The sequence below is a fragment of the Triticum urartu genome, chromosome 5A (genome assembly GCF_056163025.1).
Source record: "Triticum urartu cultivar PI428250 chromosome 5A, HENAU_Tu73, whole genome shotgun sequence".
Lineage (NCBI taxonomy): Eukaryota > Viridiplantae > Streptophyta > Magnoliopsida > Poales > Poaceae > Triticum > Triticum urartu.
Genome location: NC_141877.1, coordinates 218,196,762 through 218,268,850, shown reverse-complemented (window position 1 = coordinate 218,268,850; position 72,089 = coordinate 218,196,762).

The following is a 72,089-nucleotide window of genomic DNA, read 5'->3' as shown; positions in this document are numbered from 1 at the left end:
GTCGTCGACTGGTGTTTTACCATGGTGAAAACCAAAAGATTCCCCGCTCCCTCTGCCTTCCCGTAGATTGCATTGCCTTTCAGCCGTTTCGCCCCCTTTGCTTCCTCTCCCCATTGCTTCTACCTGGTGGCATGGCGGCGCAGCAGATCACGGAGTCTGAGGTGAGGCGCCTGACACTGGCTCCCGTCGACCGGGAGTGGGCGGTTGCAGCCTGCATCACCAACGTCGTGCGCCTCAAGAAGCAGAGGGACTTCAGTGGTGTTTAGGCGCCCTCTTAATGGGTATGTCCATGTCTTGGTGCAACATGACCGTTGGATCAAACTCAGACGGTGCAGATCAGTCACTGTAGCGCAAAGAGTGTGGGTGTGTTTGGTTGCATTCTCATCTCAATATAGTTGTTTCCTCTTCATGTATTTTTGTCAACCTACTAGTGTGGACTCATGCACCCTTCATGCACTCTGCCAAACAACCAAAAGTGGGTCGAGAAGGGAACTTTTGCTCCCATCCCGTGCACCCTTCATACACCCTTCCTAACACTATTCGTGCTTCATATGGTTCATGTTTCATGGAGTACTGTAGCACCGTACTCTCCGTGCGATGTGGACCTAGTTCTGTTAACATTGATCTCACCGTTCATTCTCGGCCGGACAGTCGAAAAAGTGGTACTATGTTACATATAGGAGTAGTTGACATGCGCACAACATCATTTGTTATCGGCATATCTTACTACACTAGCAACAAGATTGTGTAGTACTGGCGTATGAACCACTACACATGCCTAGTAGTAGGAGCACTTAGTATGTTCAAGTGGCTACCGTGTTTTGCATTCCTCCGTCGTAAGAGCGAAAACGCTTGCTGTAATCATTTTTTTCTTCAGAAAAACAGTGGACACGCTCTACCGTGCGGATCCTCCTCCAGCCATGCACTAACTTACTCACTTTCGCCGACGTGTGGGACAGCCAGTACCTGGGTCCACCAGCCATGCACTAAATTACTCCGTAGTAGAGTGACGGTAGACTACCCCGATCGAACCACCGCAGTAATGCCCAATGAGCCGTCAAATCACAAAGCCCCCTCCTTTCCAGCAGTAAGTTGGACGGACGAAGCAACCATCATTTCACTCTTCTCTCTTAGCTTCCTCTCTTGAAGAAAACCCCCACTCGCTTCACTTCTCCCCCATCTCGTTCCTCCTTTCACTCTTCTCTCTCAACTTCCTCTCTTAGATGGACGCCGGAGCACCGGCCGACGTGATGTCTATGGCTCTGGCCAAAACCATCGATGCTCATGGTACGAAGAAGCGCAAGCACCCCGCCGAGACTACCGCAGACAAGCTCAAAGCCATCGCCCTGTCCAAGCCCCCCTCTCCGGGATCCCTCATTAAGCAAGTCCAGGTATTGTCTCTTGTTGACGATCTTTTTCTCGATATTGATCGTGTTTTTCATCTAACACACAGTACTAGTACTGGTAGTACAACTTTCTGGGTGATCTTGCATGTGATTTTAGTGTGCCAAATGACGGTTCTAAATTCCTCTTTTGACCAAAACATGCGAGAGGTTGACACTGATTTCTTATAGACTTCTTTCAACTACTCCCTCTGCCCCAAATTTCTTGTCTTAGATTTGTATAGATATGGATGTATCTAATACTAAAATGTGACTTGATACATCCGTATCTAGACAAATCTAAGACAAGATTTTTGGGACGGAGGGAGTACTTTATGCACATCAATGCTACATTTTAAGAGGGTATATTTGCCTGAGTAACTTGTGTTATGGATATTGCATGTAATCCCTCTGCTCTCATGCCTTTGAAGACATGTTCTAGTGCCTTTGTTCACTCATTTCTGTGCGTATATGTAGTCATATATGGAGTATAATATCGAAAATCATCTTATATTTCTGAACGGAGGTAGTAATAAAATATGGTTTCTGTTTGAATTAGAACCAGGTCCGCGGTGGAGATGAAGTTCTCAAAGTCATGCCATGTGAACTGGAAGACCTGAAGATGAGTTCTACTGCTAAACTATCGAGCTGCTGTGTCCTTGTCGCCACGTGTCCTGAACTAGTGTTTTCCTGTAGCATTGTTGTCAGGCGTGTTCTCGAGGCTGTACTTGACCACAACAATTTCCTGGATGTGACTTTGATTACGAATGGTGTGGTTCTTGTAAAGCTTCCCAACAAATCTGATGCGGCCTGGCTTCATCATCATGTTTATGAGTGGAAAGACCACTCTGTTAGGTTCTCCAAGGTTGACAAGATGGTGATGGTGCATGTAGACATCTCACACGAAGTCCATGGCCTAGTCAGTTATGCGGGGTTCATCCCGTAGGTCGGTGGCAAGAAATAGTCTGCAGAGTTTAGTTAGTGCAACTTTGCTTGTCTGTAGTAAGTACTATTGTTCAGTACTTGATTTGTGTTTGTGAACCCTGTATTGTTTATTAGTACTACCGCTTTTGGTGTCTGGTTAGTCCTGAGAACGATCTATGTTAATGTCTGTCCACTTAATTCAGTCTGTATATTTTGAAGTATCCAGATCATATTTTTTGTGAGGACGGTTTATCAATTATGGTTACACTCCAATATTTGTATGCATTGCAGGGTTTATCGCACCCACCAGGATTTCCAGTCCCATGGATGTTCGGTCCATACGATTTGTCACGACCTTTAGACTGTCCTGCTTGTGGGAGTAGGCGGGGCCCCTGCATGCCACACGTAGTTGGACGATCAATCTTCTATTCAATACTTCAACATAGTGATTTCCTGGTAAGGATTCACTCGTGTCACATCAAGTAAATCTTATTGATTTACTGTCTAAATCTTATTGATTTAATGTCATGTTTTCTTTCTTTTCCTGCAATTTTACGATGTAGGTTTTTCCATGTGATATTCATCACAGAATAAACCATTTGGTTTGCTCTATGATTGCTATTTTTGCAGGTTTCACTTCTTATGTCGTGTCAGTAATGAAGGCATTGTCCATCACTTATATTACTGGAAAAAATTGTATCAGTCTGTTGTCTGAGTACAAGCTGAATCCCTATGATGAACTGCAGTTTGGTTTAACAAAAACGGCACAATTAGTCCTTCTCCCGTTTAAAAGAAATGATGAAAAAACTGGATCACTGTCATGGATCCTAGTCAAGTTAGAAAGCTAATCATAGCAGACCAGACACGATCGCCGCTGTCTCGCATAGATCGAGCACCGGCAGTTGCTCTAGCACTGATAGCGGCAGCAGCTCAGTCTGATCCAGCTTAGGATTGGGCACGGACCGCATCAGCGAATCCGTCTGATCTACCGGAGGATCGGGCATTAACACCGGCACCTGCTCCGACACCGGCACCAGCTCTACAAGGAGCACCATCTCCGGCAGCAGCGGCTTCGACACCTGCACCAACACTTGCACTTGCATCTGCTCCGGCCCGTGCAGTTGCACCGGCAACAGACTGGGCTGCAGTTCGCACTTCATATACCAAAGTCCTTACAAAAACCAACATGTCCACCTTCTTGGTAAGCATTGGCCGCCCAAGTGCTTCGGTCTTTTTCTTTCCATGTTGTTTCACATGATTCACTGTGTTGATCTAACTTTTTGGGTATGTCTTCTTGTTTGCAAACAGAGAATTCCTAGAGCAACGAGGGAGTCATTCAACAATCCGGGCGACCGCGGCCAAGTTTCTCTTACCATGCGTAGCCTTGGTGTGAATGAACCTGCTCAATATACCGTAAGTACAAAGGATGGTCGCATGATGATTGATGCTAAAGGATGGTCAAGGTTCAAATCTAAATCATATCTTGCGGTAGGGGATGATGTCAAAATCGAACTTTCTCGGCAAGGAGAGCTGGTCCAAATCAACTTTGAAATTCTTCAGTAGCAGCACGCAACTGCCGAACTGATCTATCCTCCGAGAGATTTCGATGTAATAATCTGGCATGGTGAAACAAGTGTCATGTGTGTATAAGTAGTACGACAGTATTATTTATCACAGGTATATCGTTGATAGAATTCCAACTCTGATTGCTGTTTAGGAACTGTCGTTCGATTTCATTCCAACAACTGTCGTGCTTTATTCAATTTTGTGTATTCTCCTTGCGACGACATCTAAAACCAGCGATGTACCGATCACTTGCAATATGAAAAGCGCTGAGGTAGAACACATGGGCCCCCAAACATGCAGGGTCAGCCTGCGGCCCAAAGTCTAGAGCCGTGAGCCTATCTGAGTATTATATTCTTAGCTGAACCCCATAAAAAAGCTGAACCCCCATAATGCTCGTGCGTTGCAGAGGGAGTATATTTCTCGGCAAGGTGAGCCTGTGATATAAAAGATTTGTATATTTCTTTACAGAGGGAGTATCTCTCTGTCAAAATATATATTTATGTGTAACTAGTTACTCCTGTCTTTCTACTTCCTTTCACTGATATGTGGGGCAACCGACAATGGGGTCCACGTGCCATATGCACAAATTAGAGTGCACAACTTCATGGTAGACACACCCCGGTCGTAGCGCTGCAGTAATGCCTAATGAGCCATCAAATCACACCCCCCTTTCCAGCTTTAGCAGTAAGCTGGATGGACAAAGCGACAATATTTCACTGGGCCTGAATCCCCTTCTCCCTCGTCTTCTTGTTCAGAGAAAACCCCCTCTCAGTGATTGCATAGGGTTTTCTCATGGAGAAACAGGTACGAATTCTTCATCCATCCCCGATAAATCCAAGTCCCTTGGTCACAGGTAATCCTAGGATGGCAGCTGCCGCCGTTGATGCATTCTTCTTCCTACTGAATCTAGTGTGTTTCATTTGCAGTGCCCAAAGTGTGAGTACCCTACAGGTTTCTGCGCCCTCGGCGAGATGCCACACTTGTTCCTTCTCATCCTAACACAGCATTTTGAAACGTGCATAGTATGTTCCTAGAATCCTCTTCTCTATCCAGGAGGGTGGGTTTTTTTTAACATGTTGTGTTCTCATATTATTTTTCCTGCAGTGTATTATTTGCTCTGCTAGAACACATGTACTCAAGATGCTCGGCCTTGCCATAACTGAATACACTAGTTTAATGGTCACAGTGAAGACAAGCCATGGATATAAGTTCCGAGTTGGGTTCATGAACCAAGAAGATCGCTGCTTTTTTTATGGCCGAACTTGGATAAACTTTCTCAAGTGTTACGGACTGAAAGTTGGCGCACGAATATTGATGGAAATAGCAGAACCTGGTCTCATCTTCACTGCGATCTTCCACCCCGACGTTGTTCCAATTGTTCATCCATGTTAGTTTTGTATCTGGTTCTTTCTTGTTGCCTCGATTACTTCTTAATCCACCTATTCTGTCTAACTAATCACAATTTACCTTTAGAAGTAGCAACGAATCTCTCACGAAGATGCTACTTCTAACTAATATTTTCTTATAATTGGTGGCACGTGTAGGTTTTTTCAGAGTTAAGCAGTCTGCTCGTTTGTTACTCTGTAATAACTCGGCTGTTACTAATGGCACTGAAGTTGACTGGATCGACATCCACAAGTTCCTACACTTTATTGATCATCTTGAGGTCCTTGTGGGGCGTTTCAATGGTGGAAGGCCATGTGGGATATCTGTGCCACTGCTGCACTCGTTGAACAGGTCCAACTGTGTCGATAAACTTATGGTACGAGGTGTTTTCTGTTATATATGTTGTTAATAAACTATTGCTTATACACAGTTTTACAGCTGTGATCTTCTTGAAACAGGAACTGCCGAGTTCTGTTGTTCCTATATAGAGGCCTAACCATGGTCGGGTCAGACTTGCGCTTGGTCACAACATGATGTTTATGTCGACCTACTCAATTCCCCTTGCAGGTGAAAAGATACTTATTCATGGGTGGTCTCAAATAATGAAGGCCCGCCCATCTTGGAGAATAGGACAGAAGATTATGTTCATGCTTTTCCACGGCTCTAAAGCGAATATCCTGTTTATTGACCATGTTGCGAGATGAAGCCGCTTTCAGAAGGTTGTGGATGCACGGGGTGGCACCTGGGCCTTGTCCTGGGGCTTGGCGGCCTCACCCTTGGTTAAGTGTAGGCAAAGTAGCACTATTTGAGGCGTGCTTTGTACGGTTGAACCTGTATAAGCACTCATACTGCTTTCAGCTTTGGTTGTTAAGTGGCCCTGCTGGTTTCAGTTAAGTACTCCTGCTGCTTTTACAGTCTGTCGTGTTTCTTCAGTCCTGTCTTCCTCAAGCCGCCAAAACCAAACCAGCGCCAGCGGGGCCGCCTGCTTCCGCCTCCCACGGCTAGGTGCGCCTCAGCGCATGCATCGCCGCCCCACCATCTCCAAAATCATTAACGCCTACATCCTCCGCGTGCTTTGGTGCGCTCGCCACGACGCCGCCCTCTCACGTTGTCAACATGGTCAAAAAACAACAGGAATCGGCAGAAGTACATGGAGAGGATGACAGTAGGGGCCCACCACGTCAGCGTATGGAAAAATAAAATGCTTCCTCCTAGTGTTTTCCTGACATCTGGGACCCACGACATTGTGAGCGTATATAGTCAATAGACAAGAGAACAACACAAGATCGGCTGACACCTGGGACGTAGCTACTCGAGCAGTATTTTTTTTGTTCGGTATTGTTGAGACGGAGTAGGGTTTGAACTGGGCTGTGGCCCATCTAGCCCATGCTTATATTTTATGTTCACCATGTGACCAGCCCAGCTATTTTTCTTTGTGAAAATGAGACCAGTTTATTTTTCTGAAGAATACCCAATCCAGGCCTACTTATTTTTCTACGCCCTGATGGGCTGCAACTCTTTCAAGACGCCTACAAATCTTGAAAGTAATATGAAATGGGTTGTAAATATAAAAATAGATGACAAATTGACAATTACTTTATAATTTCTGAATTTTTTCACATTTTCATATTCCTATTTCACTAGGCATTAACCTAATTTAAATATATCTTCAAAGTACTTTAAATCTGGCTCGACATTTCGGTATTAAAAATAGTTTGGAACCCACAGAAATATGTGAAATTGGCCCTGGCCAACCAAAAAAAACGACTGCAATAAATTGCATAAGAAGTTGCCATGAGCTATATATAAATTATTAAAAAAAAGAGGGAGTGATCTGACTTGTGGGCCTGTTTAGTTGACGCGTATGCAAGATTTTTTTAGTTATTATATACATCAACAAACGATTATAGCAGACGTAACCGTTGGATTTCAATCTAACGGCCGTCGTGTTTCTTCAATCTCTGATCTTCTTGCTCCAGCCGCCAAAGCAGCGCCGGCAGGACCGCCTAATCCCGCCTCCCGTGACCGGTTGTGCTGCCGCGGAGGCCTCAGCGCCCCCCTACTACTCCCATCGCTGGCCAGGGCATCCCTGTACTCACCCACACCCCCTGTTATTCTGCGGCGACGGCAGCCTCACAACGCAGTCGAACCGTTGAACCCTCGTACTCCTCTCTGCGCGGGCTTCCACTGCCGCGTCTTCCCCGGCTCCGCGTCGTCCCCTTCCTAGGCCTCGCCGTCGTCCACCGCCGTGGTGCTCTCGGCACGGAGTGGTCAATGTGGTCAATGACCGACTTCCATCGGAGAGGCTGACAGCTGGGTCCACGACAGCCGCATGGAAGTGCCTCCTTATTACACGGAAAATAATTATTCCTCCACCTGACAGCAGGGACCCACCGGATGGGCCACCAGTATTTCGTGAAAAAAACGTTTCCCCTGACTATTGGGACCCACAGGACGGGCCACCGTATTTCGTGAAAAAATGTTCCCCCCGCTGTTAGCTTGGACCCACCGGAAGTGTCTCCTTATTACGCACAAAAAAATGAATACCCCCTGCTACCTGGGACCCACCTTGGCGGGAGGCTGACTTGTGGGCCTACTAAGTTGACTGGGACGGAGGCCTTTGTCAACTTTAGTCAATATATGAACGATTCTAGCTCTAGTGACCGTACGATGTCCATCCAACGGCCGTAGTGCTTCTTCAACCTCTGGTCTTCTTGCTCCAGCCGCCCAAAGCAGCGCCGGTCGTGCTGCCTGCTCCTGCCACCGAGGCCTCACCGCCCCCTACTACTCCCACCGCTTGCCAGGCCATCCCTCTATGCACCCACACCCCCTGTTATTCTGCGGCGACGACAGCCTGACACTGAAGCCGAACGAGTGAACCCTCATACTCCTCTACGCGTGGGCATCCACTGCTGCGTCTTCCCCGGCTCCGCGTCGTCCCCTTCCTAGGCCTCGCCGTTGTCCACCGCCCTGGTGCTCTCGGCACGGTGTGGTCAACGTGGTCAAGGAATGGGTTCCATCAGACATGGACTGTACGTGGAGAGGCTGACAGCTGGGTCCACGGCCGCAGCAAGGAAGTGCCTCCTTATTACACGCAAAATAATTATTCCTCCACCTGATAGCGGGGACCCACCGGACGGGCCACCGTATTTCGCGAAAAAAACATTTCCCCCTGACTGCAGGGACCCACCAGCTACATCTTCGCACGCAAGGAAGTGCGTCCGAAAAAACAGTTCGCCCCCTGACTGCTGGGACCCACCAGCTACATCTTCGCACGCAAGGAAGTGCGTCCGAAAAAAAATATTCGCCCCCTAACTGCTGGGACCCACCAGCTACATCTTCGCACGCAAGGAAGTGTGCCCGAGCAAAAAAAAAGCAAAATGATTCCCCCTGACTGCTGGGACCCATCAGCTACATCTTCGCACGCAAGGAAGTGCGTCCGGGCAAAAACAAAAATAAAATGATTCGCCCCCTGACTGCTGGGACCCACTAGCTACATCTTCGCAGGCAAGGAAGTGCCTGACAGTGGGGACCCACCTGGTCGAAGCATACGTAGCGTTGTCATTCTGGTCGCGAACGTGTACGTACATATATACTCGTCGATGTAGAGGCGCGCACGTGTCGTAGTAGAGGCGCGTACGTGTCGTAGTAGAGGCGCGCACGTAGCATGTACATGTATGTACAAAGGCCAGGGTGCAAGAAAGAAAATACGGCCACGTACGTACATATGGGCAGGGTCTCGAACGCCTACTCGTGCATACGTACGGCCAGGGCTCATGTACCTGGCTGGGTCGGAATAGAGAAACAGCGTCGTCGTCGTGTTCATGGGGAGGCAACGGAATGCATCGTGTTCATGGGGAGGCAACGGAATGCGTCATGTTCATCGGGGGGCAACGGAACGCGTGGGAGCCAACCGACTGGGTCGGAACGGAATGCATGGTCGTGTTCATCGGGAGGGCTTGGACGGAACATGCGATGGAAACGAGGCCTGGCGTACCGCAAAACGGAGGAAACGGCCTTGTGTTCCACCGGCCATGTTTGAAACGGGATCCTGTTCATCGGGAGGGGTCTGGCGTACCGCAAAACGAAGGAAACGGACCTCCTACGGTCGAAACGGGGGTCCTGTTGCTCGGGAGGTGTGTGGAGTACCGCAAAACGGAGGAAACGGACCTCCTATGGTCGAAACGGGGGTCCTGTTGATCGGGAGTGGTGTGGCGTACCGCAAAACGGACGAAACAAACTTGTGTTGGAGCACTACGGTCGAAATGGGGGTCCTGTTCATCGGGAGGGGTGTGGCGTACCACAAAACGGGACTCCACAGGATACTGTTCATCTGCACCGTCGACCTCCTCCAGCCTCCACGGGCTACCGTCGACCTCCTCCAGCCTCCACGGGCTCCTGTTCATCCAACCTCCACCGCGCGCAACTCCACTGGCTACTATTCAACCACCCCTCCACGGGCGCCCCTCCATCGTCTATTGTTCATCCGGCCCTCCACACCACGGGGTCCTGTTCAACCACCCCTCCACGGGCACCCCTCCACCGTCTACTATTCATCCAGCCCTCCACCACACCACGGGGTCCTGTTCATCCAAAGGCAACGCCACCGCTCACTGTTCATCCAAACCCCCCCGCAACGCTCACTGTTCGTCCCAGAGGCAGCATCGATCGGCTTCAGTTAGCAGCAGTAGCGAAGGAATCTCTCAATCGGGTTCAGTTAACATCCATTGATCGATCGCTCGGGTTCAGTAATGCATAGCCTACAGTGCAATCGCTCGGGTTCAGTTAGAGCCCAACGCCTCGCTCGGGTTTAGTTAGAGCCAACGCCTCGCACACACGCGTGTACGTGTACGAGAGAAACACGCATCGCTCAGCCCCCGACCTCCCACCGTAACTGGGAACTCCCCGAAATTTTCCTCCCCCTCGCTTCTACCACGGTTTTTTCCGTCATGGACGGCCCAAAGAATGGCATGCAGCTGCGTCTCTGGCCCGCCCAGGACGAAAAGCCCATTTTCTATCATGATTTTTTGTCATAGAAGTAGGAGCCCACCACATCTATGATGATACCGGGTTTTGTCATCATCATAGAAGTGTCATATGTATGACAAAAAAAATTTTGTTCGGCCCAAAATGTCACGGATGTGTCTTTTTTGTAGTGATCGTCACCGTCTTGACACCTTGATCTCCATCTTAGCATCGTTGTCGTCTCGCCAACTATTGCTTCTACGACTATCGCTACCGCTTAGTGATAAAATAAAGCAATTACATGGCGATTGCATTTCCTACAATAAAGCGACAACCATAAGGCTCCTGCCAGTTGCTGATAACTTTTACAAAACATGATCATATCATACAACAATTTATATCTCATCACGTCTTGACCATATCACATCACAACATGCCCTACAAAAACAAGTTAGACATCCTCTACTTTGTTGTTGCAAGTTTTACGTGGCTGCTACCAGCTTCTAGCAAGAACCGTTCTTACCTACGCATCAAAACCTCAACGATTTTTCGTCAGGTGTGTTGTTTTAACCTTCAACAAGGACTAGCCGTAGTGAAACTCGATTCAACTAAAGTTGGAGAAACAAACACCCGCCAGCCACCTGTGTGGGAAGCATGTTGGTAGAAACAGTCTCATGAACCCGGTCATGTAATGTCGATTCAGACCGCTTCATCCAACAATATCGCCAAATCAAAGTAAGATGTTGGTGGTAAGCGGTATGACTATTATCGCCCACGACTCTTTGTGTTCTACTCATGCATATCATCTACACATAGACCTGGCTTTGATACCACTATTGGGGAACGTAGCATGCAATTTCGAAAACAATTCCTATGATCACGCAAGAAATATCTAGGAGATGCATAGCAACGAGACAGGGAGAGCATGTCCATGTACCCTCATAGACCAAAAGCAGAAGCGTTAGGTTAACACGGTTGATGTAGTCGAACGTCTTCATGATCCAACCGATCCATGTACCGAACGTACGACACCTCCGTGTTCAGCACATGTTCAGCTCGATGACTTCCCTCGAGCTCTTGATCCAGTTGAGGGTCGAGGGAGAGTTCCGACAGCACGACGGCGTGGTGACGGTGATGGTGATGTGATCCGCGCAGGGCTTCGCCTAAGCACTACGACAATATGACCGGAGGAGTAAACTATGGAGGGGGCACCGCACACGGCTAAGAGAAATCTTGGTGTGCCTTTGGGGTGCCCCCGCCCCCGAATATAAAGGGGGGAGGAGGAGGAAAGAGGGGGGCCGCGCCCCCTCCCCTTGTCCAATTCGGATTGGGTAAGGGGGGGGCACCACCTCCTGTGGCATTCCTCCTCTCCTCCACTATGTCCCATTAGGCCCATTAACTTTCCCGGGGGTTCCGGTAACCTCCCGGTACTCCGAAAAATCTTCGACCTTCTTCGGAACCATTCCGGTGTCCGTATATAACCTTCCAATATGACAATCTTTACCTCTCGACCATTTTGAGACTCCTCGTCATGTCCATGATCTCATCCGGGACTCTGAACAAACTTCGGTCACCAAAACACATAACTCATAATACAAATCGTCATCGAACGTTAAGCGTGCGGAACCTACGGGTTCAAGAACTATGTAGACATGACCAAGACACATCTCCAGTCAATAACCAATGGCGGAACCTGGATGCTCATATTGGCTCCTACATATTCTACGAATATCTATGTCGGTCAAACCACATAACAACATACGTCATTCCCTTTGTCATCGGCATGTAATGACCCACAAGTGTAGGGGATCTATCATAGCCTTTTCAATAAGTAAGAGTGTCGAACCCAACAAGGAGCAGAAGGAAATGTTAAGCAATTTTCAGTAAGGTATTCTCTGCAAGCATTGAAATTATCGGTAACAGATAGTCTTGTGATAAGGTAATTTGTAACGGGTAACCAGTAATAAAAGTAAATAAGGTGCAGAAATATGGCCCAATCCTTTTTGTAGCAAAGGACAAGCCTGGACAAACTCTTATATAAAGGAAAGTGCTCCCGAGGACACATGGGAATTATCATCAAGCTAGTTTTCATCACGTTCATATGATTCGCGTTCGGTACTTTGATAATTTGATATGTGGGTGGACCGGTGCTAGGGTACTGCCCTTACTTGGCAAAGCATCCCATTTATGATTAACCCCTATTGCAAGCATCCGCAACTACAACATAAGTATTAAGGTAAACCTGACCATAGCATGAAACATATGGATCCAAATCAGCCCCTTACGAAGCAACACATAAACTAGGGTTTAAGCTTCTGTCACTCTAGCAACCCATCATCTACTTATTACTTCCCAATGCCTTCCTCTAGGCCCAAATAATGGTGAAGTGTCATGTAGTCGACGTTCACATGACACCACTAATGGGATGACAACATACATCTCATCAAAATATCGAACGAATACCAAATTCACATGACTACTTATAGCAAGACTTCTCCCATGTCCTCAGGAACAAACGTAACTACTCACAAAGCATATTCATATTCATAATCAGAGGGGTATTAATATGCATAATGGATCTGATCTTCCACCAAGTAAACCAACTAGCATCAACTACAAGGAGTAATCAACACTACTAGCAACCCATAGGTAACAATCTGAGGTTTGGATACAAAGATTAGATACAAGAGATGAACTAGGGTTTGAGAGGAGATGGTGCTTGTGAAGATGTTGATGGAGATTGACCCCTCCCGATGAGAGGATCGTTGGTGGTGACGATGGTGATGATTCCCCCCTCCCGGAGGGAAGTTTCCCCGGTAGAACAGCTCCACCGGAGCCCTAGATTGGTTCTGCCAAGGTTCCGCCTCGTGGCGGTGGAGTTTCGTCCCGTGAGCTTGCTTATGATTTTTTCCTCGACGAAAGACTCCATATAGCCAAAGATGGGCATTGGAGGGCCACCAGGGGCCCCACGAGGCAGGGGACGCCCAGGGGGTTAGGGCGCGCCCCCACCCTCGTGGACGGTGGGTGGCCCCCTCTGGTACTTCTTTCGCTCAATATTTTTTATATATTCTGAAACGTGCCCCCGTGAAGTTTCAGGACTTTTGGAGATGTGCAGAATAGGTCTCTAATATTTGCTCCTTTTCCAGCCTAGAATTCCAGTTACCGGCATTCCCCCTCTTCATGTAGACCTTGTAAAATAAGAGAGAATATGCATAAGTATTGTGACATAATGTGTAATAACAACCCATAATGCAATGAATATCGATATAAAAGCATGATGCAAAATGGACATATCAGTATGTTACTTGCCTGAGATTCGATCATCGGTATCATCATACCTAGTGCACTCTCATTACCGGCAAGTCTCTTTACTCATTCTGCAATGCATTATCCCGCAACTAACTCATTAGTCACATTGCTTGCAAGGCTTATAGTGATGTGCATTACCGAGCGGGCCTAGAGATACCTCTCCGATACACGGAGTGACAAATCCTAATCTCAATTTATGCCAACTCAACAAACACCATCGGAGACACGTGTAGAGCATCTTTATAATCATCCAGTTACATTGTGACATTTGATAGCACACAAAGTGTTCCTCCTGTATCCGGGAGTTGCATAATCTCATAGTCAGAGGAATATGTGTAAGTCATGAAGAACGTAATAGCAATAAAACTAAGCGATCATAATGCTAAGCTAACGGATGGGTCTTGTCCATCACATCATTCTCTAATGATGTGATCCCATTCATCAAATGACAACACATGTCTATGCTCAGGAAACTTAACCATCTTTGATTAACGAGCTAGTCAAGTAGAGGCATACTAGGGACACTAAGTTTTTTCTATGTATTCAAACATGTACTAAGTTTCCGGTTAATACAATTCTAGCATGAATAATAAACAACTTTATTATTGCCTCTAGGGCATATTTCCTTCAGTGTCCTCCAGATGTCGCGGCGATTTTCTTGTTTTTACCAGGGGAACTGATGTTTTGGAGGTGGGTGGAGCCTTTGACGAACCCATGGCCAAATTGTTGACTGTGTTGCGGTGGCCGTTTGTCAGTGGAGGGGAAGTAGATCCGAGGCGGCGATGGACGACGTAGCAGGAACAACTCTAGTGCGATGGATAGTGGCGAAGTTGGAGCAGCAACGGTGAGGCGCAGGACGACGTGGTTGAAATGGCTCGGGTACGGCGCACGTCTGCGTCCTGGAGGCAGCTCGACCTCGACTTCAACTACTAGCCATGGAGGGCGTTGCGGTGGACGACGATGTCGGGGTATCTGCTGCGGTGCGGCGGAGGAGGGCGGCGGTTGATGGGTGGGATGGGGTGGCAGACGGAGGACGCGGGGGTTTCGCGGCTGGTGGAGAGGTAGTGTAACGCCTCGGATACAACTTTCCATATTTGTAACTCCGGCTCTTGCCTTTTCCGGAGATGCGACATGAGATTCCCTTCGTGGTTGGGTTTTGTCTTCGTTTTGCATTTTGTTCATGTCATGCATTTCATATCATGTCATCATGTGCATCGCATTTGCATACGTGTTCGTCTCATCCATCCGAGCATTTTCCCCGTTGTCTGTTTTGCAATCTGACACTCCTACGTCCTTCGGCGTACCCCTTTTGTCTCTTTTCGTGTGCGGGTGTTAAACGTTCTCGGAATGAACCGAGATTTTGCAAGTGGCCTTGGTACACTACCAGAAGACCGCCTGTCAAATTTCATGCCATTTGGAGTCCGTTTGATACTCCAACAGTTAACCGGGGAACCGCAAAGGCCGCGTGTGTGTTGCAGTCGAACACCTCTCCAAAACGGCCCAATAACCCTTCCAAACCACTCCCATGTCCTCCGCCGTCGGATCACGATCTCGTGGGCGAAAGCTACACCCCTTTTGGACACTCCTACCTCCTCCTAGCTATAAATACGTGCACCCCTCCTCCAAATCCAGGTCCAAAACCCTACTCTAGCCTCCCCCGCCGCCACCAGACGCGTCTGCGACGGCCGGACACGTCCTCCGTCGCCGCCCGCCGAATCACGCGCCGCCACCTCAGCCTCCGCCGCCCGCGCGCCGCTCCTCCTCCCCAGCGCCGGCCACCGCGCGTCGCTGCCGCCTCGTAAAGCCCGACGCCGCCGGGCCAGTGCCGCGCCCCTCGTCGCTGGTCGGCCACCGGACGACATCGCCGCCGCTTCGCCTCATCACCGCCGTCGCCTCCGGTCGCTTCCCCAGCGAGATCCGGTTGCTGGGACCAGATCTACCAGCCACGGCAACCAAACACACGCGTCCCGCATCTCGGATCCCTCCGTCCCGCTCGAGCTCATCCCGTTTTTCCCGAGGGTAAGTTTCTGCTAAGTCCCTGATTTTCCTACATTCTGGTGCCCTGTTCAACTTGCCATAACTTCTTGTGTGATGCTCCGTTTTGTGCGCATGATATATCAAAATGTTTAGAATGATGTGCTCTTCATTTTGTTCCATTGTGACATGCTTGTTTGAGTCCATCTTGATGGCCAAATCGTCGATGCAAAAGTGCTATAAATTGTTAGGTGATGATTCTTACCAGAGTATGAGGATTTGTCATTTTTGCTACATTTGTTGTGTGCTGCATATGGGCATGAGCTCTACATGTGTTTTGGTCTATGCCATGCCATATTTGCAGAGGTGCTTTCCATGTATTTTTGTGATCTTTTTGGTGACTAGCAGAAGCATGCAAAGTAGCCTTCGTGATATTGCTGATTTCAGGGACTTCAGATTCTACTAAGTCATTTTCCTGCTGTTATTTTTATGCCATGTAACCATGATGATACAGTGAGATCCATGCTTGTTTTGAGTTTCTTCAGTAAGGATGATTTGAACATATGGTTGTGATCTATCCATCCATGCCCATTTTGGGAATTATGGAGTACCCTAGCATGCCTTAATCTTGCTCTACTTTTGCTATAAAATGTTCCTGGCAGATTGTTTACATGTTAATCAATTTTGCCACGGTTGTTGTAGTTGAACCATGCATGCTATGAACTTGATCTTGCCTTGTTTATCTTCATGAACATGTCTTCTTTCTATTTCTATGCTTATTGTGTCATGGAAGGCTTTGTGATGAGTGAATCAAGCTCGCAAAGATGCCTTCATAACTCTGTTTTTGCCATGCTCAGTTTTCTGCTAAGTCTGAATCTGTTAACGAAACTTGCTATGTTTACATGGGTGCCATAATATCTTCTGTGACTTTTTGATCTTGATCAGTAAGGGACTTTTGATCTATGCATTTAGTTGATTCATGCCATGCCTTTGTTTGCTATGATATGTTCCTGTAGCATGTTTGTTTGCTTGCTCTAAGTATGTGAAGCTGATATCTTTTGCACTTTTGCCATGCTTGTTTGAACCCGTTCTAGTGTGATTTAGCCATAGCTCAGTGTTCATGTTTTGTCAAGCATATGGAGTAGATCACTGCCATATGCTTTGTTGATATGTTGGAGTGTAGTAGCTTAGTTTCTTGTTGCATTCTAGATGGCGTCGTGTTGTTAATCGCAGAATTGTGCCATTCTTGTTTTGCTTGACTTTTGCAAACCGTGCATCCGATTCCGGTGATTTTTATATCGATTTCGACCGAAATCATCTCATCTTTCCAGAGGCACACTTGGTTTGCCAATTTGATGCCTAGTTCACTCTTTTCCTTCCGAAACACGCATATGCATTGCATATCACATCTCGCATATCATGCCATGTTTTGCATCATGTTGCTTGCGCATTGCACCGTGATTGATTGTTGGTACTTTTATTCTGTTCTTGCTTTGGGTAGAGTCGGGAGACGAGTACGTGATCGAGGAACCTGTTGAGTACGCTTACGAGGCTCAAGCTTTCGTCAACTCTGAGAACATTGCAGGCAAGATGACCATACCCTCGAAATCACTTCTATCTTTGCTTGCTAGTTGTTCGCTCTATTGCTATGCCGCGATACCTACCACTTGCTATATCATGCCTCCCATATTTCCATGTCAAGCCTCTAACCCACCTTTCCTAGCAAACTGTTGTTTGTCTAAGTTACCGCTTTGCTCAGCCCCTCTTATAGCGTTGCTAGTTGCAGGTGAAGCTGAAGTTTGTTCCTTGTTGGAACATGGATTTTGTTGGGATATCATTATTATATCCTGATTACTTTAATGCACCTATATATTTGGTAAAGGGTGGAAGGCTCGGCCTTATGCCTGGTGTTTTGTTCCACTCTTGCCGCCCTAGTTTCCGCCATACCGGTGTTATGTTCCTTGATTTTGTGTTCCTTACGCGGTTGGGTGTTATGAGAACCCCTTGACAGTTCGCTTTGAATAAAACTCCTCCAGCAAGGCCCAACCTTGGTTTTACCATTTTCCACCTAAGGCTTTTTCCCTTGGGTTCCGTGGACTCAAGGGTCATCTTTATTTTAAGCCCCCGGGCCAGTGCTCCTCTGAGTGTTGAACCAAACTAGAGCATCGTGCGGGACCGTCCCTTGGCAACTTGGGTTATGTTGGTTCCTGTACGCTTAGCTTATCCGGTGTGCCCTGAGAATGAGATATGTGCAGCTCCTATCGGGATTTGTTGGCACAACGGGTGGTTTTGCTGGTCTTGTTTTACCATTGTCGAAATGTCTTGTAACCGGGATTCCGAGTCTGATCGGGTCTTCCTGGGAGAAGGAATATCCTTCATTGACCGTGAGAGCTTGTGATGGGCTAAGTTGGGACACCCCTATAGGGTTTGAAATTTCAAAAGCCGTGCCGCGGTTATGGGCAGATGGGAATTTGTTAATATCTGATTGTAGAGAACTTGACACTTAACTTAATTAAAATGAATCAACCGCGTGTGTAGCCGTGATGGTCTCTTTTCGGCGGAGTCCGGGAAGAGAACACGGTCTTGTGTTATGCTTGAATGTAAGTAGCTACAGGATCACTTCTTGATCACTTTTAGCTTCTCGACCGTGCTTTGCTTCTCTTCTCGCTCTATTTTGCGTAAGTTAGCCACCATATATGCTAGTGCTTGCTGCAGCTCCACCTCACTAGCCTTTCCTACCTTTAAGCTTAAATAGTTTTGATCGCGAGGGTGTGAGATTGCTGAGTCCCCGTGACTCACAGATACTTCCAATCTGATCCAGGTGCCGATGATGCCAATGCAGGGACGCTACCGAACTCAAGTGGGATTTTGACGAGGATTCGGGCCGTTACTATGTGTCTTTTCCGGATGATCAGTACAGGAGCCTAGTTGGGTCGATCGGGGATCTAGCAATTGGGGTTGTCTTTCTTTATTTTGGTTCCGTAGTCGAACCTTGATTGTATTCTTGATGATGTATGATATATTTATGTATTGTGTGAAGTGGCGATTGTAAGCCAACTCCTTATCCCTTTCTTATTCAGTACATGGGATGTGTAAAGATTACCCCTCTTGCGACATGCCTACCATGCGGTTATGCCTCTAAGTCGTGCCCCGGCACGTGGGAGATATAGCCGCATCGTGGGTGTTACAGGTAGTTTTGGCACCCACGGAGTACGAATGGGGAATGAGACCGGGGTGGAGCTAAGGGAGAACCATGTTTCGGTCTGGTACGCGCTTGTTTTTTGTTTCTTTGAACAGATGGAATGCGCTTGTTTGAAATTTGGGGAAAGTACAAACTTTGCCCCCTCTTAAATTTCAGACCTACTGCGGGTCGGGGGTAGGATTGTAATCCCTGGTGTCCCAAATAGTGGGCGGGAGCGATTTCAGCCGCTTGCATGTGTGCTTCGGCGGCCATTGTGTATGAATGTTTTTCGGAGGCGGTTGCATGGCGTCTAGATGAAGTACAAACCTACCCAGGTTTAGACCTTTAGACGTCGGGCCGGTAGGTTTCATGGGTTGGAGTTAGAAAAGTAATTTCATTGAGTAGAGGCTCTTTTGGCGCTTTGTTTGAAATTTTGAAACAGAAGCATTCACGTTTAGAGTACTCTTGAACTTTGAGGATTGACCTAAATAGACAACGTTAAATTTGACCTTGTATGTTTGAAAACCTCATTAAATTATGCGCTTCTTTTTGAAATTTTGACACCTGAAAATCCTATAACTACGATTATTTTGGAATGGAGGTGGTAAATTTGAATATATTCTGTACACGACTATATATGCTATTATATACAAAAGCATAGCAAAGATTGGTGCCCCCATAATTTAGGTATGATTTACAAATGCCATGATATCGAATTCAAAGAATCGAATGGACCTCATGTTGAATTCAAATTTTTTAAACCACCTTAAGTTGAATTCAAATGTATGCTAGTTCATAGCTAGCTATATATAATGTTCATTGTGTAACTTTTGTAGGTATAATGTTCTTTACACACACAACATGAACTATACTCACGTTTATATTTGATTGCTAAAACGATGCATACTATTATAGCTCTGTGGATCAATTATGTCGAATAATAACATAGACATGCTCAAATTCGATAGAATATAGATGTCTGACGGATCAATGATCGTTCGTTATGCGAATTGCAAATATCATGATCCCATCCTAATATTTGGATACAATTTATATTTCTAATCAATGTGTACATCAGTCTTTTACGTGTAGTTTCACTCTCCATCGGTGGTCTCTCACACATGCTCACACAATCTCTCCCAAGGAGTCTTTCTCGCAGACATGCTCTCGATATAACCCTCCCTCCATCTCGTAACCATTTACAACTATTTTCACTAACCTTTATAACAAGCACTCTTCCTCTCACAAGCATACACACGCATAATCCCCATCGACCCTTTTTATATACATAGACTTGCCTATGTGTCTCCCGCACGCACATTATCTTTAGGCCTGTCTCTCATGCATTGTCTCCACCTCTCTTCCTAATCGACGAGTATGATTATAGAAGAGCATTTTGTAGGATTCCCCTTAAAGTTAGGTTGGATGAATAGTAATATAAGAGATAAGGGGTTACCTTAGTCCGAGGACCTAGGGTTACAAATCCTAGCCGGCTTTGTCATTGGACACAAAGTCCTTCACAACTCTGATATCTTTGTCTTGTACGACTAGTCCACCATGGGTCTCCCTAAATGCTTCATGAGCCGACCAATGTGGCGCAGGACGGAACCGAACCGAGGGCCTCACCTCGGTCCACCGAACTTCACGCGGTGACACACCCTCTGCCCCCAGGTCTCGTTATCTTCTCACACCCACACATACCAACACAGACACCACACAAAATATTTTCTCCTCGTGCCTCTATCCCCTCCCCCTTGCATATACACACTCAAGGGCATCTCTCGTCGTGACATCATATTCGTCTCTCTCTCTCTAGAACTTTCTCATTTCTCATGCTATCTCTCCCACGTCCCCCGCCGGCCCCTCTATCCATGCCTCTCTCGAATACGTAATACACACACATACCTCTCTAGGCCCTACCAAATACATCAACTACACATTCACACATGTTACATCACGTACCCCATTGATCTAAAAAGCAATGTCTTCACATTTATTTCGCATACAAAATTCCTTTTGAATAAAACCACACAAAGTGTGGCCAAAAAATTATTTTAGAATTTCTACATATATACAACATTACAAAGTTATTTGGAGGAGAATGAATGTTAATTTGCATTGCATGGTGCCCACAATGATATTTATTCCGCACTGTGAATTTTTATATTTTTATACTATATATAGTTAGTCATAATAAAGAGAAACGAAGAGCATCTCTCTCTCTGTCGCATACTCCCCTCTACGCCCCTTTCACGTACGCACACAAACTATCTCCAGGTCCTCTAAAAGTACGCCCCAGCACATTCACGCATATCTCTTGATGTGTTTGGTTCTCCTGTGAAATCCGGATTCCTTCACCAAGGCTATTGCTCCAGTATTGTCACAAAAGATTTTCATTGGACCCAATGCACTAGGTATTTCACCTAGATCGGACATGAACTCTTTCATTTGCTGCTTCCAAAGCAACTATGTACTCCGCTTCACACATAGATCCCACCACGACGCTCTGCTTGGAACTGCACCAACTGATAGCTCCACCACTCAATATAAATATGTATCCAGTTTGGGACTTAGAGTCATCCGGATCAGTTTCAAAGCTTGAATCAACGTAACTATTTACGACAAGTTCTTTGTCACCTCCATAAACGAGAAACATATCCTTGGTCATTTTCAGGTATTTCAGGATGTTCTTGACCTTCTGTCCAGTGATCCACTCCTCGATTACTTTGGTACCTCCCTGCTAAACTTATAGCAAGGCACACATCAGGTCTGGTACATAGCATTGCATACATGATAGAACCTATGGCTGAGGCATAGGGAATGACTTCCATTTTCTCTCTATCTTCTGAAGTGGTCGGGCATTGAGTCTGACTCAACTTCACCTTGTAACACATGCAAGAACCCTTCCTTTGACGGATCCATTTTGAACTTCTTCAACACTTTATCAAGGTATGTGCTTTGTGGAAGTCCAATTAAATGTCTTGATCTACCTCTATAGATCTTGATGCCCAATATATAAGCAGCTTCACCGAGGCCTTTCATTGAAAAATTCTTATTCAAGTATCCTTTTATGCTATCAGGAAATTCTGTATTATTTCCAATCAACAATATGTCATCCACCTATAATATTAAAAATGCTACAGAGCTCCCATTCACTTTCTTGCAAATACAGGCTTCTCCAAAAGTCTATATAAAACCATATGCTCTGATCACACTACCAAAGCGTATATTTCAACTCCGAGAAGCTTGCACCAGTCCATAAATGGATCGCTGGAGCTTGCACACTTTGTTAGCACCTTTAGGGTCGACAAAACCTTATGGTTGCATCATATACAATTATTATTTAAGATATCCATTAAGGAATGCAGTTTTGACATCCATTTGCCAAATTTCATAATCATAAAATGTGGCAATTGCAAACATGATTCAGACAGACTTAAGCATCGCTACGGGTGAGAAGGTCTCATCATAGTCAACTCCTTGAACTTGTCTAAAACCTTTCGCAACAAGTCAAGCTTTGTAGACAGTAACATTACCGTTAGCGTCAGTCTTCTTCTTAAAGATCCATTTATTCTCTATGGCTTGCCGATCATCGGGCAAGTCAACCAAAGTCCACACTTTGTTCTCATACATGGATCCCATCTTTGATATTATGGCCTCAAGCCATTTTGCGGAATCTCGACTCATCATCGCTTCCTCATAGTTTGTAGGTTCGTCATGGTCTAGTAACATGACTTCCAGAACAGGAATACCATTCCACTCTGGTGCGGACCGTACTCTGGTTGACCTATGAGGTTCGGTAGTAACTTGATCTGTAGTTTCATGATCATCATCATTAACTTCCTCACTAATTGGTGTAGGAATCACTGGAACTGATTTTTGTGATTAACTACTTGCCAATTTGGGAGAAGGTACAATTACCTCATCACGTTCTACTTTCCTCCCACTCACTTCTTTCAAGAGAAACTCCTTCTCTAGAAAGGATCCATTCTTAGCAATGCATATCTTGCCTTTTGGATATGTGATAGAACGTGTACCGAGCAGTCTCCTTTGGGTATCCTATGAAGACACATTTCTCCGATTTGGGTTCGAGCTTATCAGGTTGAAGCTTTTTCAAATAAGCATCGCAACCCCAAACTTTAAGAAATGACAGCTTTGGTTTCTTGCAAAACCACAATTCATATGGTGTTGTCTCAACGGATTGAGATGGTGCCCTATTTAACGTGAATACAGCCGTCTCTAAAGAATAACCCCAAAACGATAGCGGTAAATTGCTAAAAGACATCATAGATCGCACCATGTCCAATAAAGTACGGTTACGACGTTCGGGCACACCATTACGCCGTGGTGTTCCAGGTGGCGTGAGTTGCGAAACTATTCCACGTTGTTTCAAATGAAGACCAAACTCATAACTCAAATATGCACCTCCACGATCAGATCATAGAAACTTTATTTTCTTGTTACGATGGTTTTTCACTTCACTCTGAAATTCTTTGAACTTTTCAAATGTTTCAGACTTATGTTTCATTAAGTAGATATACCCATATATATGCTCAAATCATCTATGAAGTTAGAAAATAACAATGCCCGCCGCGAGCCTCAACACTCATCAGACCGCATACATCAGTATGTATTATTTCCAATAAGTCAGTTTCTCGCTCCATTGTTCCGAAGAACGGAGTCTTAGTCATCTTGCCCATGAGGCATGATTCGCAAGCATCAAGTGATTCATAATCAAGAGATTCCAAAAGCCCATCAACATGGAGTTTCTTCATGTGCTTTACACCAATATGACCTAAACGGCAGTGCCACAAATAAGTTGTACTATCATTATTAACTTTGCATCTTTTGGCTCCAATATTATGAATATGTGTATCACTACAATCGAGATTCAACAAAATAGACCACTCTTCAAGGGTGCATGACCATAAAAGATATTACTCATATAAATTGAACAACCATTATTCTCTGATTTAAATGAATAACCGTCTTGCATCAAACAAGATCTAGATATAATGTTCATTCTCAACGCTGGCACCAAATAACAATTATTTAGGTCTAAAACTAATCCTGGCGGTAGATGTAGAGGTAGCGTGCCGACGGCGATCACATCAACTTTGGAACCATTTCCCATTCGCATCGTCACCTCTTCCTTAGACAATCTTTGTTTAATCCATAGCCCCTGTTTCGAGTTGCAAATATGAGCAACAGAACAAGTGTCAAATACCCAGGCGCTACTACGAGCATTAGTAAGGTACACATCAATAACAAGTGTATCAAATATATCTTTCACTTTGCCATCCTTCTTATCCGCCAAATACTTAGGGCAGTTCCGCTTCCAGTGACCAGTCCCTTTGCAGTAGAAGCACTCAGTTTCAGGCTTAGGTCCAGACTTGGGCTTCTTCCCTTGAGCAGCAACTTGCTTGCTGTTCTTCTTGAAGTTCCCCTTCTTCCCTTTGACCTTTTTCTTAAACTAGTGGTCTTGTTAACCATCAACACTTGACGCTCCTTCTTGATTTCTACCTCCGCAGCCTTTAGCATTGTGAAGAGCTCGGGAATGGTCTTTTCCATCCCTTGCATTTTATAGTTCATCACGAAGCCTTTATAGCTTGGTGGCAGTGATTGAAGAACTCTATCAATGACACTATCATCAGGAAGATTAACTCCAAGTTGAGTCAAGTGGTTATGGTACCCAGACATTCTGAGTATGTGTTTACTGACAGAACTATTCTCCTCCATTTTGCAGTTGTAAAACTTGTTGGAGACTGCATATCTCTCAACTCGAGCATTTGCTTGAAATATTAAGTTCAACTCTTGGAACATCTCATATGCCCCATGACGTTCAAAACGTCTTTGAAGTCCCGATTCTAAGCCGTAAAGCATGGCACACTAAACTATCGAGTAGTCATCAGCTTTGCTCCTCCAGACGTTCATAATGTGCGGAGTTGCTCCTGCAGCGGGTGTTGCACCTAGCGGTGCTTCTAGGACGTAATTCTGCTATGCAGCAATGAGGATAATCCTTAGGTTATGGACCCAGTCCATGTAGTTGCTACCATCATCTTTCAACTTAGCTTTCTCTAGGAACGCATTAAAATTCAAGGGAATGGTAGCACGGGTCATTGATCTACAACAACATGGATATGCAAAGACTATCAGGTACTAAGTTCATGATAAATTAAAGTTCAATTAATCATATTACTAAAGAACTCTGACTTAGATAGACATCCCTCTAGTCATCTAAATGATCACGTGATCCATATCAACTAAACCATGTCCGATCATCATGTGAGATTATACCTGGCCATGGGAAGCCCGGCCCGAAAAAGCATGACCCGGCCCGGCCGGACACTGCTCTCAGGCCGGGCTTGGGCCTAAATTTTGAGACCGATGGCCGGGCCAGGCCGGGCCCGGGCCCGTCGTTTTTGTACTTTTATGAAGGTCGGGCCGGGCCGGCCCGGAGCCCGACAGACTTTTACATGTTCGGGCCAAGCTCGGGCCTAGAAAACAGGCCCGATGGCCGGGCCGGGCCAGGCCCGGGCCTGGGTTTTTTGCGTCGGGCTTAGCTAGGCCCGGCCCGAAGCCCGGCCCGTCCCGAGGTATGGCCAGGTATACGTGAGATGGAGTAGTTTTCAGTGGTGAACATCACTATGTTGATCATATCTACTATATGGTTCACGTTTGACCTTTCGGTCTCAGTGTTTTGAGCCCATATCTGCATATGCTAGGATCGTCAAGTTTAACCCGAGTATTCTGCATGTGCAAAACCGGCTTGCACACATTGTATCTGAATGTAGAGCTTATCACACCCGATGATCATGTGGTGTCTCGGCACGACAAACTGTAGCAATGGTGCATACTCAGGGAGAACACTTATACCTTGAAATTTAGTGAGGGATCATCTTATAATGCTACCGCCGTACTAAGCAAAATAAGATGCATAGATAAACATCACATGCAATCAAAATATGTGACATGATATGGCCATCATCATCTTGTGCCTTTGATCTCCATCTCCAAAGCATCGTCATGATCTCCATCCACTACAAAAAAATACACTTCCGTGATGATACGTGTTTGTCACAGTAGGTCGCGTTTTTCGTCATGCATGTACATCCATGACGATTTTATGACAGAATCAAGATAGTCATACCTGTGCTGTCGTAGAAGTGTTCCATGTCATTACCAAAATTATCATCACGGAAGTGTCCACTTCCATGACGATAAATCGCGCGTCACCGAAGTGCTTTCGTCAAGGGTGACCGACACGTGGCATCCACCGTAACGGAACACCGTTAAGCTATCGGGTCGGATTTTGGATCCGATAACCCGTTAACAGCCCTGACCAATGGGAAATTTCCACGTGTAAAATTCTGATTGGCCGAAGGGAACACCTGTCAGCTCGTCAGTGGGCCAGATGTCGCCCGTCCATTGGGGCAAACCTTCCTATGATATGTCGACACGTGGCTGGGCCCAATAGAGGCCCATATAGGTTAAAAAGGCCGTCCCAGTCAAAGGCCCGTAGAACTTAATCATGTACTAGTGGGCCAGCCCAATAACGGCCTGCTTAATAAAGGCCCATTTACGACCCGAAGCCAGATCTGGCCCGTTAATTGTTCGCCTAATATTTGGGCCCATTTACAACCCGAAGCCAGATCTGGCCCGTTAATTGTTTGCCCAATATTTGGGCCCATTTGCGGCCCGAAGCCATATCTGGGCCGTTAATTGTTCGCCGAATATTTGGGCCCAACTACAGCCCAGTGACTTTCGGCCTGTTAGAGGCCTGATGTAGACATGGGCCCATTTCAGCCCGGTGTGACTTTCGGCCTAGGAATGGCCCATGCTACCCATGGGCCATATATGGTCCGACGGGACATCGGGCCCACTAACGGCCCGTGCTAAAGGTGGCAATAGTTAAGCCCAACGTGACTTTGGGCCTGTTAAAGGCCTGTCGCCTAATTCGGCCCGTTGATGCCTATGCTAAGCTTTCGGCCTCTTAAAGGCCCATGATATCAGTGGGCCAACTAAGGCCCGAGATATGTTTCGGCCTGGTAACGGCCCGTGAGCTAACTGGGCCCAAAACGGCCCGGTCTACATTTCGGCCTGCTGAAGGCCCGTCGACGACTAGTGAAAATTGAGGCCCAACATACATTTTGGCCTGCTAAAGGCCCGTGGTTTCATCTCGGCCATAACAGGCCAGTACAATATTCAGCCTGTTAATGGCCCAACGCTACCTGGGCCAAACTAAGCATTGGGTCGACAAAAGGCCCAACTAAAATATAGGCCGGTGTAAGTTTGGGCCTGGCGCAATGTGTGAAGGCCCCAATCATTCGGGCCCAAGAAAGACGCAGGCTGGCCCAATTGTGGCCCGCTAAAAACCTGGCCCGTTAGAGTCGAATGTTTCGGTCCGGTCGACTACATCTGATTTTTTTTCAGATAGCGAATGATGGCAATAACTAGTAGGAATTAACAACAAACCTACTCTATACAATAAAGAAATTACGGCATAGTAACTAAGAATAAACCTACACTATACAATAAAGGATTTAAGGTATATTACATCCACTTGGCATCGAAGTTCACCACCAGTGATCATAAAGCGCAACGAAGAAGCAGATTACAAAAACTGGGCACCATTGCAGCGTAACAAAATAATACTAAACCGAGACCACTTCCAAGACAGTTCAAGAAAGGTTAGCCTTGCGGGGGAACTGCTGCGCAAGCTGCTGAGCAAGGCTGTGAGACCGGCCTAGCATGTCGGTCATAGCTTCCAGGTGCAGCTGTTTAGCGATGAGGTTCTCATTGGTGTTCTCCGCAATCTTAGAGATAGGACTTCAAGTCGAAGTTGAGTTGCAGAATGCCTTTCTGCTAGAACTTGGGACTAAAGAAGTCGAACTGATTCAGACAATGAATTCTGTGAGCTTGTATGACTATTAGTCTCAAGTAACTTGAACACTGCATCAAGACAAGACTTTGGGGTTGTCTCGCTATCTTGAAGATGTTTTGCCTTCTTTGCTGCAATATATGTTGGGTTTGTCTCACAGCCTTCAGCAGACTTGTGCATGCCATCAGGCATATCACCCTGAAACAAAGCAGAGAGATGACAGGTTTTGCACGTGTATAAACAAAGATGATAACTGTCCTGTCAATTCTATCCAATTTCAAATTAGAAAATAAAGAGTAAGTTCAAAATATCAATAGCATAATTTGGCATTGTTCATAATGCGGGAGCTTCACCACACTACTGGATTACCATGTCAACATAACAAGCATAGATGAAGGGCAAAGGAAATCATTGTATCTATTTTGGATAATGTGCATGACATGTTGTTCATATCATCAGCCACATCAGTAAGATAAAACAGGAGATGGCAAGGTGCAAACGTGGGCTGCTTCACCACACACTGGATTATAGATCCACAAAAACAATCATACATATAGGGAGTATTAAGTATTGTTCATGGTATGAATAAGGAATTTGGTTTTACAAGTAAAACTTAGAACTTACGGTTCTTACGAACATGCATTTTGGTAGAAACAGCAAACTAAACAGCAGTAAACAATAGGGAGTATGAGAAAATTAAACAGCAGTTGAGGATAAAGGCTTTAGAAGGACTGACTTACATTAACAGTTAACACCAGCTTTATAATGCCCTTCTCCATGTCAAGGGAAGGATAACTCAAGAATTTCAGCACAGAATATTCTTCGTAAGCATTACCTGTACTCTACATCTTGTAGAGAGTAATTATAGATATGATAATACTGGAAGGGGTAGAGGATAATGAAGATAAGATGCAGATTGATGCTACATAATCAACTACCAATCCCTGGAAGTACAAGCGTTGCAGGACAAAATGTACTGACAAGAGCAATGGGCTACACTTCTGCACTGGCATTGTCTGTGTATTCTACTTGTTGGTAAGATTAAATATAGATCTGATCTTTTTTAGTAAATGGTGGGCGAGGGAGATAAGATGCAGAATGCTACAAAATGAACCAATCCCTCTTCCCATAATACAAGAGTGTTTTGAACACTGGTGTACTGTACAAAACGTTATTATATTATGGGACGAAGGGAGTAGCTGTTAATGTAAGTATAGTGATAGAACACGTTCAGTCCTTACAAGAGGACTGCAGAGCTAAACCTCTTCAAAAGCATTGGGTTGATTCTAAATTTATGTAAGAGTCCATACGGATCTTATAATGTCCACCAAATGGACGATTACGAGGCTAACATGTGCAGTGATGCTACATAATCAAATAGCTATGAAAGTAAGTATGGTCATACAGGGCAAGAGGTACTCACAAGAGCAATGCAGTGTGCAGTATAGTTGCGAGATTTTGTGGTCCCTTGAGAACGAATGTTCTTCTGCTAACAGTTTTCATACAAGTGAGACATTAAGGCAAATGTAGAAATGTAGTTCAAATTGTGATGTGATATCATAGACAGTACCTTACACTGCAGCCGAGACCAATGTGTAACAAGATTATTCCAGTCACCGTCGGATAAATGTAGCACCGGAGACTTTTCAGAAATTTTGTTCAGAGGCTTGCCATTGAAGTGCGCTTGCCTCAGGTAGGAACGATACTTCATCAACGAGCTTGAAAAGCGCAACCAACCCTTGCTCGTCATCACAATCTAGTTTGCTCCTCGCCTATTTAAAAGAATGAAATCTTGTGTATTCTGTCAGCAGAAACATATGCAGTAATGACCATGAATAACATTAGTACATTACTTACGCGTAAGTTGCGGAGGAAGACTGGAAATTGTTCTATGTCTGTGGTATAATCTTTCCATGAAGGAAAGATGCGCACAAAGTTCGTGACAACACCATAAGCTTCGTCTTCTAAACTGGGAAGAAATGGAACAAGGGTCCTATTTGCTGCAATTGGGGCTCTCTCTGGTTCGAAAAGGGATTTGGCAACTGGATTTGGTGTACTCTTTGCTGGAATGGGGGTTTTGCGTCGTACAACTGGTGCCATGTCAACTGGCACAATCATACTGTTTGCTGCAGTTGGGGTCTGCTGAGTTGGAGCATCAGAAATGACCAGTGTAGTAGGTCTAGAGTCTGCTAGAGTTGGGGTATTTTGTGGGTCAGGTGATATTGCAACTACACCTAATGGGCTATTTGATTTATCAGGTGCCACTACCTTTTCCAAATACTTTGCTTGTGTTCCTCCATGATCAGCAATCACCCTCTTCCTTTTGAACGTTTGATACACAAGAACATCATTTGAATGGATAAATATGGTATGATGACAGATGTAATATGTACTGAAAATAGATAGGCAGGGCGTATTCACATACACGATGTGTAAACTAAGCTAATGGTAGTTCAACAAAGTAGAAGCAATGCAAAGCATCAATTGAAAGATATGTGCGAGCAATGTAACCTTGGAAAGTTAGAGCAAGTACCTTGATGGGTGAATAAGATAGGGCATCTTCCTCTAACTCCTCCACTAGGGACCTATATTGACTTAGGTCTCCCTCTAACTCAGAATCACTGTTAGGATCATATTCTGAGCATGAATATGTAGGTGGAGAGCGTTTGCATTACATTGCATCCAGACTTGATTTCAGTCCCTTAATGCCAAGTTTGACAGCCATGGCATTGTTCTGCTTTATTCTTTTCATGCGTGCAAGCTCATAATCATTATGATGCTGTTCAGAATCTGAGATTCATGAAAACATAAAAAGTAGTCAGATTATCTATAGAATGCATTGCGGATTCAACTCGGAGAGTGTCTCCCTATAAACCCCTGCATATGCAAAGTTCACCTCCCCAACCGTGCTGACCAGACCACACACATAAATACAAACCCCTTATGTCTCTATAACAGGCAGGCACACATTTCAAAACTGAAGTAGGAACATTAGAATCATATGAAATTCGTATTTGAACAAATAAACTAAGCAATTATGAGTGGTGTAATGTTTAGCTTCAAGGATGGAGTGATTGTAGTGCGACACAAAGCAAGTAGGCAGATTGTATTCCATGTAAAAGATCGAAACCTATGTAAAAGCTGGAAATGACACTTTCTTTCTATACAGTGCAGTGTTCGTTACCCACACATGATGGAAGAGATCACATAGAGAAATACTATTCACTCATGTCTATGGTTCGAGTATTTAGAAACAGGGTGGTCCACCCTAAAAGAATATTGACAACAAATATGACAAGGCAAGCATAGATGTAGTGAATCAATCATTTACTTGTGAGCTTACTAGGACAAGTATGCAGAATTGTAACTGCGGTAAGAGACCGTCCAAAATCTGAATGAAGAAGTTTGTCTAGCACGTATTGTTTGCAACTAATCGAAGTGAATAATTGGATATTATATCGAATGAGTAAGAAAGACAAGTAAAATTGTCAACAAACTTGGCTTGCAGTAGTAATCTGGGTCAATGTCACTACGACCAACAATCCAAAATGACTAGTTTCTGTTCCGAGGGCCGGAATTTTGAAAACCCTGTGAACTTTAGAGGTACTAAAGATTACCGAAATACATCTGAACCATTCAGTGTAGGTAGCACTGAGCACACAACAAACCCTAATGATAGTCCTGTCTAATGCGTAATGAATCAATTAGAAAATGGGTGATGAGGAGTGGCTGCTGAGTGTTGAGGATGTATCTCAGGATAAATTGGGTTGGCTTGGTGGGTGCTGCACACCTGAGCCCTGAACGGACTGGGAAGGTAGGCATGGCGGCGCGCCTGGGCAGCGGTGACGCTGTTGGGAGAGCCGCTCCTGGCCTCCTGTTAGTCCAACGTCTCCTCCTAGAGTCATGCCGTCCGGGGACGGCAAGTCGCCGGCGAGGCAGGCGGCTGGGGGCGAGTAGAGATCGGAAGTGCGCAGCAGAACAGAGGGGAATCGGGGCCTGGGACAACCCAAAATCCCAGGGTGGGCCGGCCCATCGTGGGCACCCTATAGAGATACACACCCGAGCGGCGAACATGCATTTTCGAAACTAATTTAGGAACATTTAGCTGACCAATTAAACAACTCTGTTTTAATAATATCAGATTCGTATTTGAACAACTAAGGTTGTTAATCTTGATGGGTGGAGCAGTGTTATTATGACACGAACCACGTATTTTGATCGTATAGTGATCATAAAAGGGGGAAACTCTAAGCATATTTTTTTAGCAAAAGAGGGTTTCCCCTCCGATTTCTATTAAAGAAACCACCACGGAACTAACATGATCAATTAAACCCTAAGCATGATCAATTAAATCGTATTATGGTTGTGCCATGGTAGATTTGAAGCTGCAAACCGGAGAAATGATATTTAGCATCCATTGTTTGCTTTGAACTAAGAACTAAATTCTAAGAGCTGAAAAGAAAGTAGAGTAACCAAGTTAAGATCTATTTTCTGGTTGAGATCAAAAAGTTGAGGAGATATGAAGTACCACCTCTCTTGCGGTGCCGTGTAGGCATCGTGGGTGCGATGGCTGTCGGTGGCATTGAAGCAGATCTGCGACGGTAGACGGGTGCATCGGGGGATAAGTCCCGTTGCGGTGGAAGAGAAGGTCGTGTGAGCGGCCCCGGCAAAGAGGGCGACGACGCTAATGAAGCGAGAGGACGCGATGCAAGGCTATTGGTCCGTCACCATGGGTGAGAAACGTCCATCTCTAGCAGTGGATGACGCGGTCTTGGTAGGCGCTCCGGCATGGTGGAGGACGGTGGCGATGGATGTGGTGGAGGACGACGGTGATGGATGGGGTGGCGGACAGAGGCTGGTGTGGGGATGGGGTGTTCTAGCGCGAATGGTGTATGAATGGGAAAATGGAGGGAGAGGTACGGGGAACCATGTTTTTGGGACGCGCCTGTCTGAAATATGGGAAAGTTACGAACTTTGCCCCCCCTTTAAAATTTGGACATCTCGTCGGTTGGGGATAGGACGGTAATCTCGCATCTCGCCAATATTTGCCTAGAGCGATTTCGGGCAAGGAGAGGGTGGTTGGCACCCATGGTTGGTGCCCACGGTGTATGAACGGGGCTGACAGGTAGGGCGGTTGTGTCATGTCTGAGTGAAGTTACAAACCTGCCCCTATTGAAAATATTTTCCTACATCAATTTCGGCCGAGTCGAGTTTGTTTTGCCGCCCACCGTGTATGAATGGGGAATGGAGGGAGAAACAGAGGTCTTTCAGACGAGCTTGAATCAAATGATTTTTGCCACCCATGTTTGAAGCCCACCATGTCGGAATGGGCTCAGAGGCGGTCGTGTCACATCTAATTGAAGTTACTAACCTACCCCTATTTAGAGCAGTGGAAATCAAGCGATGGATTGTCTCTGTAATGGGTAGACAATAATTTCCATCTCCCAAACACTTGGCTTCGGGCAGCCGACGTGGGAGTGGACATTTTGCTACTTCTTTCGAATTTTGGGACAATAAGCATCCACGTTTACCCTGGCAACTAAATTCGAATCCATTTTGTATTCCTATATGAATCTTTATAAATCATTCTATGTGTTTTTATATATCTTCAAAAGGACGACAAAGATGTATTCCACTATCATATATGAATATGGTTTACAAATGCCGATACTCAAATTCAGAAACTAGAATCTAGTTTAAGGTGAATTCGAATATTTGGAACACTTCATGTCCAACTCAAATGTCACAGGCAGCATAATGTGTACTCCCATTTAGATATGTACGCAAGCGATGTATCAAGATTCAAATACCGAGTCAATCAACCAAGAATGCACAGAACTAACAGACATATAAACACTTATAGAGTATATGGATCAATAATATCAACTAACATACATAAGCCAGGCCGCTATACTTTTTTTTGGCTACAACAGCATCCTTTTTTTAGCCATCATCTTGTCCCTTTCCGATGCGTGCCACTTATGGTCCATCTATACTACTACTATTGTTGAATGCACATTCAGCCCGATTGGCATATTTGTAGGTCTGGCACAGCAATCCAAATGAAATGTCTCCGAGTCTTATCAATTAATACAGAGTTGTGCTCAAATAAAATTACAAACCAAAAAAAACAATTATTACATGATCTATAAAACAAATGGTTTGATTCATTACATGAACAGACAACACAAAGGTTATTCAACTATGGAAAGAACATTTCACCTATGATTTACCAAGTAGGAATTTAATTTCCTTTTTTCCTTCAGGACCTTAACAATCTGGTCAGTCTCAGCTTGCTTCGTTTTGAAATCCACCAAATATTTAATGGTTGTCTTGAGTACTGCTTGTGGTTGTGTTGTTTGCTTCCTCAACATGTGAACTTCATCTCTAAGTGCAGAAGCAGAATCTCTTTCTACCACTAGTTTAGCCTCTAGAGCATCAGCAGTTGGCAATTCATAATGCACGGTTGGGATGGTGCCACTGCTGTGGGATGATGCAACATCCATGGGGACCTCGCTCTTTGATCTTGGGCTAACCTGTTTTGCCATTAAAGTTCCGATTGGATTCAGAAAAGTTGAAGTTAGCAAAACATCTCAACTAGGAGTTATAATAGCAAACCAGTTAAACAAACAAAGAATTAAAGAGTTTCAATTCGATGCTGAAAACTAGTTATTAACATCATTGTAACCCGCTGTTGCGGCAGCAAAGCAGCTAAACAGACAAGTAGATATTTAAGTTAAGGCAAACAGGTAATTCTTAACAGTAAGTATCAAACACATAGATAGGCGCAGTCTACAATATGATTAACAGGCTGTGCCATTATATAATCAGTAGCAAACTAAATTAAGCCAAGCAACGTAATTGAACAATTTTGCAATAAGTGGCTAACTAAAATTCCGAGAAGCAGGTAACTGAACTTGCGCTAGTTCTTTGTACAGGCACACTGCAACTTCTTTTTCGCTTACAAGGTTGTACGAAGGAGTCCATGGCATCAATTGCTTGGATACGCAGTCCCAATATTTCTTTCTTCCCACACTGCATGGGTAAGTCGAATGGTTAATCTGGTAAGATGGTGCGTCCTTGATATGTTATATGAGGACGTGTAGTCAGACTAGTTGTAGCCAAACACATCACACTGGCTTTTACTGTATATTTCATGCGATTACTTTTGGCATATCGAGATCTAAGCAATCTATAATAGGATGAAAAGACTGGCATCCTTCACATTATTGGCGAACTCAGTTCATAGAAACAAGCAACTCAACCATTCTGTGGGTAAATCAAAAGCGCCACTGGAATATTTTTCACTATCCAATCATACACGCAAAAAGGGGCGACGCCACCATAGGGGCTGGTATGGGCGGCCGCCTCAGGTGGCTGGAAAGTGTGCACCTAGTTTGAGTCATCCAGGTTGGCCCATGCTAGTTTTGTTCGTCCCAACTCATGAGCAGGCAATGTAAAAAATGAAGAAAAATGTTTCAATTTGGATGGGCCAATAACGTAAGTGCAAGGCAGGCCCTATAGCAGGCTCGCGGCCCAAACGAGTGCGTCCCATATCGATCGACAGTAGGAAAATCCCAATTCATTTGCTCCAGCCTCCAGTCTGGTTCGCTCCTAACCTTGCCGCCGCTGGACAGACCGACACAACACTTCCTCACGCCCTCGTTGGAGGGCGGTCGCCGGGCTTCAAGCGAATGGAAAGACAAGAAGATGAAGATCCAACCCTGGGTGTAGCCTGCGTGGGAGGCAGCGGTGGCAGCACGGGCATGGCATCGAGCTTGCGCAAACGGACAGTCGCAGCTTGCAAGAGTAGCATGCGCAACGAGCAGGTACATCACATCCCTGATTATATCTAATTCAACTCTTCAATTTCTGGCCAATAGTTAAACCTGACGGTGTTGTAAAACTGCTTGTATGTAGGGAATCTATGAGAAAATGAAACCAATTTCTACTTATTTTATAACTCCCCCAATCAATACTGAACTGATTGAATCTGATGTATCTAATCAAGTTTCCGGTGCAAACATACAAGCTCATGTTGTTCTTGAGCCTGAAGTGTCTAATGAAAAGACTGCTAATGAAGGATTTGATGCAAACATTTTACATGCTCCTGGTGATGAACATATAGTGTCTAATGAGGGATCTAATGCAAGCATTTTGCAAGCTCATTGAAGGATTTAGTGTCTAATGATGATCTACTATGTTGAGAGAGACAGAGATTTGCAGGCATTGATGACAAGCAAATTATAGTGCATTTTCATAGCTTGAGGAAACGTCGAGGCCATCTACCAGAAAGTCCCCGTATCATGACAACATAGCATAAATACTTTTCTAATCTGTTGTTTGAAACTATTGGCATACTTGTGCAGGATAGATATATTGATATGCAGTTTGTGCACTGGTTATATGTGTAATTACACTTCGATATTTTCAGCCAGAGAATGAATAATTCAAGCAGGTACAGACCATGTTTGTAGTCCTTGTACACCATGTTGCATTTTGTGTTTTTTGGTGCTTGCATCATTTAGTGTTTATAACCTGAACTACTTTGGATCATTAGCTGGTTTTCAAAGTGCATGTAGCTTCACATTTCTCAAGTTATGTTGATTTCCGGAGTGCAAGTGCCTTCGTATTTTTTAAGTTAAATGTTCGCCCCTGGTAACTTGAATTCGTGGATCAGCCACTGCAAACAAATCATACATGAATGCCAGTACGAATTAAATGAAATGCAGGGACTTACGCTAGCTCGTTGTACATGCTCACGACAGCTCTGCTTGCGCTTGGGATGCTCCATGTACAAGTCCATGTTACCACTTGCTTGGATGTGCAGGCCTTGTGCTCCTTGCATCCACCTCTGCATTTTTGACACGGCGAATGGTTGATCAAATAAGAGGAATTGACCTTGATGTTGTACCGGAGGACAGATACTTACAAGGTTATACGGGTGTGCAGGATGTGTACCAGATCTCGTAGCACCGTCATGCTTCGCTAAAAAATGGATTTGCTTGTTTCAGATGATATCTCCAGAAGAAATAAGAGTTAAAGTCAGAGTTGCATAGGCGTGTAAGCTAAGAGAGCAGTGAAAGGATATCCAAACATCGTCAAAACAGTGCACAAGGGAGTGATGTGTGGATACCTAGTTCGGGCCGGCGTTTGGGCATGCTCGCCTAGCTAGAGTGTGGGTCACTTCAGAGCTGTTGAGGGTGATGCACTGGTGTTGGCTGGCCGCGCACGGATGCAGATCTTGAGTGGCAGCGGAGCACTACAATGCGGTGGACGAGACCGTTGGTGAAGCCCCAACGGCCTCGGGGGGCGGAGGTGCGACGATGTGCTCGGTGAAGTAGCCCCGGTGAGCTGGGAGATGGCGTCGGTGAAGCACACCTGATGCGGTGGAACTCGGTGTCTGTGAGGCACGTCGATTGCGGCGGCCAACATTGTCAGTGGACCACCGGTGCGGTGGACGAGGGCGTAGATGAGGTAGCTCTGGTGCGGTGGTGAAGCGTGACCGTCGTCTTCATCGTCGTCGTCTGGCACAGAGGTGGGGAACGGTGGGGAAAGAGACGAGACGAGGGGCGATTCGTGGGTTGGCGGCGAATTAGGGATTTGAGCAATATGGGCGCGGAAGAGGACGGTGGAGAAGAGAGATTTTGCAGGGCTGGAATTGGGGCCGCCAGATATTTCAATCCGAAACGTGGAAGCGCGAACTTATATTGTCGTCGTGGCGCCGAAGCATAGTCCTGTCGGGGTGGTCGCGTGTGTCGGACGGACGCGTAGCACCCAGCCACCCACCCCCTCCCCCCCAAAAAGGACGACGGCAATATAAGTTTGCGCTTCCACGTTTCGGACTATGCTTCGGTGCCTTAAGGCACCTGCCTTTATGTCCATGACATGTGGTCCCAACAGGTGGCTGGCCCACATGTCAGTGACCCAAAGGCAGTTGCCTTTAAGGCACCGAAGCAGCGTCCACCCCGACACGACCCTGGTTTTCTTGGTGCGCCTACATTTGAGAATGCAAACAAATCTTCTTTCATTTCCAAATGAATCTGTATGTATTACCATGCCCGTGTTTTCCTTGCAATAATTAGTCATTCGAAACGAGATACACCATCTGTTCACTTTTGTAAGTCGTTTCAGACAACTTAAAATGAACTGTTTTGCACATTGTCTAAAATGTCTTCAAGGTCTTATAAAAGTGAACAGAGGGAGTACTATAAATTAATTAATGAGGAGTTATTTGAAAAAAATGAAAACGGTACCCACGCTAACGTGGATTAGAGTGTGTGTCACATAATTAGTTATTTGAATTAGAGTGTGTGTGTCACATAGTTAGTTATTTGAATTAGAGTGTGTGTCACGTAGCGATCTCCAATTCTAACGTGGATTTCGCATTTCACTATATCCACGCTACTTTTTTAATACAAATTCATATGTATATGATGAATACCATGGTAGTGAGAAAACTTTTGGATGGATTCAAACATATGACCTACAAAATAGCATAACAAATTGAGTCAATGTCAACTTCTCGAAACTTAGTATGGCACGAATTCGGAATAATTACCCGTATTCCTGGTCCTCGGTTCAAATCTTACAATGTACACCGAATTGAAACATCGATATTAAGTCTCGTACTATGTACATTCAAATGTTGTTTTTAGCCCCCCCCCCCCCCCCCGCACAAACGCTACATACTTCCTGTATCGGTCAATCTTCGTCTCCTAACCACCTTAGGAAGCTATCAGTTTCCAACAGACGTTCATTCTTTCTCTCCATGTTTCGATCTCTAAGTCTCTCAACTACACAACCCCTTTTTCCACTCTGTTGCCAAATGTATTTACCTCACACACCCGCCATTGCACCCCATGCCGAGCTCTCTCTCCCCCCCCCCCTCTCCCCCTCACCCTCTTGCGCTAAATACATGCATTGCCTATCTAGCCCCCCTAACCTCTCGTGCGCACGCACGCACGTTGTATATCTAGGTCACTCCCTCGAGACTGTCTCACTCTTTCTTCCGCACAGCAGGCCACATTCGCTCAATCTCGCTCTCTTTATCTGTGTCTCGTTTAACCTCATTTTCTTTCACACACAAATGATATATCTCCCTGTTCGGGCCTCGATCGACACACTCTATACTCTCTCACGCAGATTGTCTATCTAGGTCAGTCCATCCAAGCCGCCGCCACTCTTTTGCCCTCATGGTGGGCCACTCTCTCTCTCTCTCTCTGTATGTCTTGATTGACCTCACTCTTTCTCGGACAAAAATGATATATCACCATGTTTGAGCCCAATCCAACCTATTCACATTGTATACTCTCTCTCACGCACGTCGTCTATCTAGGTCACTCTCTCCAACCCGTCTCACTCTTTCGATTGCACGGGGACCCTATGTGATCGGTTGACCTTGCTTCCTCCCACGCACAAAATATATCTACACATCTGTGACTGGATCATCTCTCAAGCTCTATCTTACAACCCTCACCCTTGCCAAAAAGCTCAATCGGACAATATCTCTCCAGAGCATATATATTTGTTCAATGAATGTCGGACCACACTCACTTTGTCTCTCTATCTATATGTCTCTCGATTGACCTCGCTTTCTCACACCATATCTTCCACGCGTTGAAGCTACTAACTCTCCATCCCTTGAAAAGCCGGAGCTATTTACATTGCGAGGGGCACTCCAACCTTGGATTAATTTGTGTAGGCATTTGTTCCGGTCGGTTTAGATTATATTTTCGTAGCATTCGGCCCACAACTACTCCAAACACCGTTGCAACCCACGCAACTCCCCTAGTTGATTTCCCTCTAGCTCGGTCATCGCTCTCTCGCACGTCCTTTCTCGCCTTCAACGTCGCACCATGGTATTATTAAAAAAACTATGTTGTTCTCTTTAATTATTATAGATAAGCTACAAAACTACACACAAATAGTCCACTTGGTATGGAACAAATTTCGACCCACAAATTAAAGTGCTACAAACTACACACCGAGGGGCCCACATGTCATGAAACAAATGTGGACCCATATACAAATTAAAAAATAAAGGACGAGGATCAAACATGCGTCCGGGCCTTCAAGCCGCACGTCAATAGGCAACATACGTAGAATTGTACCCCCTTTGTTCACATAATGTTTTTATATTACCACAGCATAATTAATGGATAACATGTAATATTATTTTTAGTACTATTCACCTTCACTTACTGGTGGGTTCCATGTGTGGTCTCTCTCCCTCTCCTCCCCTTCTGCGTTTAGATGCACGGGCAAACAGGAAGAACTCGCGAGCGATGTTGCCGTTGACCATATCTGGACGCATTCACAAGTCACGGCACCAGTTTCACGTACTAGCAGCACTAGTCAGTGTGTACTTGCAATGCACGTTAATTTGGAAGTATATTAAGTGCATGCGGATATTAACTACTACTAGGATATTATTTGCGTGTTGTCATGTGATTAGCACTATTTTTGGCATGAAATTAACTGCACGCTAAATGTGCTGATGCTCGACATTGAAGCAGTCTAGGTCGTTGGATGACAAGGAATACATGTGGCTTGATGACATTTTATATTTAATTTGATACGGCTCTAGCAGAACATTCAATCGATCAAACCATACATTTCGTTTAGTCTGACTCCGACTTTAAATTATACGACCATCGATATAAAATAAACGGAAATGATAAACATTTGGATTTTAAGCATGGCAATCCGAACATTTTTCATGGCAAATTTAGATTACGCGGCGGCGGCGGGGACGTCTCACGGTGGGAAGCGGCTCCTCTGCCGTGCTCTGTGTGTCGTCGGGCCACTGACCAATGGCGGCGTCTTGCGCCGTTGTTGGCGTACTCCTGGACGTTGGCCTAGCTTCAAGGAAGGCCAAAATGTTCTGGACTTCGGAGCGAGTCAACTGGCGGGAGGAGGCGACTGGCGTTGGTGCAAGGAAGTGGTCGACGATGGCCATCCATGCCACTGAGGGGGGGCACTGGCACCCGCGCGGGGACAGGCGTGATACGTCTCCAACGTATCTATAATTTTTGATTGCTCCATGCTATATTATCTACTGTTTTGGACATTATTGGGTTTATTATCCACTTTTATATTATTTTTGGGACTAACCTATTAACCGGAGGCCCAGCCCAGAATTATTGTTTTTTGCCTGTTTTAGGGTTTCGAAGAAAAGGAATATCAAACGGAGTCCAAACGGAATGAAACCTTCGGAAATGTGATTTTCTCATCAGATAAGATCCAGGAGACTTGGACCCTCCGTCAAGAGAGCCACAAGGCAGTCACCAGGGTGGAGCCCCCCCTAGGGCGCGCCCCCTGCCTCGTGGGCCCCTCGAAGCTCCATCGACGTACTTCTTCCTCCTATATATATATATCCACATACCCCCAAACGATCAGAGACGGAGCCAAAAACCTATTTCCACTGCCGCAATTTTATGTATCCACGAGATCCCATCTTGGGGCCTGTTCCGGAGCTCCGCCGGAGGGGGCATCGATCACGGAGGGCTTCTACATCATCATCCAAGCCCCTCCGATGAAGTGTGAGTAGTTTACTTCAGACCTACGGTTCCATAGCTAGTAGCTAGATGGCTTCTTCTCTCTTTTTGGATCTCAATACAATGTTCTCCCCCTCTCTCATGGAGATCTATTCGATGTAATCTTCTTTTTGCGGTGTGTTTGTTGAGATCGATGAATTGTGGGTTTATGATCAAGTCTATCTATGAATAATATTTGAATCTTCTCTGAATTCTTTTATGTATGATTGGTTATCTTTGCAAGTCTCTTCGAATTATCAGTTTGGTTTGGCTTACTAGCTTGGTTGTTCTTGCCATGGGAGAAGTGCTTAGCTTTGGGTTCAATCTTGCGGTGTCCTTTCCCAGTGATAGAAGGGGCATCAAGGCACGTATTGTATCGTTGCCATCGAGGATAACAAGATGGGGTTTCTATCATATTGCATGAAACTATCCCTCTACATCATGTCATCTTGCTTAAGGCGTTACTCAATTTTTAACTTAATACTCTAGATGCATGCTAGATAGCGGTCGATGAGTGGAGTAATGGTAGTAGATGCAGGCAGGACTCGGTCTACTTGTCTCAGACGTGATGCCTATATACATGATCATACCTAGATATTCTCATAACTATGCTCAATTCTGTCAATTGCTCAACATTAATTTGTTCACCCATCGTAGAATATTTATGCTCTTGAGAGAAGCCACTAGTGCAACCTATGGCCCCCGGGTCTCTTTCTCATCATATCAATCTCCATCACTTTATTATTGCTTTGCTTTTACGTTGCTTTTACTTTTTACTTTGCATCTCTATACCAAAAATACCAAAAATATTATTTATGATCTCTATCAGATCTCACTTTCGTAAGTGACCGTGTAGGGATTGACAACCCCTAAGCGTGTTGGTTGCGTTGAGCTATTGTTTTTGTGTAGGTACGAGGGACTCGCGCGTAGCCTCCTACTAGATTGATACCTTGGTTCTCAAAAACTGAGGGAAATGCTTACGCTACTTTGCTGCATCATCCTCTCCTCTTTGGGGAAATCCAACGCAGTGCTCAAGAGGTAGCAAGAAAAATTTCTGGCGCCGTTGCCGGGGAGGTTCGCGCAAGTCAAGATTTGACTCCCGACAACGAGCCATTTCTGACACAGTTGCCGGCGAGTCTGCGCAAAAGTCAACATACCAAGTACCCATCACAATCCCTATCTCCCGCATTACATTATTTGCCATTTGCCTCTCATTTTCCTCTCCCCCCAATTCACCCTTGCCATTTTATTTGCCCTCTCTCTCTATCCTCCCTCTCTTTCTCCATTTGCCTTTTTGTTTGCTCGTGTGTTAGTTTGCCTGTTCATCGCGATGGCTCTTCCTAGATTCGGTGATCTTCACCTTAAAAGGTTAGAGGAGATCGAAAACAACGTCAGGAAGTTTATGGTTTTGCAATTGGAGCATAATAATTTCTTTAGAAATGAGCTTAAGGAACAAAAATGTTTTATGAGTTATATGAATAAAGAGCTCGATGGTATGTCTAAAGAATTTGATGGTATAAGATCCCAAATTGCTCGTCTTGAAAAATTAACTGCTGAAATTTCGGATATGCAAGCTACCTTAGTCAATAAGATGGCCGCTAAACCGGATTCCTATGAAAATAATGATGAAGATCTAAGAGTTATTAATGTGTCCCCTATTAAATCTTTGTTTTGTAATATGAATCTTGATAATGATGGGACTGAATATGATCCACCTTTACCTAGAAGGCGTTCTAAGAATCCGGAATTTGTTGATCTTGATGCTAAATTTGATAAAAGTGGGATTGAAGAAATTAAAACCCTAGATGTTGCTAAACCCACTATTATGTATTTTAAGGAATTTAATTATGAAAATTTCTCTTTAATTGATTGTATTTCCTTGTTGCAATCCGTGCTAAAATCTCCTCACGCTTATAGTCAAAATAAAGCGTTTACTAAACATATCGTTGATGCCTTGATGCAATCTTATGAAGAAAAACTTGAATTGGAAGTTTCTATCCCTAGATAACTTTATGATGAGTGGGAACCTACTACTAAAACTAAAATTAAAAATTATGAGTTTTATGCTTTGTGTTATTTGGGTGCTAGTATCTCTACTATTCCCAAAACTTTGTGTGATTTGCTAGATTTCCGTGATTTTGATGATTGCTCTCTAAACTTGCATCTTGCGGATCCCACTATTAAGAAACCTATGGGAAGGATTAATGATGTTCTTATTGTTGCAAATAGGAATTATGTGCCTGTAGATTTTATCGTTCTTGATATAGATTGCAATCCTTCTTGCCCTATTATTCTCGGTAGACCTTTCCTTAGAACGGTTGGTGCAATTATTGATATGAAGGAAGGGAATATTAGATTCTAATTTCCATTAAAAAGGGCATGGAACAATTCCCTAGAAAGAAAATAAAATTACCATATTAATCTATTATGAGAGCCACTTATGAATTGCCTACCAAAGATGGCAATACCTAGATCTATTCTTGCTTGTTATGCCTAGCTAGGGGCGTTAAACGATAGCGCTTGTTGGGAGGCAACCCAATTTTATTTTTATTCCTTGATTTTTGCTCCTGTTTAGTAATAAATAAATTATTTATCCTCTGTTTTGGTTGTGTTTTTTGTGTTTAATTAGTGTTTGTGCCAAGTAGAACCGTTGGGAAGACTTGGGGAAAGTCTTGTTGAACTTGCTGTAAAAAAACAGAAACTTTAGCGCTCACGAGAACTGCTGTCGTTTTTATTTGGAGCGTGATATTTAGTTAATTATTTTTGAAGATGGTTAATAGATAAATTCCTCACGTCCAGCAATTTATTTTAGAATTTTTGGGGTTCCAGATCTTGTGCTAGCTACAGATTACTACAGACTGTTCTGTTTTTGACAGATTCTGTTTTTCGTGTGTTGTTTGCTTATTTTGATGAATCTATGGCTAGTAAAATAGTTTATAATCCATAGAGAAGTTGGAATACAGTAGGTTTAACACCAATATAAATAAAGAATGAGTTCATTATAGTACCTTGAAGTGGTCTTTTGTTTTCTTTCGCTAACGGAGCTCACGAGATTTCTACTTTAAGTTTTGTGTTGTGATGTTTTCAAGTTTTGGGTAAAGATTTGATGGATTATGGAACAAGGAGTGGAAAGAGCCTAAGCTTGGGGATTCCCATGGCACCCCCAAGATAATCTAAGGACACCTAAAAGCCAAAGCTTGGGGATGCCCCAGAAGGCATCCCCTCTTTTGTCTACTTCTATCGTTAACTTTACTTGGAGCTATATTTTTATTCACCACATGATATGTGTTATGCTTGGAGCGTCTTTTATGATTTGAGTCTTTGCTTATTAGTTTACCACAATCATCCTTGCTGTACACACCTTTTGAGAGAGCCATACATAATTTGGAATTTGATAGAATACTCTTTATGCTTGACTTATATCTTTTGAGTTATATAATTTTGCTCTAGTGCTTCACTTATATCTTTTAGAGCACGGTGGTGGATTTGTTCTATAGAAACTATTGATCTCTCATGCTTCACTTAGATTATTTTGAGAGTCTTAATAGCATGGTAATTTGCTTAATAATAATATGCTTGGTATTCAAGATTTGAAAAACTTTCTTTTGAGTGTGGTGAATACTAAGAAAAAATTGATGCTTGATAATTGTTTTGAGATATGAGGATGGTGATATTAGAGTCATGCTAGTTGAGTAGTTGTGAATTTTAGAAATTCTTGTGATAAAGTTTGTTATTCCCGTAGCATGCACGTATGGTGAACCGTTATGTGATGAAGTCGGAGCATGATTTATTTATTGATTGTCTTCCTTATGAGTGGCAGTCGGGGACGAGCAATGGTCTTTTCCTACCAATCTATACCCCTAGGAGCATGCGCGTAATACTTTGCTTTAATAACTTCTATATTTTTGCAATAAGTATATGAGTTCTTTATGACTAATGTTGAGTCCATGGAATATACGCACTTTCCTTCCCTCCACCATTGCTAGCCTCTCTAATACCGCGTACTTTTCGCCGGTATCATACACCCACCAAATACCTTCCTCAAAACAGCCACCATACCTACCTATCATGGCATTTCCATAGCCATTCCGAGATATATTGCCATGCAACTTTCCACCGTTCCTTTCATTATGACACGCTCCATCATTATCATATTGCTAGCATGATCATGTAGTTGACATCGTATTTGTGGCAAAGCCACCTTTCATAATTCTTTCATACATGTCACTCTTGATTCATTGCATATCCCGGTACACCGCCGGAGGCATTCATATAGAGTCATATTTTTTTTCTAAGTATTGAGTTGTAATTGTTGAGTTGTAAGAAAAATAAATAGTGTGATGATCATCATTTTTAGAGCATTGTCCCAAGTGAGGAAAGGATGATGGAGACTATGATTCCCCCACAAGTCGGGATGAGACTCCTGACGGAAAAAAGAGAAAAAGAGGCCATAAAAAAAGAAGGCCCAAAAAATGAGAGAAAAATAGAGAAGGGACAATGTTACTATCCTTTTACCACACTTGAGCTTCAAAGTAACACCATGATCTTCATGATAGAGAGTCTCTCATTTTGTCACTTTCATATACTAGTGGGAATTTTTCATTATAGAAGTTGGCTTGTATATTCCAACAATGGGCTTCCTCAAAATGCCCTAGGTCTTCGTGAGCAAGCAAGTTGGATGCACACCCACCTAGTTTCTTTTGTTGAGCTTTCATATACTTATAGCTCTAGTGCATCCGTTGCATGGCAATCCCTACTCACTCACATTGATATCTATTGATGGGCGTCTCCATAGCCCGTTGATATGCCTAGTTGATGTGAGACTATCTTCCCCTCTTTTTGTCTTCTCCACAGCCACCATTCTATTCCACATATAGTGCTATATCCATGGCTCACGCTCATGTATTGCGTGAAGATCAAAAAAGTTTTGAAAATGTCAAAAGTATGAAACAATTTCTTGGCCTGTCATTGGGGTTGTGCATGATTTAAATACTTTTTGTGGTGAAGATAGAGCATAGCCAGACTATATGATTTTGTAGGGATAGCTTTCTTTGGCCATGTTATTTTGAGAAGACATAATTGCTTTGTTAGTATGCTTGAAGTATTATTATTTTTATGTCAACATGAACTTTTGTCTTGAATCTTTTGAATCTGAATATTCATACCACAATTAAGAAGATTTACATTGAAATTATGCCAAGTAGCACTCCGCATCAAAAATTCTGTTTTTATCATTTACCTACTCGAGGACGAGCAGGAATTAAGCTTGGGGATGCTTGATACGTCTCCAACGTATCTATAATTTTTGATTGCTCCATGCTATATTATCTACTGTTTCGGACATTATTGGGCTTTATTATCCACTTTTATATTATTTTTGGGACTAACCTATTAACCGGAGGCCCAGCCCAGAATTGCTGTTTTTTGCCTGTTTTAGGGTTTCGAAGAAAAGGAATATCAAACGGAATCCAAACGGAATGAAACTTTCGGAAACGTGATTTTCTCATCAGATAAGATCCAGGAGACTTGGACCCTCCACCAAGAAAGCCACGAGGCGGTCACGAGGGTGGAGGGCGCCCCCCCTAGGGCGCGCCCCCTGCCTCGTGGGACCCTCGAAGCTCCACCGACGTACTTCTTCCTCCTATATATATCCACGTACCCCCAAACGATCAGAGACGGAGCCAAAAACCTAATTCCACCACCGCAACTTTCTGTATCCACGAGATCCCATCTTGGGGCCTATTCCGGAGCTCCGCCGGAGGGGGCATCGATCACGGAGGGCTTCTACATCATTATCCAAGCCCCTCCGATGAAGTGTGAGTAGTTTACTTCAGACCGATGGGTCCATAGCTAGTAGCTAGATGGCTTCTTCTCTCTTTTTGGATCTCAATACAATGTTCTCCCCCTCTCTCGTGGATATCTGTTTGATGTAATCTTCTTTTTGCAGTGTGTTTGTTGAGACCGATGAATTGTGGGTTTATGATCAAGTCTATCTATGAATAATATTTGAATCTTCTCTGAATTCTTTTATGTATGATTGGTTATCTTTGCAAGTCCCTTCAAATTATCAGTTTGGTTTGGCCTACTAGATTGGTTGTTCTTGCCATGGGAGAAGTTCTTAGCTTTGGGTTCGATCTTGCGGTGTCCTTTCCCAGTGACAGAAGGGGCAGCAAGACACATATTGCATCGTTGCCATCGAGGATAACAAGATGGGTTTTTTATCATTGTGGGAGTCCTGGATTAGGGGTTCTCCGGACAGCCGGACTATCTCCATTGGCCGGACTATTGGACTATGAAGATACAAGAGTGAAGACTTCGTCTCGTGTCTGGATGGGACTCTACTTGGCGTGGAAGGCAAGCTAGGCAATATGGATATGGATATCTCCTCCTTTGTAACCGACCTTGTGTAACCCTAATCCTCTCTGGTGTCTATATAAACCGGAGGGTTTTAGTCCGTAGGACAACAACAACTACAACATACAATCAAACCATAGGCTAGCTTCTAGGGTTTAGCCTCTCTGATCTTGTGGTAGATCTACTCTTGTACTACCTATATCATCAATATTAATCAAGCAGGACGTAGGGTTTTACCTCCATCAAGAGGGCCCAAAACTGGGTAAAACATCGTGTCCCCTGCCTCCTGTTATCATCCGGCCTAGACGCACAGTTCGGGACCCCCTACCCGAGATCCGCTGGTTTTGACAACAACATTGGTGCTTTCATTGAGAGTTCCTCTATGTCGTCACTTTTAGGCCCGATGGCTCCTCCAATTATCAACAACGATGCGGTCCAGGGTGAGACCTTTCTCCCCGGACAGATCTTCATGTTCGGCGGCTTTGCACTGCGGGCCAATTCGCTTGGCCATCTGGAGCAGATTGAAAGCTATGCCCCTGGCCATCAGGTCAGATTTGGAAGTTTGAACTACACGGCTGACATCCATGGAGAATTGATCTTCGACGGATTCGAGCCACAGCCGAGCGTGCTGCAATGTCACTATGGGTATGACCTAGCTCTGCCACCAAACAGTGCCCTGGAGGCCGCGCCCACACCAGCTCTGACCCTTAGCTCGGAGCCAACTGTGCCGATCGAGGACGGGTGGCTAGACACCGCCTCGGGGGTTGCGGTCTCAACGGCGATCGAGCCGAACACCAGCCTCATCCTCTGTGAAGCCCGTGACTCCAAGGTGTCGGACTCTTTTCCGGACTCCGAGCCTTCAGCGCCCCTGCCAATCGAATCCGATTGGGCGCTGATCATGGAATCCACCGCCGCATATATCCTTCAGCACTCGCCCTTCGGCGACATTCTGAATTCACTAAGGTCTCTCTCTTTGTTAGGAGAGCCCTGGCCAGATTATGGCCAACATGATTGGGATGCGGACGACGAAGAAATTCGACGCCCACCCACCACCCACTTCGTAGCCACTATTGATGATCTAACCGACATGCTCGACTTCGACTCCGAAGACATCAACGGTATGGACGACGATGTAGGAGACGAACATGAACCAGTGCCTATAGGGCACTTGAAAGCCACCTCATCATATGATACATACATGGTGGATACACCCAAAGAAGGCAATGGCGACGAGATAGTGGAGGATGACCCCTCCAAGAAGCAACCCAAGCGCCGACGTCAGCGGCGCCGCTCTAAGTCCTGCTAAAGCAAAAGTGGTGATACCAGCACAGGAGATAATAACACTCCGAATAGTGTCGAAGACAACAACAACCCCCTCCAGCAAGATTTAGAGCAGGAGGATGGAGGAGCCATCCCTCCTGAGAGAGCGCCAGACGGAGAGGAGGAGGATGATAATTACATGCCCCCCCCCCCGTAGAAGAGGCAAGCCTCGGCGACGACGAATTCACCGTGCCAGAGGATTCCATCGAACAAGAGCGCTTCAAGCGTCGGCTTATGGCCACGGCAAATAGCCTGAAGAAAAAGCAGCAGCAGCTTCAAGCTGATCAAGATCTGCTAGCTGACAGATGGACTGAAGTCCTCGCTACCGAGGAATATAAACTAGAGTGCCCCTCCAAGAGTTACCCAAAGTGCAGGTTGCTACCCTAACTAGAGGAAGAAGCGTATGATGCGGCTGATCGGCCACCTCGTGGCCCTGATAGAGAGGCATTCCAGCCAAAAACTCAGCCCGCACCCCGATGCCATTCAAATAAAAAGGCATGGGGAAACATGCCAGACCTGCGAGACGTATTGGAGGACAAAGCAAAGCATGCAAGATCGATCTACGGATCACGAGGGCCTGCCACTATGCGAGACGATAAACATCACGCCGGATACAGTAAAAATAAATCCGGCCGGGCCGAACAAAGCAGGCAAGACCCATTCGAGTTGTGTCGCGATACAGCCCAATACAGAGGCGCCGCACACCCTCTATGCTTCACAGACAAAGTAATGGATCATCAAATCCCAGAAGGTTTCAAACCTGTAAATATTGAATCATACGACGGCACTACAGACCCTACGGTATGGATCGAGGATTTCCTCCTCCACATCCACATGGCCCGCGGTGATGACTTACACGCCATCAAATACCTCCCGCTAAAGCTCAAAGGACCAGCGCGGCATTGGCTTAACAGCTTGCCAGCAGATTCCATTAGCTATTGGGAAGATCTAAAAGCCGCATTCCTCGACAACTTTCAGGGCACTTATGTGCGACCGCCAGATGCCGATGACTTGAGCCACATAATTCAGCAGCCAGAAGAGTCGGCTAGACAATTCTGGACTCAGTTCCTTACAAAGAAAAATCAAATCATCGACTGTCCAGATGCAAAGGCCTTAGCGGCTTTCAAACACAACATCCGTGACGAGTGGCTAGCCTGGCACCTTGGTCAGGAAAAGCCGAAATCTATGGCAGCCCTCACGACACTCATGAGCCGCTTTTGTGCGGGAGAAGACAGCTGGCTGGCTTGCAGCAATAACATGTCAAAAAACCATGGTACTTCGGATACCAAGGACGGCAATAACAGGTCACGTCGCAACAAACATAAGCGCCGTATTAACAGCGATAATACTGAAGACACGGCAGTCAATGCCGGATTCAAAGGCTCTAAACCCGGTCAGCGGAAAAAGCCATTTAAACAAAGTACGCCGGGCCCGTCCAGTTTGGACCGCATACTCGATCGCTCGTGTCAAATACACGGCACCCCCGACAAGCCAGCCAACCACACCAATAGGGATTGTTGGGTATTCAAGAAGGACGACAAGTTAATTGCCGAAAACAAAGGTAAGGGGCCACATAGCGATGACGAGGAAGAGACACGGCAGCCGAACACTGGAGGACAAAAGAGGTTCCCCCCACAAGTGCGGACGGTGAACATGATATATGCAACGCACATCCCCAAACGGCAACGGAAGCGTGCGCTCAGGGACGTATATGCGTTGGAGCCAGTCGCCCCAAAGTTCAACCCATGGTCCTCCTATCTGATCACCTTCGATCGCAGGGACCACCCCACTAGTACCCGTCATGGCGGATTCGCCACACTGGTCCTAGACCCAATCATTGACGGATTTCACCTCACTCGAGTCCTTATGGATGGCGGCAGCAGCCTGAACCTGCTTTATCAGGACACAGTGCGCAAAATGGGTATAGACCCCTCAAGGATCAAACCCACAAAAACGACCTTTAAAGGTGTCATTCCAGGTGTAGAGGCCCATTGCACAGGCTCAATTACACTGGAAGTGGTCTTCGGATCCCCGGATAACTTCCGAAGCGAAGAGTTAATCTTCGATATAGTCCCGTTCCGCAGTGGTTATCATGCACTGCTCGGGCGAACAACATTTGCTAGATTCAATGCGATACCGCATTATGCATACCTCAAGCTCAAGATGCCAGGACCTCACAGAGTTATTACTGTAAATGGAAACACAGAACGCTCTCTCCGAACAGAGGAGCACACCGCGGCCCTCGCGGTAGAAGCACAAAGCAGCCTCTCAAGGCAATCTCCTAGTTTGGCGTTTCAAAACCCGGACACCTCCAAGCGCGCTCGGAGTAATCGGCAATTAGACCGCTGGCGCGATCTGAGCTCGCGTAGCAATGCGGCCCCCACCCCAGTCCCATCCAAACAGCGAAATCCGTGCCACGCGTACATAATTACGCATTAAAAATACCATGGGCGCAGGTGGGGAGGGGGGCACACCTGCGGCACGCCCCAAGACGCGGCCTAAACCGCACTAGGGGCTTCCCGCTTTATTATTTTTTCTCTTTTTTTTTCAGGACTTTAATCTCTGGAAACCCTGTCCGGCAGCACTATTGCCGAACACATGATGCAGCAACCAAGGAGGCAGAAAGCTACGTCACACCATGGAATTCCCAGGTGGATTACAGTAATGAGCGAAATATTTAATTTAGTACTATTCCTCAGCCTGCCCTTGGAAGGGACATAGTCCTACTCTTTGCTTATCGCACTATCTGCATCATTCTGCTTTAACGCACATTTTTGAATAAACAATGCATAGCACTGCGCCTATTATTGCATTCTTGTTTTATATATATGTGTTCATTTATGACGCCTTGCAACCGTACACTTTGGTACGGCCGATACACCAGGTGCTTAAGTACCCACAATATGGTGTGAGAAGTCTGAACACTTTCACAAAGTGCGGCACCCCGAACTTATAGCATTATATGCATCAGCTCCGAATCATGTCTTTGGTCAAATGTTGGGTTTGCCCCGCTCCTATGTTTTGGTACCTTACGTTCCGCTCTATCGGCTAAGGTAGCACTAGGAGAACTACTGCGATTGTGCCCCGGTTCTGCTGGGCTGAGCACCTCAGTAGAGAAAGCTAAAACTAACTGTCATGATAAGGCGAGAGACTGGTCGTTGTTCGGCGAGGTTTTCGAGTCCCTAAAGACTTATGCCGCTTAGGGCGAGGGGCCGGCCCTGTCCGGCTTAAAGGCGTGTATCGCGCCCCGAACTCGGCCTTTCGAATACCAGGGGCTTCGCCGAAATTTAAAATTATAGAATTCTATGGCTAAGTGAGAGTGATAAAGCATTATTAGTCCGGTTGCCTTGTTCGCTGTGCTGAGCACCTCCCTCGAAGGACCCAAACATGGGAACAAGAGTGCTCAGGTTTATCCCGAACACCCCAGCACTCGTGGCATGGGGGCAGAAGCCGAGGACAAGCCATCTCTCAGATTGGATAAAATTCCAGATAGAAGGCAATATTTTAATTCAAACAAGCGTTGCATAGCACATATGAAACAAGTTTTCATAAATACAGGATAAAACGAGCAAGCTCACTCAAATATTACATCTTTTGTGCACTCGTCCGCTATAAGACAGGCACCCGGTGGAACACCCTCATAGTACATTTCGGGGTGGCGGTGCTCCTTGCCCTCCGGCGGCCCTTCCTTGATCAGCTTCACGACGTCAAGCTTGACCCTCTGCAATTTGACACGGGCGAAAGCCCGGCGTGCAGCTTCAATGGAGACGGATCGCTTGACGACCTCCAGCCATGGGCAGGCATCCACAAGCCGCCTCACCAGGCCGAAGAATCTGTTCGGAAGGGCGTCGCCAGGCCATAGCCGGACTATAAAGCCCTTCATGGCCTGTTCGGCCGCCTTATGTAGCTCTGTAGCGACCAGACCTCAAACAGTCTGATCTCTGTACTCAGGTGTAATCCCTGGATCAGTAATGCTGACACCACACAGTACTCAAAGGATTTATAACAGAGTAGGAATCACACACTTATTACATTGAGTGTCTCAAAAGAGAACTTATTACAATGAATATGGCTTAAGGCCATCTAATAACGATAACATCGGAAGGCTTGGAAGATAAGTGAGTCCATCAACTCCAACGGCATCACTGAGTATAGAACCATGACCTAAAAACTCCTTAATCGTCGTCTGAAAAGTCTGCAACATTAACGTTGCAGCCCGAAACGGGTCAGCACATGGAATATGCAAGCAAGGTAACACATAGAGAGTAATGGAATGAAACAGCTATACTATATGCATATTTGGCTGGTGGAAAGCTCTATGGTTACAGTTTTGCGTAAAGCCAATTTTTCCCTACTGCAAAGGAATACATTTTATTTAACTAACATGGTAGTTGTTAAACATTGAGAATGGTTGACAGCATTCTCAATCCCAATTAAGCATCATCATTAAACAAAACCCAACAAAATTAATTTAAAGTAACATGTTGAGATTCACATGATAATCCAAGTACTAGATACTCAACTTGTCCATAACCGGGGACACGGCTAACCATGATTAGTTTATACACTCTGCAGAGGTTTGCGCACTTTTCCCCACAAGACTCGATCGCCTCCGTTTGGTATCTCGCACTACATGGTGTTTGAGAAACGGATGACCGAGACATAGTCTTTCAGAAGCGCTAGCACCTTACGATGGATAGACCGTTACACCTACTTTCCCCTACATCTGCTAATCTACCCTGTAAGAGTTCGCACGACTTAATCAACTATGCTAGAGCCCATAATAGCTTGCAGCTGCACACAGAAGTTTCTAGTATGAAAAATCTCATGATCCCTTTGGGCCTGGGTGGCGGTCCATAAAAAAACAGGCAATCCTGGAATATCCAGGTACCTCAATCCACCCAGATGTGTGTTTAAGTTGCCACCTTAGATAAACCGTTAATTAACACTCTCACATCTGTCATGGATATCACTCACCCAATCCACGTCTACTAGCATAGCATGGCATAATAGGCAAACGTAGAAGTAACTCCCAAAGGTTTGATAATATAACAGGTAATAGGTACTACCTCAACTACTTCCCATCCCACAATTTAATTAGATCCTAATCATGCAATGTTTGAGGATTGATCTAATGCAATAAAACTGGGTAGTAGGAGGTATGATCAAAGTGTTACTGGCCTTGCTGATGATCCGCGAAACCTAGAGATTCAAAGTAACAGGCGGCGCACCCCGGGTATTCTATTGCAGACAAACAAACAAGCATACAATAAGTATTCATATAATGCACATGTAAAACTCAAATAAGAGATCTAACCAGAAGGTTCAACTTAAGAACTCTGGTTTGCAAAAAGAATCGAATCAAACGAAGCAACGAAAGTCAAACGGCAAAAGAAACAAGTTTCGTTTACTATTCTGGATCTAGGGCAATTTTTACAGTGGAAAAAACTTGTTTAACTTGGTTAAACGGTTAGAGGGTTTCGAGACGAAACTCCAGGTGCTTGAATCGCCTGATTCCGATAACCGAGCGAAAAGTTATACTAAAACGAAAATCGGATCAGGAATCGCGATCAGAAAAATCACGGATTTAATCCGAGAAAAAGAAAAACGACGAACGTTCGCTAGAACGAACGAACGGGCAAACGCTCGCTAAATAAATAAATCGGAAAACCGATCTATTTAACAAAACCGAAACAAAAAAACCGCGACTTTTTTTTTAACCGCGACTTTTTTAAAAAAAACGGCGGCGAAAATGAGGTTGACCTGGGTCCGGCGGAGGTGGCGGCGGGCGGCAGCGGCGGCGGCGGCTCTGATTTCGGGTGCGGTGAGCTGCGGCGGCTCGGGGCGGCGGTATTTAAAGGCTGCCCCCGGGCGGTGTCCCGCTCGGGTACGGCCCGAAGTCGGTTCGCGTTTTTTTATTATTCCGCGCAGAAAAACAAATAAAAGAAATACTAAACGGACTCCAAAAATCCCGAAATAAATTTTCCCGGGCTTCTAAAATCAAGCCGCACAAGGTGAACATTTATTTGGGGCCTAAATGCAATTTTGATAAACATGCATTTTTCCTAAATTGAAATAAAATACCAAAAAACTCCGAAATAATTTCTTATTTGATTTTATTATTAAATCCTCAATATTTCTTTATTTTTGGAAAGTCATTTTATTCCCTCTCTCATATTTTTGTAATAGAAATAATTGATGATAAAATAATTAAAATCAGATGATCCTATTCGCTTGAGAAAACTCAAATATGAAAATAACGAAATCCCCAACTCTCTCCATGGGTCCTTGAGTTGCGTGGAATTTCTAGGATCAAAACCAAAAGCAAATAAATTATGATATGCAATGATGGTCTAATGTATAACATTCCAAATTGGAAATTTGGGATGTTACAAACCTACCCCCCTTAAGATGAATCTCGCCCTCGAGATTCAGGTTGGCTAGAAAATAGGTGAGGGTGGTCCTTGATCAAATCTTCCTCTCGCTCCCAGGTGGCTTCATCCTCTGTGTGGTGGATCCACTGAACCTTACAAAACTTCATAACCTTGCTGCGGGTGACTCGGCTGGCAAACTCTAGAATCTTAACTGGTTTCTCCTCATAGGTCAAATCACTGTCCAACCGAATTGCTTCCAATGGCACTGTGTCTCTCACGGGTATGTCAGCCATCTCTACGTGACACTTCTTCAACTGAGAAACGTGGAACACATCATGAACTCCTGACAATCCTTTAGGCAATTCCAACTTGTAGGACACTTCTCCCATACGTTCCAATACTCGGTATGGTCCTACAAATCGTGGTGCTAACTTTCCCTTAACACCAAAGAGCTTTGTTCCCCAAAGTGGGGATACTCGAAGATAAGCTCTATCTCCAACTTCCTAAACTGTCTCCTTGCGCTTAGAATCTGCATAACTCTTTTGCCTGGATTGAGCTACCTTGAGCCTATCGTGAATCAATTTCACTTTCTGTTCAGACTCCTTAATCGAATCAGGTCCAAACAACTGGCGGTCTCCAACTTCATCCCATGACAATGGTGTTCGGCACCTTCTTCCGTACAAGGCTTCGAAAGGGGCCATCTTTAAACTGGATTGATAGCTATTGTTGTAAGAGAACTCTGCATACGGCAAACTCTCGTCCCAACTAGATCCATAATCTAGCGCACAAGCTCTCAGCATGTCCTCCAAAATCTAATTGACTCTCTCGGTCTGTCCATCTGTCAGCGGATGGAAAGCTGTGCTGAACTCTAGCCTGGTACCCAAAGTTTCGTGCAACTGATTCCAAAACTTTGAGGTAAACTGGGTTCCTCTATCTGATACTATGCTCCTTGGAACTCCATGTAAGCATACAATCCTGGTCATGTATATCTTTGCCAACTTAGCACTGGTGTAAGTGGTCTTTAGTGGGATGAAATGAGCTACTTTCGTCAACCGATCGACTACAACCCAAATCGAGTCATAGCCTGAACGAGTCCTAGGTAATCCCGTGATAAAATCCATGCCTAACTTATCCCACTTACATTCGGGTATCGGCAATGGTTGTAGCAATCCTGCTGGCTTCTGATGCTCTGCCTTTACTCTCTGACATACATCACAAACTGCTACATACTCCGCAATATCTTTCTTCATTCCGGTCCACCAGAAAATATCCTTCAAATCCAAATACATCTTGGTATTTCCTGGGTGAATCGAATATGGTGAATCGTGTGCCTCTTGCAGAATCAACTTCCTGATCTCCGGGTCATTGGGCACATAAACACGGTCTTCAAACCATAGGGTGTCGTGCTCATCCTCACGAAATCCTTTAGCCTTTCCTTTGCTTATTTTCTCCTTTATAGAGGCAATCTCCTTGTCAGCCTTCTGAGCTTCTCTAATTCTATCCATCAAAGTTGACGGAATCTCCAATGCTGCTACATAGCCTCTCGGAACTATTTCCAAACATAACTCTCGAAGATTTTTGGCTAACTCCCTTGGTATTTCTCTCGTCATTAATGTATTGGCATGGCTTTTACGGCTCAGTGCGTCAGCTACTACATTAGCCTTTCCGGGATGGTAATGCAATCTCATATCATAGTCCTTGATGAGCTCCAACCATCTCCTTTGTCTGAGGTTTAACTCCTTCTACATGAAAATGTACTTCAAACTCTTGTGATCCGTGTACACCTCACAATGATTTCCAATGAGGAAATGTCTCCATGTTTTCAATGCATGCACTACGGCTGCTAACTCCAAATCATGCGTAGCATAATTCAAATCATGGGGCTTAAGCTGTCTTGAGGCATATGAAACAACTCTCCCTTCCTGCATAAGCACTGCTCCAAGTCCTCGACATGAAGCATCGCAATACACCTCATAGTCCTTGGTCTGGTCTGGCAAAATCAACACTGGTGAAGTAACCAAGCGTTTCTTCAACTCCTGGAAACTAGCCTCACATTCCTCAGTCCATTTGAACTTGGTATCCTTCTTTAATAACTCCGTCATAGGCTTTGCAATCTTGGAGAAGTTCTCAATGAATCTCCGGTAGTATCCTGCGAGTCCAAGAAAACTCCGGATCTCTCCAACCGTTGTTGGGGCTTCCTAATTTGTCACGGTATCAACCTTAGTGGGATCTACTGCTATACCTTCTCTGGATATAACGTGTCCGAGGAATCCTACTTCCTTCAACCAAAACTCACATTTGCTAAACTTGGCATATAGTTGATGTTCTCTGAGCTTCTCAAGTACCAAACACAAATGTTCCTTATGCTCCTATTCATTCTTCGAGTAAACCAGAATATCATCAATGAACACCACGACGAACTTATCCAAGAACTCCATAAACACTTTGTTCATCATGTTCATAAAATAGGCAGGTGCGTTAGTCAGACCAAATGACATAACGGTATACTCATACAATCCATACCTGGTGGTAAAAGCTGTCTTAGGTATATCCTGTTCTCGAATCTTCAACTGGTGGTATCCTGATCGTAGATCGATCTTGGAAAACACTTTAGCTCCTTGCAATCGATCAAACAGATCATTGATCATTGGTAGTGGGTACTTGTTCTTGATCGTTACATCATTCAATCCTCGATAATCTACAACCATCCTTAACGATCCATCCTTTTTCTCCACTAGAAGTACTGGTGATCCCCAAGTCGACGAACTTGGGAAAATATATCCTTTATCCAGTAACTCCTTAATCTGCTTCTTAATTTCCACCAAATCCTTTGCAGGCATCCTGTATGGTCTCTTTGATATTGGCCCTGTTCCTGGCAATAGCTCAATCAAAAACTCAATATCTCTATCCGGTGGCATGCCTGACAACTCTTCGGGAAATACGTCAGGGAAATCCCTTACCACTGGTACTTCCTCCTGCACAACTCCTGATAAGGAATTTACTTGTGTCCTATTTGACGCATGCCGGGATACATACTTGATCCTTCTCCGTTCTGGGGTAGTAAGCAAAATTGTCATACTGGCGCAATCGATGTTTCCTCCGTACATCAACAGCCAATCCATACCCAGAATTACATCCAATCCTTATCATTCAAAAATGATTAAATCTGAGGGAAACACATGCCTACCTATACTCAATGGCACTTGAAAACATCCTTACTAGCCATATATTCCGCTCCTGGTGAGCTTACTAGCATAGGTGTTCTAAGAACCTTAGTGAGGAGGTTATACTTGTCCACAAATCCCCTTGATATGTATGAATGCGATGCACCAGTATCAAAAAGAACGAGTGCAGTAAATGACTTAACCAAAAACTTACCAATTACGGCATCCGGCTGCTCTTCAACCTCCTCCACATTAACGTGGTTCACCTGTCCCCTGTTGAAAGGGTTCGGCTTCTTCCCAGAGCTTCCATTGCCATTCTGGCCTTCAGGACATTCATTGGCATAATGTCCGGTCTTCTAACACTTAAAGCAAGTGACTTGGCTCAGGTCCTTCTTGGCTGGGGTTGATGGGTTGGTACGGTTCTGGCCGTTGCTTCCTCCATTGCCATTAGCATTCTTGGTGCCGTTGTGATTGTGCGAGCTACCTCCTCCATGGGTATGCTGAAAATGTCCTCCCGGTCTAGGGGTAAACGTGGCTTCTGCTGAGCTCCAGAATTGTACTTTCCTTGTCCATACTACCTCTTGCGGTTCTTAATTTGCTACTGCTTGCCTTCAATCATAAGAGCACGGTCTACCAACTCCTGGTAGTTGTTGAAGGTTGCTACCATCAACTGCATGCTCAACTCATCATTCAGTCCTTCCAGAAACTTCTCCTGCTTAGCTGCATCCGTAGCAACGTCATCTTGGGCATAACGTGCTAATTTACTAAAGTCCTCCACATACTTGCCAACTGTCCGTCCTCCTTGGTGCAAGTTGTGAAACTCACGCTTCTTCATGGCCATAGCTCCTGCTAAAACATGGGCAGTTCGAAAAGCCTGCTGAAACTGGTCCCACGTGACAGTGTCGACAGGGAAAGTGGCTGTGAAATTCTCCCACAATGATGCTGCGGGTCCTTCAAGGTGATGTGCGGCAAACTTCACCTTCTCCGCATCTGTGCATCCTGCTGTGGTCAACTCCCTAGCTGTCTTGCGGAGCCAATCATCTGCTACTATCGGCTCGGTGCTACTGGAAAACACCAGCGGATTCAGCCTAAGAAAACGGGCTAAGTGATCAACAAGTGGTGGTGGTGGTGGGTTGTTGTTGTTGTTCCCCTGATTGTGGTTCTGAACTAGCAACTGCATCAATGTGTTCTGCTGCTAGATCAACTAGGTGAGCTCCGGTGGAAAGGTAAATCCGGGGTCACGTCTCGGAGGCATCTGAGGGTTTAGAAAAGATGAGATTTAAGAATAGAGGGGGTCTAAAAAGAAAACACTACCCATATGCACATGAGGCAAAAGCAAACAATTCACTTCATTCAATCAAACAAGGGCATACAATCAATCTAACTATCGTAAAAGTGCTCGGACTACTGTATTTACATGGTGGACTACTACTACTGATGAGGTGGTCTACTAGAAATATTCTTCGGTTGCAGACTCCATGATATCTGCTCCGGCTTCATCAACATAGTCATCATCGCTATCATCTGGGCCCGAGTCGGTGTCGTCGATGATGATGTAGTCTTCTGGGCGAATCTCCTTGGGTTCTTCGTCTTCTTCTACTGGTATAGGACCTCCCATAAATATCCCGATCTTCTTGATCAGATCGTCATTCTTCTCCACCAATACTTCAATTTTCTCTTCATAATCTTCATGTGTAGCCTTGAGTTCTTCCTCCAGTTCCTTGATTCTTGTCCTTGCCTTCTTCAGGTCTATCATGTCGGTGCACATCTGGTTCTCCTGGCGTCGAATGTGCTGGTTTAATTCCTGGATAAAAGCTGCAGTTGATCTATCCTTTCTGGTGCTGATCATCTCCCAGTGTTCATCTCGGCGCCCACAAATCTGGTAGAGAGTATCCTTGAGATCATTGCGGTAGACTTCTCCAATGCGTCCCATGGCGATGTGAGCTGCCATGCTCTTCCCTAGACTCCAAGTTGGTGCATCAAAAGAAAACTCTATGGGCTCAATGACTGGCATGAACATCCTTCCTGGAACTTGAACTTGAATCATCCAGCGCTCTTCTTCAGGTAAAGTGGCATTGTAGGTTCCGGTGAAGCTTGGTACTCCTATGTTCAGGTATCTAGTGACTTCCTTCAAGTGACGTCCAAAGGGTGTATCTTCATCCGGTTGCGTGAACTTGTTCCTTGCATCCGCCATCCTAAAGAGTAGAAAAGATGAGAGGTCAGAAGAGAAGAGAGTGAATAGTGATCTAGGTCTTTAGCTTAGTGGTCGTGTCCTACAGTCAGCGTGTGCTCTGATACCATCTCTGTAGTGACCAGACCTCAAACGGTCTGATCTCTATGCTCAGGTGTCATCCCTGGATCAGTAATGCTGACACCACACAGTACTCGGAGGATTTATAACAGAGTAGCAATCACACACTTATTACATTGAGTGTCTCAAAAGAGAACTTATTACAATGAATATGGCTTAAGGCCATCTAATAACGATAACAGCGGAAGGCTTGGAAGATAAGTGAGTACATCAACTCCAACGGCATCACTGAGTATAGAACCACGACCTAAAAACTCCTTAATCGTCGTCTGAAAAGTCTGCAATATTAACGTTGCAGCCTGAAACGGGTCAGCACATGGAATATGCTGGCAAGGTAACACATAGAGAGTAATGGAATGAAACAGCTATACTATATGCATATTTGGCTGGTGGAAAGCTCTGTGGTTACAGTTTTGCGTAAAGCCAATTTTTCCCTACTGCAAAGGAATAAATTTTATTTAACTAACATGGTAGTTGTTAAACATTGAGAATGGTTGACAGCATTCTCAATCCCAATTAAGCATCATCATTAAACAAAACCCAACAAAATTAATTTAAAGTAACATGTTGAGATTCACATGATAATCCAAGTACTAGATACTCAAGTTGTCCATAACCGGGGACACGGCTAACCATGATTAGTTTATATACTCTGCAGAGGTTTGCGCACTTTTCCCCACAAGACTCGATCGCCTCCGTTTGGTATCTCGCACTACATGGTGTTTGAGAAACGGATGACCGAGACATAGTCTTTCAGAAGCGCTAGCACCTTACGATGGATAGACCGTTACACCTACTTTCCCCTACATCTGCTAGTCTACCCTGTAAGAGTTCGCACGACTTAATCAACTGTGCTAAAGCCCATAATAGCTTGTGGCTGCACACAGAAGTTTCTAGTATGAAAAATCTCATGATCCCTTTGGGCCTGGGTGGCGGTCCATAAAAAAACAGGCAATCCTGGAATACCCAGGTACCTCAATCCACCCAGATGTGTGTTTAAGTTGCCACCTTAGATAAACCGTTAATTAACACTCTCACATCTGTCATGGATATCACTCACCCAATCCACGTCTACTAGCATAGCATGGCATAATAGGCAAACGTAGAAGTAACTCCCAAAGTTTTGATAATATAACAGGTAATAGGTACTACCTCAACTACTTCCCATCCCACAATTTAATTAGATCCTAATCATGCAATGTTTGAGGATTGATCTAATGCAATAAAACTGGGTAGTAGGAGGTATGATCAAAGTGTTACTTGCCTTGCTAATGATCCGCGAAACCTAGAGATTCGAAGTAACAGGCGGCGCACTCCGGGTATTCTATCGCAGACAAACAAACAAGCATACAATAGGTATTCATCTAATGCACAGGTAAAACTCAAATAAGAGATCTAACCAGAAGTTTCAACTTAAGAACTCCGGTTTGCAAAAAGAATCGAATCAAACGAAGCAACGAAAGTCAAATGGCAAAAGAAACAAGCTTCGTTTACTATTCTGGATCTAGGGCAATTTTTACAGTGGCAAAAACTTGTTTAAGTTGGTTAAATGGTTAGAGGTTTCGAGACGAAACTCCAGGCACTTGAATCGCCTAATTCCGATAACCGAGCGAAAAGTTATACTAAAACGAAAATCGGATCAGGAATCGCGATCAGAAAAATCACGGATTTAATCCGAGAAAAAGAAAAACGACGAACGTTCGCTAGAATGAATGAACGGACGAACGCTCGCTAAATAAATAAACCGGAAAAACCGATCTATTTAAAAAACCGAAACTAAAAAAACCATGACTTTTTTTAACCGCGACTTAAAAAAACGGCGGCGAAAACGAGGTTGAGATGGGTCCGGCGGCGGCGGCTCTGATTTCGGGTGCGGTGGGCTGGGGCGGCTCGGGGCGGCGGTATGGGCGGTGTCCCGCTCGGGTACGGCCCGAAGTCGGTTCGCGTTTTTTTTAATTATTCCACGCAGAAAAACAAATAAAATAAATACTGAACGGACTTCAAAAATCCCAAAATAAATTTTCCCGGGCTTCTAAAATCAAACCGCACAAGGTGAACATTTATTTGGGGCCTAAATGCAATTTTGAAAAACGCGCATTTTTACTAAATTCAAATAAAATACCGAAAAACTCCGAAATAAAATCTTATTTGATTTTATTATGAAATCCTCAATATTTCTTTATTTTGGGAAAGTCATTTTATTCCCTCTCTCATATTTTTGTAATAGAAATAATTGATGATAAGATAATTAAAATCAAATGATCCTATTCGCAAAATTTGAGAAAACTCAAATATGGAAATAACGAAATCCCCAACTCTCTCCGTGGGTCCTTGAGTTGCGTGGAATTTCTAGGATCAAAACCAAAAGCAAATAAATTATGATATGCAATGATGGTCTAATTTATAACATTCCAAATTGAAAATTTGGGATGTTACAAGCTCGACCATCTGCTTCAGCTGGCCGCTCCTGGGCACCAGGTGTTCGGCCTCAGTATACTGAGACCAGAACAGCTTCTCCGTTGAGCTTCCATCCTCGGTCTGGTAAAATTGTGCGGCATCGGACACGCTGCGGGGTAAATCTGCGAATGCTCCTGGAGAGCTCCAGATTCGGGAAAGTAATCGGTAATTTACTTCTACATGCTAGCTTTGCATATAGAAAGCCTTACCCGCGCTATCTTCTTCATTGCGTCGATCTCCTGGAGGGCCTTTTGGGCTTCGGCCTTGGCACTTTTTGCGCTCTCAAGGGCCGCGGCAAGCTCATCCTCTCGCGTCTTCGAGTCAAGCTCCAACGCCTCGTGCTTCGCCACGAGAGCCTGGAGCTCTTGCTGCACCTCGCCCACCCGAGCCTCGTGCTTCTCTCGCTCGGTGCGCTCCTTGGCCGCTTTATCTTCGGCCTCGGACAACGCTTGCTTTAGGGTCGCCACTTCGGTCGCGGCCCCTGGCAAATTCATGATAATCCTATCATTGTGCAATCGCATTATTTTTATACATATACATAGACCAGGTACTACTTACCTTTATTCTCCTCGAGCTGCCTCTTGGTAAGGCTGAGCTCGTCCTGGGACCCTTTAAGGTCCTTCTTCAGTATGGCGACCTCCGCAGTCAGTGCGGCGGATGCCAGCAGCGAAGCCTGCATATGCATATTGACATACTTATATTATACTCCTGCGATATTGTTTGATCCTCTATTCGGCTTTTCTTTGCGAACACCGAACAGAGCATCATGGGCTACTGTCTATGTGGTAATATTTTTCCTGTACTTTAAACACTTACCTCAAAGCCTGTTAGAAGGCTGGCACAGGCTTCAGTCAATCCTCTCTTGGCGGACTGAACCTTCTGGATCACCGCACTCATAATAGTGCGGTGCTCCTCGTCGATGGAAGCGGTGCGAAGTGCTTCCAGCAGATTGTCCGGCGCCTCTGGATGGACAGAGGTCGCCGGTGCAGGCGTCTCGCCCCTCATAGAAGGAGGCCGCCTACCCGAGCCTGGAACCACTGGAGGTTCCGGCATGATGTTCGGCTAAGGGCCAAACTCGGAGCTCTCAGGGGCCCCATCCCCTCGGCTCCCGGAGTCCGGAAGGTCGCCTTGAGGTGCCTCCGGGACTGTCTCCCCTCGACCCGGTGCCTCTTGAGACCGCACCTCGGCGTCGTCAGCAGGATGAGGGGAAGTGGCGGTCGGGACTGGATCGCTATCCATGTCCGACGAGCCTAGGGAGCCGTCCGATGATACATCGATATTGGCTCATGGCGGCCTGCATAATCATGTTCGGCGTTAGGGAAAGCAGTGCGGCAAAGGAATACTATGAATTACTCTGGTATCCGAATACTTACGACTTCCCCAGGGGCTTGGCCCTGGGCAGCCACTCGTCTTCGCTGTCGGCGACGGTGGCGGAGTGTTCCATAGGGAGGGTCCGCCCTTTCTTGGACCCTCCGGCCTCCCTAGTTGGGGCGGCCTTCCTTTTCTTCTCTCCCCCGTCTGGAGGGGGAGCATCCTCCTCGTCTTCAGGGGAGGATTGCGCCGTAGAGTCCTCGGATGGTAAGTCCGGTGACGCCTGGCGTCGGGAACTCTTTCGGGTTCCCTTGGCCTTCTTGGTCTTCTCCGGCACCGTATAGGGAGCCGGAGTCAGCATCTTCGTCAGAAGAGCGTTTGCTGGGCCTTCGGGCAAAGGAGCCGGACAATCGACCTGTCCGGCCGTCTCCTGCCAATCCTGTCAAAGGTACGGGAGTTTAGATCCCGCATGGAGCTAAGCTATGAAAAACATCTATCCTGTAAGAGGTAAAGGCAGCTTACCGCGCTGGCTTGGCGCTTCGCGCTGAATCCGTGATACTCTGTAGTAGGAGGGGGGACCTCGGCGCTTTTGAACAGCACCCTCCAGGCATCTTCATGAGTTGTGTCAAAGAGCCTGTTTAGAGTTCGGTGCTGCGCCGGGTCGAACTCCCACAAGTTGAAGGCCCGTTGTTGGCACGGGAGGATCCGACGGATGAGCATAACTTGGACTACGTTGACAAGTTTGAGCTTCTTGTTCACCATGCTTTGAATGCATGTTTGGAGTCCGGTCAGCTCTCCTAGACTACCCCAGGACAGGCCCTTCTCTTGCCAGGAGGTGAGCCGTGTGGGGAAGCTATATCGGAACTCGGGGGCCGCTACCCATGTAGGGTCACGCGGCTCGGTGGTATAGAACCACCCCGATTGCCACCCCTTTATTGTCTCCACAAAGGAGCCCTCGAGCCATGTGACGTTGGGCATCTTGCCTACCATGGCGCCTCCGCACTCCGCCTGGCAGCCGCCCACTACCTTCGGCTTGACATTGAAAGTCTTCAGCCATAAGCCAAAATGGGGCTTGATGCGGAGGAAGGCCTCGCACACGACGATAAATGCCAAGATGTTGAGGATGATGTTCAGGGCCAGATCGTGGAAATCCAGGCCGTAGTAGAACATGAGCCCCCAGACAAATGGGTGGAGAGGAAATCCCAGTCCGCGGAGGAAATGTGTGAGGAACACCACCCTCTCATGGGGCCTGGGGGTGGGGATGAGCTGCCCCTCATCTGGGAGCCGGTGCGCGATGTCATCAGGCAGGTATCCGTCTCTCCTCAGCTTCTTGATGTCTCCCTCCATGACGGAGGAGACCATCCACTTGCCTCCCGCTCCGGACATGGCTGGAGAAGGTTGAGGCGGGGAATGCGGACATGGGCGCTGGAGATCGAGTGTGCAAAAACGGATAAGCAAAGGAGGAAGAACGCGTGGATGAAAAGGTGAATCCTTATCCCTTTATATGGGCGGCCGAAACTAAGCGTCCCCACTAGCCTGGTAAAACTCGCTTCTCCCCCAAGCGCCGTAATTGATGGCGCGGTTGGGTTACCCACACCCGTATTGATGAGAATCCCGTAATAAGGGGACATGATCTCTGCTTTGACAAGACGTGTCAAAAAACCGCCTCGCATTATGTGCGGGGCTAGTTAAAGGAAACGGTTCGAATAGTCACCGGGCCGTGACGTAATGTCATGTTGCCAAAATAAGTTAGCAAATAGGATTTGTGAAGTATTATTCTCTCTACGGTGGTATGTGGAACTTATTTTGCAGGGTCGGACACTATCCTTATATTCAAAACTCTTCCGTGGTGTATTCGGAGGAGGAACCCGCCTTGCAATGCCGAAGACAATACTGCGCGCCGGACTCATCATCATTGAAAGCCTGGTTCAGGGGCTACTGTGGGAGTCCTGGTTAGGGGGTCTCCGGACAGCCGGACTACCTCCATTGGCCGGACTTTTAGACTATGAAGATACAAGATTGAAGACTTCGTCTCGTGTCCGGATGGGACTCTACTTGGCGTGGAAGGCAAGCTAGGCAATACGGATATGGATATCTCCTCCTTTGTAACCAACCTTGTGTAACCCTAAACCTCTCCGGTGTCTATATAAACCAGAGGGTTTTAGTCCGTAGGACAACAACAACTACAACATACAATCAAACCATAGGCTAGCTTCTAGGGTTTAGCCTCTCTGATGTCGTGGTAGATCTACTCTTGTACTACCTATATCATCAATATTAATCAAGCAGGACGTAGGGGTTTACCTCCATCAAGACGGCCCGAACCTGGGTAAAACATCGTGTCCCCTGCCTCCTATTACCATCCGGCCTAGACGCACAGTTCGGGACCCCCTACCTGAGATCCGCCGGTTTTGACACCGACAATCATATTGCATGAAACTATCCCTCTACATCATGTCATCTTGCTTAAGGCGTTACTTGGTTTTTAACTTAATACTCTAGATGCATGCTGGATAGCGGTCAATGAGTGGAGTAATAGTAGTAGATGCAGGCAGGAGTCGGTCTACTTTGTCTCGGATGTGATGCCTATATACATGATCATACCTAGATATTCCCATAACTATGCTCAATTCTGTCAATTGCTCAACAGTAATTTGTTCACCCACCGTAGAATACTTATGCTCTTGAGAGGAGCAACTAGTGAAACCTATGGCCCCCGGGTCTCTTTCTCATCATATCAATCTCCATCACTTTATTATTGCTTTGCTTTTACTTTGCTTTTACTTTTTACTTTGCATCTCTATACCAAAAATACCAAAAATATTATTTATCATCTCTATCAGATCTCACTTTTGTAAGTCACCGTGAAGGGACTGACAACCCCTAAGCGCATTGGTTGCGTTGAGCTATTGTTTTGTGTAGGTACGAGGGACTCACGCGTAGCCTCCTACTGGATTGATACCTTGGTTCTCAAAAACTGAGGGAAATACTTACGCTACTTTGCTGCATCGTCCTCTCCTCTTCAGGGAAATCCAACGCAGTGCTCAAGAGGTAGCAAGGCGCTGTCAACGGCGCGGTGGAGACATTCGTGTGCACGGGCACTGGCACAGGCACACACGTTGGTGCACGCGCAGGTGCATGCGCTGGCAGGTGCACGGGCACCAGCACGGGCGTGCGCGTCAGTGCACGCGCAGGCGCATGCGCTGGCAGGCGCACGGGGATGGGCGCCGGCGCAGTCGGGGCGACGGGAGCCGGAACGGGAGCAGGGACAGGCGCGGCGTCTTCCCGCAAGGCCAGTTCAAGCTCGTCCCAAAGCGCCTTATGTTCTTGAGACTCCGGCTGGGTGTATTCCTCAGGAAACTGGAACACTAAGGGCAGACCATCATGATGCGGCATGGCATACGTTTAGGTCAGGCTAGTTGGAGGTAGACAATAGGAGAATCGGAGAGGAAGAGACAGGATTGTAGCGATACCGGGTAGTGCAGGGTTGATTTTAAACTGGGGCGTCGGGGACATTAAAAGTGGGAGCAGTTGGGACGACGGTGGGCGGCGGAGCCTGGTCAAAGGGCTCGCCTCCCGGTGAGCCTGCAAAATGGTCTGCTCACACGCCTCCCTGACTGCCGGCGCAGTGGTCTGCTCGCACGCCTCCCGTCGACTCACACGCTTGCTCGGGCGGCACCTGCCGATGAGAAGCGGGGACTCGTGGCAGCACATAAACGCCCACGGTTTCAATAGTGAAAGCGTTCGCCTTAACGTGACAGGTCTTTGTTCCAAAATACCTTGGCTCTTCATTTGTGCAACTTGTCATAAGCAGCTTGTCTCAAATTGAAGAAAAAACTTATGAAGTAATATTTGTGCCATATCACGTGACCATGCTTAGTTTCAAGAATTTATGCTCACTTTTGGATTTTCTGAAATTTAAGATCCAGGATTCGAAACAATATCATAACCTGCATCATGCAATAAATTTTCAAGCCATACATCTGTCCTGTTGTATTTCTTAAGAAAGGATTTGGTCAAACATTTTGCTTAGTTAGACTTCAGACAAGTTATATATGCAGAGTAAAAGGATAATCCCTCCGTACCAGTGCTTTGCCTGATATATTAACTCAAGTACTAGGCACGAACAAACGGGCTCAATTCTGTGCTCATCCTAGTGTAGTAGTAGTAGTAGTACTAGGCAATGCAGTTGACGGGTGACCTTGACGAGCGGCGACCTAGGGAATTGAACCGTGCTCGGCACGGTAGGTAACGTTGTCTAGTTACTAAAGCATCCCTCCGTTGTTCATCGGTAGTCATTATGGACCGGGGACATGAGGGGAATTTCCTAGGGCTGGAATTCTGGCCGCCAGATATTTCGACTTGAAATGCGGAGGCTTGACTGGTTAGGGTTGCCTAATGTGCGTACCACGCACGCCACCGAAGGACACGAGCCCTATTTTTTTAGGATCAACACGAGCCAAGGTCTGGCTGGTACGCCGTTGGGTCCTACCATTTGAGAATACGAAAGGAACCTTTTAAATTGCCGAACAAATCTATGTGTATTACAATACCCGTATTTTCCTTGCAAATACTAATGTCAACGTGGTAATTGATTTATGACGAGTTGTTGAATTAGAGTGAGTTTGTGATATAGTGATCTCAACGTGGATTTCACATTTCATGGTATCCCTAGTAAGTTTTCCAATGCAAATTCAAATTTAAAAGATGAACAATATGGAGGTGAGAAAACTTTGTATGTATCAAGCATATGACCACACACACACACACACACAGAGACACACACGCACGAACACAACAACAATCCAATAAGTATAGTGCATCTATTTTTCCAAACCATGCATATATGACACGAATTCAAAAGTACTCCTTCTATTCCTAAATATTAGTCTTTTAGAGAGTTCAACAAGTGACTACATACAGAGAAAAATGAGTGAATCTAGACTCTAGAATATGTCTATATACATCCGTATGTGCCAGTCCATTCGAAGCCTCTAAAAAGACTAATATTTAGGAACGAAGGGAGTAAAATGTAAGACATCCACGGTCCTCAGTTCAATATTTAAAATGAACATGAAACTGAAACATGAATATTAAGTCTAGTACTACAGTACTTGCAAATGTTGTGTTTAGGCGGAGGTATGATTGTCGGGGGTCAACCCCTCGATGTTAGATAAAATTCTGGAGCTCTATTTAGGGTTGTTTAGATTATATTTGTCCCCACCCTCCCAACCACCGATTGGTTGTGCACCCCCCACCCCTCCTCCTCGGGAGAATATCATGTGCCCCCATACCATAGATGCTATATGCCGATACGAGTTGCTTGGAGCTTGTAGATCTGAGATATAGCAGTTCACATGATGTGTCTTAATATTTTTGCAGGAAACCTTGATGAGTTTGAGAATTGCACACAATTTGTACAAAAACTACTTAGATGCCCTTTGATCCCATATCCAACGACCTCGAAGCTCGTATCACCGTAGCATCCAAGATGAAGGAGGACATCATATTCTCCTGTATGTAAGAATATCATGTGCTACCACACCTTAGATGCTTTGGTGATACAAGCTCTTCGGAGGCGTTGGATTTGTGACCCAACACCTCCTCAGTGGTTCGAATGGTTTTTTGCAGAAAAGACCCAAAAGAGTTCGGCCACTGCTTACAAGCACAAAGACTGCTCAGATGCCCTTGGATCTCAGATCAAACAACCTCCAAGCTCGTATCACCGTAGCACCCAAGTTGCGATAGCACCTTATGTTTTCTCGCACGGGAGAGTATGAGGTGCTCCCGCATCGTAGATTCTATGGTGATACGAGTTCACTGAGATCTAACGGGCCACAGTAGGAGGTTTGAATGTTTTTTTGCAATATACGGCTGATAGAGTTTGGGAAATGCGCAGGAAGTACAAGTACTATGCATGTGCCATCTGATCACTGATCATACGACCTAGATGCTCATATCACCGTTGCGGGTAATTAAGCTACGGGGAGCACCTAATATGAGCACCGGGGAGCCGTTGGATCGAAGATGCAGCGGCACACACGAGGCCTGAATGTTTTATTTGCAAAAAAACCTTTGGAGAGTTTGGATATTGCGCATAATTACAAAGACTACTCCCAAGCCATTGGATCTCACTTCCAACGGTGTAAAAACTCGTATCACCATAGTATCTAAGCTGCGGGGAGGATGTGATATTCTATGCCGCTGTCATTTTTGTTCGTAAACTTGCAAAATACGTGTAACTCGTGCCGTTACTTGTCTAACCGCGCAAAGTCTTTGTTCAAAAAACCATCCTACACTGAAATATCGGAACAACACACGGGGGTCCCACTTGTAATTAATCAAATTTGGACCTAAAGCTAAAATCTGAAAGACAAGATTCGAACTGGCAACCTGGACTACAAAGCATAAGTCGATAGCCTGGAAAAATGAAAAGTTGTTGGCTTTGTCCCATAACTTGATTTTATACAGTACTTGCATTGAGTAGAGTAGAGGGAGTGCCTCGTCAACACGTGCATGACCGTTGTCTCACTTACTGGTGGGCCCCAGGTCTGCGATCTCAATCTCTCTTCTCTCCATCGTCTAACCTTTGCACGGGCACACACGAAGAGCGGCGCTAGCTTGCCGTGGTGTTATTACAAGTAAAAAAAGCTTGGAAAATAGAAGAATCGCCTAGAACAAGAGACGTTGTGGCTGGTCGAGACGGAGCTAACCACATCTATCCTATGTGCCACATTTGCATGATGAAGCTGTGTGGCTAGTGGGGTGTTTTCGACCGACTGGCTAGGTCCCGAGGTCAAACCATAGGTACTACGTCTGATACAGTATATTTTTACACGCACATTTTTCCTCCGTGCCGAGGCGTGGCACACCCTACCGCGCGGTTTTGGGATCCTCCCGGGTGTTGCACGCATATATTCTTCCTGACGTGGGACGCCCTACCACGCGTTTTCTGGGTCCTCCTCGATCGTAGCGCCAATGCAAGTAAATGAGTCGTCAAATCACGAAAGACCACCTTTCCGCCGAGTACATCAGTGAAGCACGGTGGCTAGCTAGTTGGGCTAGTTTGACCGATTAGCTAGGCCGCCGCCACATTTGCTTTTTAACCCCTTCTTTTATCTACTTGCTGGCAGGTAAATTTAAATATCCACCGCGGCGTTGCTCTGGTGTTTGGGTGCGGCAGGATTTTTAATTTTTTGATTGACGGGAGCAGGCGCGGCAGGATTTTTAATTTTTTGATTGATGGGAGCAGGCGCGGCAGCAATTAGTCACGATGACTCCGCCTGTAAAAACCCACTGCTCCATGATGTGAAAATTCGTCGACTGGTGTTTTACCGTGGTGAAAACCAAAAGATTCCCCACTCCCTCCGCCTTCCCGTAGATTGCATTGCCTTTCAGCCGTTTCGCCCCCTTTGCTTCCTCTCCCAATTGCTTCTACCTGGTGGCATGGCGGCGCAGCAGATCACGGAGTCCGAGGTGAGGCGCCTGACACTGGCTCTCGTCGACCGGGAGCGGGTGGTTGCAGCCTACATCACCAACGTCATGCGCCTCGAGAAGCAGAGGGACTTCGGTGGTGTTTAGGCACCCTCTGCATGGGCATGTCCATGTCTTGGCGCAACATGACCGTTGGATCAAACTCAGACGGTGCAGATCAGTCACTGTAGCACAAAGCGTGTGGGTGTGTTTGGTTGC